Source organism: Calidris pugnax, unplaced genomic scaffold (assembly GCF_001431845.1).
Source record: "Calidris pugnax isolate Ruff unplaced genomic scaffold, ASM143184v1 scaffold141, whole genome shotgun sequence".
Classification (NCBI taxonomy): domain Eukaryota; kingdom Metazoa; phylum Chordata; class Aves; order Charadriiformes; family Scolopacidae; genus Calidris; species Calidris pugnax.
In genome coordinates, this window is record NW_015090902.1 from 4,645,534 (window position 1) to 4,717,622 (window position 72,089).

At 39.9% G+C, this 72,089-nt stretch overlaps 1 protein-coding gene across 4 annotated transcripts; it reads right to left on the bottom strand.

Moving 5' to 3' along the window:
- Positions 1–7,400: 7,400 nt before the first annotated feature.
- Positions 7,401–40,482, bottom strand: FBXO25 (F-box protein 25). 4 transcript variants are annotated; one of them, XM_014948983.1, is made up of 11 exons: positions 40,381–40,482; positions 35,795–35,938; positions 28,211–28,320; positions 26,831–26,880; positions 24,264–24,356; positions 19,775–19,868; positions 18,846–19,030; positions 16,695–16,877; positions 14,464–14,607; positions 11,278–11,304; positions 7,401–8,641 (listed from the first exon to the last, which is right to left on the bottom strand). In XM_014948983.1, the coding sequence occupies exons 2-11, from the start codon at positions 35,929–35,931 to the stop codon at positions 8,552–8,554; spliced, it is 1,113 nt and encodes a 370-aa protein (XP_014804469.1). In that variant the 5' UTR covers positions 35,932–35,938; positions 40,381–40,482; the 3' UTR covers positions 7,401–8,551. The 4 variants fall into 4 exon arrangements, with proteins under 4 accessions (XP_014804469.1, XP_014804471.1, XP_014804472.1 ...); XM_014948985.1 differs by having other exon boundaries at positions 40,350–40,477; XM_014948986.1 differs by lacking the exon at positions 11,278–11,304.
- Positions 40,483–72,089: the final 31,607 nt, after the last annotated feature.

Below are 72,089 nucleotides of genomic sequence, written 5' to 3' on the forward strand. Positions count from 1 at the left end.
ACCTTATAGCGGCCTTTCAATCCCTGAAGGGTGCCTATAGAAGAGCTGGGGAGGGACTCTTTGCCAGGAAGTGTAGTGATAGGACAAGGGGAAACGGTTTTAAATTGGAAGAAAAAAGATTCAGATTAGATCTCAGGAAGAAATTTTTTACTATGAGGGTGGTGAGACACTGGAATAGGTTGCCCAGGGAAGTTGTGGATGCCCCATCCCTGGAAGTGTTCAAGGCCAAGCTGGATGTGGCCTTGAGCAACCTGCTCTAGTGGGAGGTGTCCCTGCCCATGGCAGGGGGGTTGGAACTCAATGATCTTTGAGGTCCCTGCCAACCCAAACCATTCTATGATTCTATGATTGCAGAGTGTGACCGAGGGAGCAGGAGCCGGGTTTGCCCAAACGCAGTGAATCACGCTGTCTCAGAAGCTGCAGATTTAAAGCATCACCCCTTGCTCTCACAGTGGGAAGAATTCATGAGTTTTGACAAACTGCAAATATTTTGCTTTACTGGTATTTATTGGTTTAAACATTTATTTTATTTATTTATTTATTTATTAATTTACTGGCTGTTATGAGAGCTTGGGCAGCGCAGCATTCTTTCCCTGGAGATTTCAGCAGCTCCCCATGTTAAACTGGAGGACCTGGAATGCTTTTGCACAGAGGGGCCCTGTAAGGAGGTGAGACCTGCATGTCCTGGGCTGTGACAAAGTGAGGCACAGCCACTGCTGCTGGTGGGTCGGCTGTGGAAGGAAGCCTGGTGTCAGCTTCTTGTTCTTCCTGTCCAGTCTGCTGGCTCTGCTGGTGTCCAAGTAGACTTGGCAGGGAACGTTTAGGCAAAATGTTTTCTTCTGAGAGCATGTAAAGGAGCTGAAACAGAAAATTTTATCCATACAAATCACATTCTTAGGGAAAACGCCCTGAATGGAGATGCCTCTGGTGCTGGGCAGGTGGGTCTGGGCAGGTGAATGGGAGCGGAGGGACCTGCCTTCCCACACCCTGGGTAGACAAGGATCTTGCCCAGGTGAGTTTGGCCTGGCATCTGTCTCAATTTCCACAACTTTTTAAAATGCTTCTTAACGACAAACATATCAGATGACAAAACGATACGTCCTGTCTCTGTACAGTCTGGAAAAAACCATGAATGCGTGTGTTACTTAGCCATATCTAAACGTTCTTACTGATCTCTTTTTTTCCCTGAGTGCCTGCTAGGTGTTTTCTGATGTGCAAGTAAATGAAACCAGCACTATGAGGAAGAAAAATAATTTCCTAAAAGGCTTAGTCCCTGGTGGCAGTTTGCAAAGGTGTGTATCATTAGATGTCTGTCCATCTCCCAGAAGTGTCTTGTAGCGTGACAGACACTGCTTTGTGCCGTACCAGAGACAGAACCCGAGGACAGGCAAAGAATCCAGTTTAGAAATTGAGAAAGTTGCATTTCTTGTAAGTGCAACCAGTGTAATAGCAGAAAAAAAAAAAAAATGCTGCTTCTATAGTTACAAAGCAATAAAGGGTATGAAAGCAATCAGAAAACAGGGATATAAATAATAGAATAGAATATGAAATACAAAATAGTAAAGTGTAAGAAGGAGATGGTTTTTCATATGGTATTTACCGTCTTACCACTGATACTGAATGAAGAAATACATGCTCTGTTTGGGAAGAAAATTCTCCTATTCTGTGTCTAGTACTTACAAGAAGATGCAAGAAAGTACTATATTCTTTTCAAGTCTGTAATAGTCTGGTAAAAGCTTGGCTGGCACTTTGGTGCTCTTGAGACCCAAATAACACCAGTGAAAGCTTAATAACATGTTTTGAACCACGAGTTTGCTGCTGGAAACGAAAAAGCATTACTCTCTTCAGAGAAAAAAGCTCAGCTGTATTGTGTAAGACTAGTTTGTCCACTACTGAAAATAATCGTGTGATATTTTGCTCTCTGGTTGCTCTGATCCCTTGTACTGAGAAGACTGATTGAGTTTAAATAATTTTTTAGAGAATTGGCTAGTTTAACTATTTGAGGTTGTATAGTAAACAGCTCAGGTTTGATACGGATCCGTTAGTTTTTAAAGTTAGCAATGTCTTTTGGTCTTTCATATCTTGTACTTCTTTCCTTGAAACTCCCAGAAGCTCTTGTCTTGAGCACCTTGTTAGTCCGGCACCGTGTGGTTCCCCCAGGGTTGCACTGCTCAATTCTTCTGGTGCTGGAGAGATGGAGAGAAAACTGTGGTGCACGTGTTTGTGCTGGAGAAGGGAAGGGAGACTCCTGTATCCAGAGTCCAAGTACTGTACTAGGTATATATAGGTTTTTTTGCTGCTATTAATAATTAATATTAGTTATTCTTTGCTTTGTTTTATTTTTGTACTTGCCCCCTGTTACCTTTTTTTCCGGTCACGCTTGCAAAGAGCTCTCTGATTACGTAAAGGACTAATCTTTGCTGGTTCTCTCACGACGGGTACCCTCTCTCAGGCAGACTTGCCCTTCGGTTTAATGCCTGTAAACAGTTTATCTTTCGAGCATTTGGACAGAAACTTGGCAACCAACATTTGACAGGACAAACAAAGGAAAACAAGCATCATTTCCCATTAGGAAGTAAACTATTGTTTGATGGGACGGAGCGCAAGGTTCCCAGAAGTCTTACTACAGATACAGTAATGCTGCACATAGGGTTATTTTGAAAATTAGAGGCTTAATGAGATATATATTTGCTTTTTTTTGTTGTCGTTTTATAAAATCACGTCTCCTGATGTGTGTTAACCTGCCTGCGAGAGAGCGCATGTGTGGTGAAGCAGACCCTGGTGGCCAAGGTGGCCAGCCCGTCGGCAGCTCCAGCCGCGGCGGAGAACCCGAGCTCCTCAGCTGTGCGGTGAGAACTGGCTGCACTGGGGACAGGGGGAAGGTTTCCAAGACAAGTGAAGGAGCAGATGAAGGGGAGATTTAGATTACATACCAGAAATTCTTTACTGTGAGGGTGGTGAGGCACTGGAACAGGTAGCCCAGAGAAGCTCCACCACCATCCCTGGAGGTGTTCAAGGGGTTGAATGGGGCTTTGAGCAACCTGGTCTGGTGGAGGTGCCCCTGCCCGTGGCAGGAGGGTTGGAACTTGATGCTCTTTAAGGTCCCTTCCAACTCCAACCATTCTATGGTTCTATGTTCTAGCATCAAAGAATGAAGCACAGTGTAAAGAGAAGTAAGAAGTCCAGAATATCTGAGAACGTTCCTAGGGGGACTAGCATTGATATTTATTATTAAGCCAGGGTTTTAGTGTTAGAGAATTGGAACTAACACACACTAGTCCTTTTTCCTAGTGTTTTTTCTCAGTTGTCCCATTTGAGAATGGGATTTTTGGCTGTGATGATCAATTGGAAAGAATATGCCCTGTGCGCAGGTACAGAATGTAGGTTTTGGATGCCTTTAATACTGATGTTGTGTAACTCACAGCAAGCACTTCTATAGATCTATTCCATACTCCTATACCTATAAATTAGACTTCATTGATCAAAAAATGTAGAAGGTAAGTGCAGGTAGTAGAAGCTTTAAACGTAGGCTCAGAAGAAGGCATATGGTTACCCTGCAGCAAGAGCTCAAGTGGTGGGTGGGATGAAACTATTGAAGTTTCAGTTGAATTCAACAGCTCCATCCAGTGTCCTGCTTCTTCAAATACAGGACTTTCAGCCTCTCCCCCGTCTCTGCTCTCTTACCCAATTTTTTGGGATCTCTAAGATTAAGAGCTCTTTCCATCCTTCCCTCTCTTCCCTGAGAATCCCTGGTTTCAGGTGCCACGTGCAGCCGGCTTTCTTCATCTCAAGACTTTCTTCTGTCCTTACACTCCCCTCATACCCACATACTGATCATGTGAACTGATGTTCCATTTATTCTCCTGATTCCCATTTTCCTCTCAGGTATGACCTGAGCTTTCTAATCCTCCAAGGGAGGGAGATTTGGCCTGTGCCTTCTCTTGTTTTAATTCTCAGCTCATAAACTAACTTTAAACTTCTCTTCACCATCAGTGCGGGCTGTTTTCTGATTTGATGTGGTTTTATTTTTATTATTGATCAAGTGAACTTGCCTAACAATTCATTTCTTATTAATTTAACAGCTTTTGTCACAGGCTTTTATGCTGTTGGTGAGGCTTCTTCTCAGCATTCATGTTTGACTTCTGCTCTTTGGTGTCTCAGATGATTTTGATGATTCTCCATTAGTGTCAGGATGGTTTTTCCCCTCTTAGGGGTGATGACGTGGATGAATTATGTGCTAGAAGTTGATTTTTTGTTTGTTTGTTTTATTGCATCTAGGGCTTCAGAGATGATGAGGGGCCTGGAGCATCTCCCTTATGAGGAGAGGCTGAGGGACTTGGGTCTTTTAGTCTGGAGAAGAGAGGGCTGAGGGGGGGGATCTGATCAATGCTTATAAATACTTGAAGTGTGGGTGTCAAGGGGAAGGGCCCAGTCTTTTTTCAGTGGTGCCCAGGGATAGGACAAGAGGAAATGGGCACAGACTTGAATATAAGACGTTCTGTCTAAACATGAGGAGGAACTTCTTCACTTTGGGCAGAGCACTGGAAAAGGCTGCCCAGGGAGGTGGTGGAGTCTCCTTCTCTGGAGACAGTCAAACCCACCTGAACATGTTCCTGTGCAACCTGCTCCAGGAGGACCTGCTTTGGCAGTGGGATTGGACTAGATGATCTCCAGAGGTCCCTTCCAACTCCATATCACTCTGTGATTTAATGTTGGTATCTGTAGTGCCTTCTCCTAGGGACACGCCTGGTCATAGGATGCCACGCAGCGAGGCAGCTGCTGCCCACATGTGGCTGCGATGCTTTGAGCCTTTCTGTTTCTTAGGTGAGTACCCGAACATCTAGCCCCATGATTAAATATTCATTGAGGGCTAGAGAAATAGTAGTATTATACACGAGTGGAGTAGGTTCTGCTGAAAAGCCGGCAGAGGAACGGTTTCATGAAAATCCCCCCTAGGAATGCTAATTTCTGGTTTTGGTTGGATCAGCAACTTGAACTGACTGGCTGATTCTGCAGCTGCATCGGTGCCTGGCACGGCCCAGGGGAAAGGAGGGTGAATGTGACATGGGACACAACACAATCTCAACTGCAGCTTTTGGCACAGGGAGTCCCCAGAATTCAGGTTCTAGCCGTGAAGATCTGGAGTGAAATGGGACCTCTCATGGACTGTGAAGGAGGTGAGCTGTCCTCAGCTTTTCAAAGCGAGAGTGTGGTTCTTGTCTCTGACCTTGCTGGAGGTAAAAGTCTCATGCTCTCCCAGGTCGAGTTAAGCATCTCCAGTTTGCTGTTTCACTTCACTGCCCTGTTTCTCTCTGGCCATCGCAGAGTGACTTCTTAGGCATGTTCCCCATAGCTTCTGTGAGAAGCTACAGAGTACTTTGTTGGTTAAATTTGGGTTACAGGACTTCTGAGTACCAAATGCTCAAGTAGCTATGACTGATTTTGTGATGTTTGAAGGGTTTTTTGATGCAGTAAGTTTCTGGTGCAATTGTCTGACCTCAAGTGATGAGGCTTAAGAAATATATACATTCTGTCTTGCTCTCCTTCCATATGTCCATGCCAAGACTTAGAAGTTGAGAGCAATAGCATAAATGCAAAATTAAGAAATTTTTCCTCTTATTCATTGCCTCCTTTACAAGTGTGTGAATACACAGCGCTCACACAGGAGGCCATGGAGTGGAGGTTCACTTTGAGGCACGACCCTCCTTGCGGGTTCGGCACTTCAGGTGACACGAGTAAGTGCTGGTGTAGAGGGCAGTGAGATTAATTCAGGTTGTCAAAACAGGTTCTTTATTACAGGCGAGGTATTTATTAACATCTACACGAGTAAGTGCTGGTGTAGAGGGCAGTGAGATTAATTCAGGTTGTCAAAACAGGTTCTTTATTACAGGCGAGGTATTTATTAACAAGATCATTATCATGAAGGCGAAATCCTCTCCCCTTTCCATCTCATGGAGAGATTAAAAAAAATTATTGATCAAAATCAAAACCCAATTGCTCACTGCCTCAGCTTTTTTGCTTAGGTGACACAATTAAAATCTATTGTCTTATGCACTGATGACCTCACACCAGGTAATCACTTTTAATCAAGCTCTGTTACTTGCCTGGTCTAAGACTTACACTCACTAAATGTTTAACTTGCTCTTGGACCTACTCCCAAAGCTCAGGTTTGCTGAGTGTTAAAAGGTGCTGATGCTGCTCATGACAGCAGGATTCTGCACTCACAGGCTTTGGGGTTGTAAAACAATGTTCTAATAGCCCTGCACTGAAATGCTTCTCAGGGCACAGGTGTGCAGCTCTTCTCTTTGTTTAAACCTGGAAGAAAGGTTTGAAAGGCCACCTTTTGGAAGCGGGAGTCCTGGTGGACACCAAGTTCAGAGTGAGCCAAGCGCTGTGCCCTTGCCACGGCTAAGGCTAATGGTATCCTGGGCTGCACCAGGAGGAGCATTGTCAACAGGTGGAGGGAGGTGATCCTTCCCCTCTACTGGTGAGGCCCAGAGAGGTTGTGGAGTCTCCTTCCTTGGAGATACTCAAAAAGCTGTCTGGACATGGTTCTAGACAACTAGTTCTAGCTAGGCCTCTTTGAGCAGGGGGGTCCCTTCCACCTTCTGTGACTATAGCATGAAGCACTGGAGTACAGGACTACAAGCCAGAGTCCTGCTGCTTCCTCAGAGCAGTGTGAGAGCCTCGTTACCCAGCCCACACCAGAAAGCGTCTCAGAACCTGTCCTTCAGCCTGTCACTTGTAGCTGTCACAGACACTGTTTTTTCCAAACCATTTAAAGTCACCTCTCTCCCTTCTCAATGTAGAGGCCAGGGGAGGTCCCTCTCCCCAATCTTAATACCTTTCCCCAGTTCCTATGATTTGCACCTTCAAGCAGTGGGCAGCTTCCCAGGTAATGGTGTGTCCCTCAAGAGCTGGCATGTTGTCTGCAGGAGGGATGGGTCCTTGCAGTCCCTGATCAGAGACCTTCAGTGAGGGCGATGGGTGAAGAGCTCAGCACAGTACTAAACCAAATGCTGACTGCAGAACCTTTCTTCAAAGCAAGCAGGCAGCATCTTAAGATACCTTCATTGAAAGAAAAACCCCACAAAACCCTGTATTGAAAAATCCACCTCTGGGTAAGTTCAATGGGTAAGGTTGGTGTAACGCTGAAATTAAAGCGAATAAAACTACCTCCTGAGGAAATAAATATTCTCCTCTTCTTGTATCCAGCTGTCCTATTAAAAAGTGCTAATACAGCCCATTACTGAACAGCAATGTCACCTGCAGTGCTGTATGCTTCTCGTTCCGGTACCAATTACTGCAGAGAATAGAAAGATCTTATAAAATTCAAATGGATTCATCTCTATGCACAAGAGACTTCTAGGAATAATAGATAAAAACATGATTTATTACGCTGTACAAAACTAGATTCAGAACAAGCAAGTGCAGAATATAATACATGATTTATTTTTTCTGTACATTACATATTATTTGTTAAATTTCATTGACAAATCCAAAACTTCCCTAATTTTTCCTTTACCTGCCTAAGCCAAGCAATTAATTTCGTTCTACAGGATAGAAAATAGCTTCCTGGAGAATTTATCATCTGATTAACTTGGCAGCAGGTGCTTCAGCTCAGAGTGACTTTCCGCATTTCCCACAGCTTGTGAAGACTTGTCAGGTTAGAAGCTCAGCTGGCAGTACAATGCCCTGCCACGGTACCACTCTAGAAACAACCAACTCCATTCTAATTAAAATTTCAATAATGTCTTCTTCTTAGAAGATGAATTAATGCAGTTGCATTTGTAACCATACCAAACAGTATAAATGGAGGCTGTAGCTACCATAAAAAAAAGAAAAACAAACATTATTTTCCAGTAGCCCCAGATCTGTCTCTTGAGTTAAGCAGGATGTGCTGAGATAGGTTATATGTTTAATAAAGTCCTTAAGAAAAATAAATATTTTTGCATAATGTATGTACAAATATTGGTCGGTTTCCTTCATTCCTAGGTTCAACAACAGATACAACCCCAGCTGTCTTTTAGTCACCAGCTCACCCTGATTAATGTCACCTTAGTAACTGATGTATTAAAGAGTCCAAGAGAATATTGGCCTATTCTTTATAATAGTGCAAATTATATGGAGGTGTTTTGAAAACAGTGCCTTAAGGAAAGAAGGATTAACTAAAAAACCCTCCTTTGGCCCCTAGAAGAGTAGTTTAACTCTTCCATGAAATTTTCAAAACTCCCCCACATAATTTTAACCAACTATTAAGGCGTCAAAAGATCGGATTTAAAGTTGAGATTAAAATGGTCCTTCTTGGACTAGAAAAGCAGTCCACTGAAGATTTCCTGACAATGAAATTTTCTTAGTGTGTCTCCTCCTCCTCAGCTCTTTTCTGCACAAACAGAATATAAGCCTGTCTGATCATCTCCCCCGTATTTTTTTTTTTTTTAAACTACAACAAGACATCACAATTAAATATATTGCACAAAAAGCATAATGTATCCTGCCTGACTCTCCACAAAAATGGCCACAAAACATAGGAGAACAACTACTGAACATCTCAAAATTTGAAGAGATCAATGAAATGCTGAGGAGATACTGGCATGAGACAGGTGTCTGGATCACTGGCTGTGCAGGGGTGTCCTGTATCCTGCAAGATGAAGGAGAAAAAAAAAAAAGTAAGTTCTTTTTCCACACTTGCAATCTCCCTCCACCCCCAACTTAAAAAAAAAAAGGCAAAAATTCAGATATAGGCACATGCAACTATTTCCACTGTAAAACTGATGGGAATTTGCTCTTTTAAAGAATTCACCATATTTCTATTATTGTTTTAGACTAAGTTGTTCAGAAAATGAGCCTTTCCAGTTTGTCTGTGGTAGTACAGGGTAGCTTCAGATTTCAGGAAGAAAGACAACGAAACCACCCACCTTCTCCTCCTACCAAAACCGGGGCCTGAGTCAGAGCTCTGGAAAAAAGTTTCATATTCCTTATTTGTTATTTTTTTTATGAGAGTAATTAAAAAAAAGCACCTGCTTCGTTGAACACGAATTATCTATTTAATGAAAGTCTCAAATCAACTGATTCTTCAGGGGGGGAAATTAGCTCCTTGCTGTCAAAGGAAGGGCAGCAGACATTTCCAGAAACAAACAAACAAAGAAACCAACCCCTGAAGGGTTTGTCAGCATTGCTTGCCTTGCTTTTTCCCCCAGTATCTTTTTCTCTTCTTTCACTCCTACCTTATTCCCACCTGAAAGCATTGCCTTAAAACAGAAGTTAGCACCCAGGCAAGCCAGGAATGTAGAGGATGATCAGGATGGAAAGGTTTGTCATTATAAACACTAAGCCTGCAGTGCTTTCTTTAAACTTGAACTTCGCACAACTGCCTGGTTACGATTCAAATTCCTTTTCAAATGAAACGCTGGGTTTTGCACAGTATTAGAACCCTCTACAGGAAGGAAAAGCTAGAGGTGTCATGAGAAGAAGGCCCCAGACAGTTCAAGGGAGAGGTTAAACACCTTGATCAATAATGTTGTGAGGCTCAGAAACTTAAAGGGGTTCTCTCCCTTTTCTAACAGAGTTGATGAATTCATCATGTGGGGCAAGAAAACTAGAGTGACTACATGGTAAGTAGCTCACAGACCACTGTAGCCTTAATTTCTTTTGTTTCCATAGGAAATGAAGTTACATGCAATTCAGTTAATAGCTGGAAAGAACCCATAAGTGAATTTTTTTTTCCCTCACTTGGAAACTCACATATGGAAATTGTCAAAGATGCCACATTCCCTTCCAAAGCCTTTGCAACACCAAACACACTAGGTGAAATACATTCTAAGCTTTTCCAATTAAAATTGTTACTCGATACATACATTATCTGTATTTTTCAATCAAGTCTCTAGATGACTGCATGAAAATACCATGTGGTATCACCTCCTCATTCTCCCTCTTTGTTTAATAATTGCTTTAACGCCACTTGAGAACCAGTTGTTATATTCATGACATACAGCAGGAAAAACAGATATAAAAAGAAAACAGAGAAATAGAGTAGAACTGCCTGTTTGAGGAAGTGGCAGATGAGAAAGAACAGAAGACTAAAACCAGAAGTGTTAAACCTAACACCTTCATCTATCATCTTCTCTACCCACTGCCATGTCAGTGTCATGTCATTACTTTTCTAACTTCCAGGAAAAAACAGCATCAGAATTCGGATTCTGGGAAAGAAGCTGGAGTGTATCCCCTTTTAGTGCTTATTTATACTCCTAAATATTTTAGACTGAATTTGTAACGTGCTATCTGCTTCGCTCTGCACATCATGAAAACATTTTTGAAAGCTCTGCTCAGTCAGGAATTACAGGTCCACATCACAGCACGATCAGTTCTTGGGGTTTTTAGTTATTAAAAACAACAGAAACAGCAATTTTACAGTGAAAAGAGTGATGAGGACTGAAAAGAAGAATCATAACTTTCTTGTAATTATGATTATTCCACCTTCCAAGAAAAATGTACTTCCCTTGAAATGACATTTAATAAATAGTGTTCAAAATCATACTGATTTTCAATGTATCTACTTAAAGCTAAAACAGAATTCTTTTAATTAACAAGAGAATTCACCAGAAGTGTTTTCTCACAAATGTAGTTTTCCTCCTCAAATTTTATGATAAATAGAACACTAAGAAGCTTCCATAACAGCTACAGTCCTTTTCTGTATAATTATTTCCACCATTTCTTCATTCAGAAAGCAACGTTATAATTGCCTCCCCTCCACTCTCCAAAGTCACATGCACCCGATTTCGGGAATTTCTTTTCAGAGACACTTTCATAACAGTACCTATGACTACAGCATTCCAAGTGGAGTAAAATCAATTTTAGTATCTTTGCATTAAAGAAAATTATCTGAGGTTCATTTTACTCTTTTCAGATTTAAGTACTGAATTGAATCAGGGAGTATAGAAACAGTTTATAAACACTGAGCGCAGAGAAACCCATTTCTTAGCAAAATCTGGCTGATCTCATTGCCACCATGCATCTGTGTTCATTAGAAGTCGAATTATGGTCCCTAAATTTAAATGGCATTAACAAAGAATATGGCAATAATAAAAAACAACACTGATGCAAACCTGAGATGGAAAGTCACCACTACCTTATCTAATAGGGAAACAAGAAACAAAAGTATTCCTGCTGCTAAACTGATATGGGGAAACAAAATCAAAATAAAGAGTATCAAACGATATTCACTTTAACATTACAGAACTGTCAGCAATGAGAACAGATGAGACACACAGGAAATACCTTGAGTAACAAAGCAAGGTGGTAGTCCTTTGAGATCGTGAAGAAGGAAGCAGGAAGGAGAGCCATAAAGTAAAAGAAGCAGAGTTAAGGTTCATTGAAGCTGAGGTTCATTTGCCATTCAGAAAAATAGTCTCTTATTCTTGGCAAAAATCAAGCAGCTGGAGAACCAAAACCACCAGTACAAGCCCCAATACAACTAAACCCAAGTGTGAATGTTGTCACAAAACAGTTAGACTCATTTACATAAAGCCCTGGATACTGAAAGGAGGTAAAGCATTTCAACTTCTAGGGGGATCTCTGGGATAACTCAGTGTGCTACTGAGTGAGCAAAGAAAATAAAAGATCTGCCCACAATTGCAGCATGGCTGAGTGGGACAACTAGTACATATGAAAAGCGTTCACAGAGGCATTAGTCAATAAGTAGTTTGCCATTACTTTTACATTACTGAATTACATGTGTTCCCTCACTTTCATCATGGACAAATCCTTTACTTATAGGTCACTTCTGACAGTCAGTCAATATGAAGAAACTCCTAATCATTCCCTCCTTTAACGCAGATGAGTACAAGATGTTCTATTAGATCACAATGGATCTGCTACAATGGATTTAGCAGTCAGTTGGACTCAATCTTTAAGGTCTTTTCCAACCTAAGTGATTCTATGACTGATTTTTTCTTATTGAATTTAACATGACTATGGTCACAGGTTTGAAGCAAGTACAGGAATACAAATGCTGCTTCCTGAAAAGCTCTTACAGACTCGTTAAGAGTAGCACTAAGATTATTACAGCACACTGAAAAGTGAGATTTCCCTACTTGAACTCTTTGCTAATTCAATTCAGTAGCCATCAGTTCCTTCCTTTGCAAGGCCTTCTTTAAAAGAACACAAAATGCAGGACTGGAAGAATTTCCTGGGGCACCAAGTGTAGCTCTCTCCTGCTGCCAGCAATGACATTGTACTATCAATTTCATAAACTGAGTGAAATTCTTCTCATCACTAGCTAGGCCTGTGCTTTGTGGCTATTTCAGAACCTCGCTGCTTTGGTTCTTAGAAACTCTCAACTCTCAGCGCAAGTTTACCCACAACTAGTTTCTACAACTTATTTGCATTAAGGCTGTCCTTTAGCTTAAATAATAAAATAACTTCCTTAAGTAGCTTCACATTTATTCATCCCTTCTCTGTCTCTGAGAAGACTTTATGGAGGGCAGTTAAAGCTTATTAGCTTTAACACAGCTAATTTAAAAGAAAGAAACATCTCCTAGTCTTCATGCCCTGATCACTTCAGTACTTTTTCATCTGCAACTAATCCAATGTTTTGCTTTGTTCTTGAATGAGGGGAGAGGAAAAAAAACCCAACAAGAAAAGCCACAAGTGCAATACCAAGAAGCGTTCAGCACATTGTCTGAAGTTCTTCTGAACGGCCTTGAAAGCAAAAGCTGCCTGATTTTTCAAGTGTACCATTAAAAGAAGAAACTAAATTGTTAAGTATTATAAACTAATCTGAAGAATCCAGCACTTCCATTTGTTTCAAGATTCAAACACTTGCTACTTTTCCTCTCTAAAGTGTGATTTCTCTTTCTTTCTCTGAAACTCTCAAGAAGTTGGGTTTTGGTGGCTTGTTGGTTTTTGTTTTGTTCCACCCTCCTGCCCCGTACTTGCAATGGGATTATGAAGGGTAAAATCTTCAGTTGAGAACAAAGTCTGTACATTATAGACACAATCATATGTCAACCACTCATACATGTAATTCAATAATCTGTCTAATCAAGTATGATACTGAAGCTGGAAAGAATGTCAAAGCCTGATAAAAGTTCTTTATGATTAATAAATATTTTCACCTAGCACCAAATTTTTCTGGAACTAATAAAGCTCCCCCACTTTGTTTCTCATCTTTAAGCAGCTTCGGAAAAGATACAGATACAAGTGGATGAAGAAGCAGAACTACTTTTCCCCACCGTGTAACTTGGAGCAGCTAGCACTGCGGTACTCACATCGCCCTGTAAACAGAGGGACTGTTGTTCAGACCAGTGATTAATCTCTCTTAGCGTCCCTGCCAATAAGGGTGCCAGATGTGCAGAGATCAATTAGTCCAACAATCTATTTCAGCCTGATGAAACATTTATTTTAAGACAGGGACAAGGCTCAGATTCCAAGACCTAGAGAAGGAAAACTGCAGTGCAGAATAATCAGGCTGGGAGGCATCTCAGGAGGTCTCTAATCCAGCCTTCTGCTCAAAGCAGAATAAGCTATGAGATCAAACCAGGTTGCTCCAAGCTTCCTCCAGTCAGGTCTTGAAAACATCTGAGGCTGGAAACTGCCCAACCTCTATGGTCAAACCATCCCTTTGCTTGGCTGGCTCATGGCAGACCCTTGAGTTCCTCTGAAGTGGTCGTCTCTAGAGCCTCTCCTCACAGGGCAGGGCCTTAAGTCCGCAAGGCAAATCCTCAGGTCTCCCTGATGATTTGGCCCTCATCTGAACTCCATCCAGTTTTATCAGTGTCTTTTTTGTACTGGGGACCCCCAGCTGGATGCAGTATCCCAGATGAGTGCCAAGTGAAAAGGGAAAATCACTTTCCTCAACCTGCTGATGGTGCTCTTGTTAAAACGGCCAGACACCTGCTACGGAATTTTAGTAGAAACAGGCAATTCATCTATGACCACATCCTCACTTTAAGATCTGCCCAAATCTCCAGGATGAGGCAGTCAGGTCTGGAATGATGATCTAGTAGGTACTGCTCATTGATCCAAACAAAGCCCCTTTACAACTCACTGCGTTGTGTTTCACTAAAAAACATAGAGTGCTATGATTCCAGTCGTAGATTGGAGTAGTCAAGGTACAAAGACACCTGCCTGCACAGGTTCAACTGCCTCTTACAGTCACACAATCTCCAAAGTTAAACATTTAATTACAAACACGTTGTAGTCAAAGTGCCGTGCTTTCAATTATACAGAGATCAGAATGAGAGAACGTTAATGTAGAAAGCACTAACCCTTTACACAGCAAAGCCAGACAATCCAAACAGATCTGATACCAGAAATGCCTACCCGCATGCATGCTATCTGCTTACCTTTAAAATTTCCACTTTCAAAGAGAAAACTGACAAAATGACCTTAATATTTTTCCTTTCAGATGATCACCACTAGCTGTTTGAACTTATTTCTGATTATCTGTTCCAAAGCTCTTACCTTCCAAAACAGAATACTACAATGTCGACAGAAATGCAAGGTGTCCCCATACTGTTCCTTTATCGGGTAATATTTCTGAAGTGCAAAGTACATCAGCTTCCAGTCAATGTGACCTTTTTCTGATGGAATCAAATGCCTACAAAACTGAACATAAAATTAATATTTTCCTTTAAAATTGATAAAGAACTAGTCAAACCAGGCAAAGGGCTGGGGGGACGGGGGAGGAAGGTAGTTAAACTAAAGTTTTGTAAGTGGAGTTCTTTAAAATCAATAATCTGACATCATACATCTCTACAAAGCAGTGAGAGAGATTGGCCACGAAAAAAAAAAGGAAGATAAAACACTAAAAATAGGAGGGTGCATATTTGTCAAGAAAAAGTAGGCCATACACAATTGATCTAAGTCTACTGTCTTTAAATTATTCTAATTATAGTCAAGAACCATATAACAAAAACAATATTTAGACCTGTAAGTAATTAATTATATACTTCAAAAAAAAACATTCCGGAATAAGTTTTTTTAAAAATGTGCATTACAAATAGTGGTTTTCTGCTAAGACAGTAACTATGGATTTAAATAATGCTCTTTCTTTCATTTTAGAAGTATATACATGATTATTTTTCACATTTACTTATGATCTTTCTAGAAGAATAGCAATAATCAGTGACTGATGTACTTCAGTACATCAGACTGAGGTACTATGAGGACAAAATCTGCATGTAAAGATTAGCTGATGCACTGGCTATTTCTCCCCAGCTTAATACACAGCCAAGGTTTATTAAGTATGTATTTATAAAAGCCTTCTGTTCTACTCAGCGTGGATTAATGCTAATACATTAAGGGCTTTCTTCGCTCAGAAGATGATTCCTAGATGGGAAGAATAGCACTGCCTTTGTGATTTCAGCTACACTTCATTTCATAATAGCTTCCCTGTGTAGAGTTCTCATTTTTTCCAAAAGCGCTCTTCAGATATCAAGTATGTTTTTGTGGTTGTTTCAATGGTTCAACAAATATACTGCAAAGGACAGGAAAAACAACCTAGTGTGAGTCTGAACCTTATTAAGGTAGTGTACTTTTAAACAGAAAAAACAATTTGATATTGGAAAAGAAATAAAATCATTAAATTTCTATCATTAATAACCTATTAAGAAATTGAACCTGAACACTTCAGAATGCATGGGAAACACTGTGTACAAGAGTCCTTTATAAGGCACAGGGGTAGTTAATTCTACTGAAATGCTTAAGAGATCTTTTTCCCAGCATTACCTTAGTGTAACAGCCTCCTCTCCAACCAGTCAATAGAGTTTACCTCATCCAGCTTCAAACCCATTCAACTGCTACATTAAGCTTAAACTTCTTATCCTTATAACCGCATCTTGCATTCTTCCCAGCTGCTTCTGAAGAACAGTTTTTCAGTTTGCCTTTGTCTGTCTATATTCTCCATGAAATTCATTCTAAAGCCTTTCCTGTCACCAACATTTTTATTTGGGTCAACTCCACGCAAATTAATTGATCTTCACTCCTACCTTTCCTGTTACAGTAATACTTAATCTGGTAGTCACCAACCAAATGGTAACACTTCAACTTGTCAGATTTAAGAACGTTTATTGTAACTTCCTCCAGTCTAGGATGTACTAGGTTTTTAAGGTTCTTCCTCCAGCTCTGATGAGGTAACTTCTATTTTCATAGCTTTATATTCACCTAGTCTAGGCGTTCCTGGAACACTTTAAAGCTTTTTATGAGGAAGTGACAGAAAAGTACCATTTTTCATTTTGTTCCTAATTTCAAAATCTCAAGCATTTGTTCTAGTCTTTTTTACAAAAAAAAAAAAAAAAAAAAAATATTCAATTTTGGCTTCACCAGATTGTTCATGTAGCCTAAAAGTTTGAGCAATCTGTCTGCCTACCTTGGTTAGTAAAAACAAGTACTACTTTGTGCACTAAAATTAGAAACACCTTAGAGGTATCCTCTACTGTACTTGTTGGGAATTGTGTAGTTTAAAAAAAAAATTCTTATGGTAGAAATTTTTTTAAAATAATGCAAGGAAACAGCCTGATAGTTACCCTAATACAATTTTTAGTATGAACCAAGCTCAAAAAGAGAGAACATTTTCACTATTAGTGCACACTGCCACATTTTTATCTCAAAAAAGGCGAGTTCACACTTCATTATTAGTATTCCATATTGCAAAGATAAGGCCCACCTCCATGCAATTGATAAGAATTTGTTACCTGCTTTTCTGCAAAATGGTACTGGCAGAGTTTTTTCCACAACTGTCTGTCTTCACTGAGCATGTACAAAGTTGGGGTCACTTGACCCAGAGTAATAATGTCCCAGCCATCAGAGAATCTGTACAAGATGTTATTCAGCATATGCAGAGGGAGATCACTAAGCGTAAGACCATTGTTGACTTGCTGGAAATAAGAGTTGAAGACTTTTAACTACAATAACTTGACATTATAAGGTATAAACAAGATTCTTACTTTAGAGGTATCTCAGGTCTTAGTTTAGTTTGTACAAAACCATTGAGTAATATCTATGGTTAATTCTGTGATACTCTGATTACTTGGCTACCATTATTCTCTAACTGCTGTTGTTGAAAACTGAAGTGACTACAGACACAGAAGGAGCTACAGACTGTAGCTTTATAATTGATAGCTTTCCTACCGTTAAAATAAGCATGTCTTAAACTATTTAAATTTCAAGTAATTTTAAAACACTTCTGTTCTCAGAAAACAATTCAAGATTATACTGTCTTAAACAACAATATGTTCAATTCCACCTTTGAGAGAAGCGTGCTAAAACCCTAACTATAATAAAGATATGAAACAATTATTTATAATTTGTAGGATAACTACAGTTTCTCAATTTTTATTAAGAAACAGAGCACATGTTAATTTATCTTAAGACAACTAGAGTACAGAATATAGTACAGAGTATAGGACTGAAGAGCAGAAATGCAGAATGAAAGCACTATGAAAGTCAGAGACAGAAGAGAGTAGGTTTTTTCCTTAAGCCTGGAGATAGTTCCCCTGATGTGCAAATAAGGAACCCTGCAGGGGGTATTGGATAAGAGCTCCAAGGAACTTTTCATTAAGAGTCTCCACTTCTGCTGAACTTTCTCTTCAACGGGGTGACCCACAGCACAGCTCATGCATGACTGAATGCATGCCCATGCTGCCAAGGTGGCACAAAGCCTGGTACAGCTGGAGATGGTGGCCCAGCTGGCCAGGGAGGGAGTGACATGGCTGGAGACGGTGGCCTAGCTGGCCAGGGAGGGAGTGACATGGCTGGAGATGGTGGCCCAGCTGGTGATGGAGGGCCTCACCTAGCAGAGCTGCCCAGTGGAAAGCAGGCTCTCACTTGCATCAGTTTCTTTCACAACCATCCATCTCACTTACAGACTAGACTTTCCATAGTGTCATCTGTTCTAAACATCCCTGGGACTACAGTTCTGTTCAGGGATATGTGAGCATCACAGATGCAAGGTTTCTCATCGGTTCTTTCAACCAGTGTAAACCAGCTCAGACGGCAGTGGCACACTGGAAAGAAACAAACAGCAACTGCAGCGTCTCAAAACCGTCTGTGCTGCGGTTGCTGGGCAGAGGAAAACTGCTGGGATTGGGTTTCCCCATTTCTCCTTTCTATTCCCAAATTAGCTGGTTTATTCAGATACCCGGAACACACAGCAAGGACAATTTCAAAATTTCACAGCTGAAAGCAAACAGATTAAAAAGTTGTATGACTTTACTGTGAGCAATGTCTTGCAGCATTTCTTTCTCCTCGAGTAACCCAGACAGATTAAAAAAAAAATTGCCTGCTTATCATGAGAAGTTTCCACTATAAAAACCAGGAGCACTGCATACCACATGCTTTGAACAAAGTCACATGATCAGAATCTAAATGCTGAAGTAATTTTTTATTTTTTTTTAAAAAAAACAACTTTGCTAAAGAATAAAGCTGTAAAATTGCTACTTGAATATTTTAGTTTTCTTAATCCACCTCTAAAATTCCTTTTAGATTTATTTCTTCAGTAGTAGAAAATTTACTTTGGAATTAAAAATTGGTATCTTTTTCATGTCTGTCTGACAATGTAGAGAAACATTTTGAAATTTATTTGGATGAGCAGTTACATCTATATACCTCTACCCCAAACCAGCCATACAGGCACGGTAGCAGCCCTCATTAGGAAACAGCTATTGAAACATTAGAAATTTAAGTTGATTCCATTTCATTAATTTCATATTACTTTTCCAAAAACAAAGACAGCAAGTAAAACTGTTTAAGATGTAATTGAAATTTTGTTCACTTATAAATCATAAACCCATATTCAATATAATTTCCCTCCCCCAATTATTTTTTAGCATGATTTAATAACATACCTTGTTCATCTGAAGGTTTTTTAGTTGTTGTTGCCACAGAAGGATAGTTTCTAATCGACAAATCCAAATATTGATGTTGCCTACCAGCACAGATTTTCCTACTCCCCTGATCAGTATACAGAGAGTAGAACTCAGATCCTGTAGAAGATCTTTGATTAATCGTGGATTATATTGGTCTTCCATGACTGGAAAACAAAACAAAGCAAATACAATTTTGGTTAACTGAGTTAACCAAGTTAATACAGTTAGCTCAACCTAATCAACACTTTTTTTTCAGTGAACTAATTGAAACTCAACTGTTTGTGTACAAATAGCTGCCCTAATTCCCACCATGACATTCATTAATCCTGTTTCATAAGTGCACGATCAATAATTAACAATTTCACAGGCAAATTTGATGTAACATTTCATGCTATGCATTTAATAAACTTAATGCTGAACAACTAGTTATAAAACTGATTTCTTCTATTTAAAGTAGATCATATTACATCTCCATTAGTGTGCTTACCAGAAAAAAAATAATTCAATATTATGTAATAGTTTTTTTAAAATAAACAATATAGAAAAGCCATTAAGTACTTTAAGTCTCAGTAGATCATGCAAACTGAACACCAAACATGTTACTAATCTAAAAGCTTTCACATTTCATAAAAGAATATAATTTAATAGTAACCAATAGTTTCTGAATAGAATCTAATTGTAGATTAATTTCACCAATCTGTTTCAAAAGACGTAATTCCATAATCAAGAGAAAACAACTTATCACAACTATGGGATGGGGAGTATGAAACCTTTCACTGATTAAATATGCTATTGCTTTGTCTTACAATGTAAAAACAGTAATAAAGCTAACAAAAAAAAAAATCAACTGATAGCTTAGTGACAGTGATTACATTTGAACAAGCAGATTACAAAACCTTGGGTCTTACCCTTCCGTACAATTTTGTCCAAGATGTTAAAGTAGTTCTTCTGTGCTGCACCACTCAGTGAAGTTAATTGGGATTTTGCAATTAACTGCAAAAGCTAGGGCACAGAATTAAAACGCATAAGAATGGCAGAAATAAAGGATGGATTCAAATACACACTTTCAGTACAGACATTCACCTACAACAGCCTAGAGCACTGCAACCGTATTTTGTGAAAACATAACTATAGAGTTCAGAAAACAAAGCAAGAAAAAAGCAGAAAGCTTTAGGCATTCCCACCAGCATCCCACTAACAACTCATGAAGAGATGTACATTTTCAAAATACTACACAAATACTAGAGTTTATCTCTGTGACAGAGCCCATGACAAATGGTCTTTATAAAGCTGTAACGAAACAATGAAGGGAGGGCTCACAGATGGAAACGTGGTCTTTGATGTGGCTGGGTCTTGAACCCCCTGACAGATTTGGTGGCCAAGAACATCACTGTGAACTGGTATCAACTACCAGATTTCCAGTTTCTGAGCGAAAGTATCATATTGGTCAAATTGAGGTGTGATGGACTTAGTGCTTCCTGCTCATGGAGAGGAAATGCCATATTTTACCTGGCCTCAGGAAAAAAAAATAAAAAAATACTGTATTACTCCCAAATTTAGGTCCCTGGTAGAAGAAACCAGAGTGATCTAATAATGAGCAGTATACATGTATACATACTGTATTAGTAACTTTCCCTTAACTATACAGTAAGCATCTCCTGGCAGTCCACATGTTTCTCTCTGGAACCACTGTGGACAAAAGAGCTGCAGAAACCGTGGGAATGGTCTAGGGGGAAGTCACCAGAACAGCCTAAGGTCTCACTGCACACAAATGCCACACTCCAGCTACTAAAGGCAGCCCTTGCTCCATTCTGACACCTTTGCTTTTACATTTTACATTCAGTTTTGCAGCTGACAAGCTCGTCGTATGAAATACAAGAGAGGCTTCGGTGTGGTATCAGTATTGTAATGTTTAGAAGCGTGGCACTGAGCTTCACAATTGCAATTGACAATGCTGAGTTCAGAACAAGCGTTCTGTTCCCATCAGAAAGGGAAAGCAGGGAGCAGAAACCAGCATCCCCTATAGAGTGCTGGAAACACCGACCCGCAGAGCCGTGCTCTGTAGGACAGCATCGACAACTGGCACACAGGGTGGACAAAGACTAAGCCTGCCAGAAATTATTTTGCATCTTCATTTCTAAAACACTCATTTGACACGACACTCAACATTCATTTTCCCTTGGAGGAAGAGAGAATACACCTGTTCTCTCCCTGATTTAATAATGTTCCTTCTGGCTTCTCTGCATGATCCCTGACAAAACATTATGTGCAATGAAAGGAGGAAATAATTCTCCTGATGAATTTAAATACAAGCAATCTATTTATACAGGTTTTGAGACTGGCTATCAGGACCTTTTTCTTGGCGTTTTCAAAGCCTTTTAGTTTCATTAAGAATTTAGAGCACACCTAGAGGTAGTTTGCCAATTTTACAATTTTGCCAAGTTTGCCAGCTCAAGCAATTATGTACATTTCTCTTGATCAATTTCAAAAAAAATCACTTATGTCACTCAGACTAAAGATCAAAGAAACAAATCCACCTGGCTGATTTTAATGAAGATTCCAATTCAGTGAAGGTTAATATGAAAGGATTAAGACAATTTTAGCACATGCACAAGTGCAAGGATCTGACAGGAGTTCAGTCTTACTGATTCATGCAATGCCATGGCTTATGTTGTCTACTAGAGATTATAACTTTGAACGGATCAACTGTTTATTCAAATGGGAACATTCTGAAAAAAAGACCATCCATATCAAACTCAGTGTATCAGACACTGAACAGCTAAGAAATGTTCATTATACTACAGCACAAACAAGTGCGGGAAAATAGCTGATCCTACCCTCCTCCTCCCACTGCCCACCCTAAAAGGACCCTGGGCAGCCATCTATATTCACTTTTAATAACGATTGGGAGGTTTTTAGTTAGTTGGAGAATAAAAACCAATCATCTTGGTGGTCTGGAATCAAAAAAGAGCTATCCAGTGGGGCTTGGAATTTAAAAAACTGATTTGTATCTTGTAAATGCAACAAGCAGAACAACACACATAAGAGTAATCATCACTGTGTTGATTCATAACTAGGAATAATTCTTAGAGGAGAAGAAACAGGAATTGCTAAACTGCATTAAGAGATCTACGCAAAACATCTCCACTATTAGAAAATTCAGGGAAGTTAATGAGAACTTGTATAAAACAGATGGGTATGGGATGACCCGCTTCTTACATTAGGTCTCAGTTGTAGACCTAATGGTTAAAACCTGATAGAGCAGATTAAACATCCTTTATAAAAATCTGTTGTGACTTTGCCTTTTACTGACACCCACACAGATGTTTTAATTTACTAGATACAACACCACAAATGTTTCTCAAGTCAACAAGTTCCCCAGCTACAGAATGAGCAGCAGCTGTGATTCATATTGATCACGTTTATTAGCAGCTCAGTAATTTCTAAGGTCTTAATGTACAGTTTCTATACCTGTTGGTGACAGTCAGTTTGCCTCCATCACCAGAAAGGAACTGATGCAAAGGTAATTAATTTTTTGTAACTGTAAAACAATTTTAAAATTAAAAAGATTTAAATAAATTCTGAAATGCTAAAAGGATTTTGGAAGTCTGACTGTTATTCTAAATCCACTCTAATTTCTTAGGGTTTACCATTACTCTAGTAACGGTTCGGATCACAAAGCCAAGTTTCTGAATTTTAAAGTATTGCTCCTTTCTCAACAATCTTAAGCTTGGATAACTAAACCAGCCATTTATGTTTTTTGATGAACAGAAGGGAAACTGGTCATTGTGCTCATGAGTGACTTTGCACTTTGTTCTGATCAACTGTTTTGAGCAACTCAGCTCAGGCACTGCAGCATCTAAAAAACATGTAAGATTCTAGTTCTAGATTCATTCTACCTGTTTACCATTCAACTGAGGTGTTCAAGGCTGACCCCATTTAAAACATGATTAATCTTTTTTAGGTGCTTTTTTTTTTTTTCCTACTGTTTGAGACTGAAAGGCCTTGGGAAAAATCAAGGTTCTTGTTTCTGTTCCCAAAACAGCATTAAAAAGCAGTGTTCTAAACCACAATGCATACATATATAAATACAATATACCAAAAAATCTGCAAGGTGAATGAAACAGGCAACTACCCCAACCACTAGCCTGGAAGCAAATCCCTTTTGCTTTGTTTCCTTTGGTCCTACATCTCTTGTTTTTCTGGAAGTATAATACACTGTCTCAGCTTCACAAGGATGGGTAGAATGTGTTTTCTCTCCAAATACTCCACAGCCTAGTGGCAAGGGTATTCTCCTGGTATGTTTATTTAATTTTGATTTGTATCTTTTCAAGCTCTGGATACCTTCCAACCACTACGTTATTTGTGAACAGCTTCACCACTGAGCTGAACTCTAGTCCTGATATGTCTCACATTTTGAGCTTCTCTAGGAGTTGGGACAAGTACTTTACTACCTCTATCTAGTTGACAAAAAAACTTGGGGCTAGGGAAAGATCAGTATCTCCCAGAGCAGGTATTTCCATCTAGGCAGTTGGTTAGGCATAGAGGAAATTGAGGCATGACATTACATGGCTCTCTAAAGTACAAGGTACACAGCTTCAGAAAACAGGTAGATAACACTGTTGTCCAGAACTTACACGTTCCATGAACTTATTCTCAACTTAAATCTAGACTGACTCAGAGAAGCTAACATAGTGAGAAAGGGACTTTCCAAGGAATCATGAGATTACTACACCAAAAATGTTTCTATGAACTTCACACCACGACATTATTTGTAAAAGACAGCTTGCAATAAAACTCATTTCTGGAAGACAAAAAGAAAGGAAGACTGAAAAAGTTAAAGTCTCAAGTTTTAAGGGATGTTAAGAAAGGTAAATGCATATATATCTTGTCCTAGATTAAAACAAAAAAGTGCAATGAATCACAGGACCTTTAAGAAGCTGCAGAAGAAACACATTGTAGAGTATTTACACATTGAATATTCTTCTGGAAATCGCTATTTTAAGCATATTGAAGACACAATAAATTATATTTAAGATGTACTACACTTTGCTAGTTTTGGCTGTATAGGAATTATTTTGCCTTTAAAGAGAGTTGGCTACCCAGACTAATGAACAACAACCGAAATTACCTTCAGTGTTTTCCTGTAAATGCACAGCCATACTGGTCATCACTATCCTCCTCAAGCTATAGCCTTTCATAGAGCAGTATGATGAGTTTTTACCAAAGAAAAGTTACTCAGTTTAAATTTGCTTCATGCAGTATAAGTTACATACGAACAGGATATTTATACAGTCACAAGTCATCAGCTGTTCAGTGCAAAATGATTTCTTTTGTACACACAGACACATCAGCAAACGCATTTTTAAAATATGTGTATAAAATAAAGGAGCTTACTTTGACCACGTAATTGAACCTTCTGATGTCCTGAATTGCACTTGAAAAGTCTAAGCGGTTAAAAGCTTCTCCCAAAGTGCAATAGCCATGTCTCTGAGAACAAGAATAAACACACTTTAAATGGAAAGAAACTAAGATAACATTGAGGAAAACGTTCAGAAAAGCACTCTGCCATGCAACAGATCCTTACGCACATGCTCCCTGGAAATACTTATTTCTTGTAGAACAAATGAAACCAGATATGATATTTGGAATTAACAGGTATATAGGCAATATTACTTGACAGAAAGGCCTTTAAATTCATCGTAATAATGCAATCTGTAATCACTGGTATCTGAGTGTCCTGGGAATCTCACTCCACTGTTGCTGGCACTCTCTCACGGCTGTGACGCTCCCCGTTTGCCTCAGCAGGAGGCAGAGCTTGTTTGTACAGCGGTCTGAGCTCACAACCATAAGCATTAACTGCATCACGTTTGAGAATACACATACAGTTACTTGCTCCTGGGATTGGAAGGCCAAATGGTCTCAGTATCTAGAATTTATTTTCTGGGTGCTAGAAGTTGAGGCACAATTATTCCTAGGTACCAAGATCAGGAGAAGTTGCATTTGCTTTTAGTGCATCTGCACAGGTCTCTTAAGCTGAAAAATGGAAGTTTCAGAGGCTGTTGTGGAACTACTCAAGGCAGTAGCAGCAGCCTGCAATGACATGGGATCACATAAACCGAGTAAATTGAGAGCCACAAAGCCATACAGGAGCAAATCTAAGGAAGAGATACCTGCTGAGGGTAGTGTGCTACTATGGCTTATCAGCCCAGGGAAGGAGGGAGATAAATAATTATCTGAAGTTCATTCCTAGAGAGACTTCCTTGGTGAATTATGTGATAGTGAAAAGATGGCAGTACAACTTAACTTCTTGTTTGCAATCCAAAGAAATCCCACCCTGGATGTACCACAGGAAACAGTTAACTGTGCTCTGCAGAGTGATGGCAATTACTGCCTATCAGTTAATGACTAAATTCAGGATCATACTGCTTGCCCACCCAGTTAATATACCCAAGATCCAAGATCTGCATACTCACAGCATGCAAAACTTGGTTGGCTAATAGCAACAAATTAACACTTGCAGACAACAAAACTTTTGTTGAAATGTAAATAACTGTTTAGCCAGAGGACAGCCACAAATATCAAAAGGCCATGCTTGAACACATTAACATAAGAACTCCCTTGAACAGCTGGAAGCACACTGCTAAGAAGCTTCAGCTCTACCTTTCCCAACGTATCACCATGACAAAATGACTCAAAGAGCATCTCCCACTTCATTTCAGCTGCATCCCTGCACTTGTTTTGGTTTTTTATATCTTCAGTGCTCTCCCACAGCACGTTTCATGTATTTATTATCAAGACCTTCATATTCTTGTCAGTTTGCCCTAAAATTCAGTATCCAGTTTGGAAAATAAGTTTCCTAGTTTCAAGACAGCCATTTCAAAATCAGATAAGTTTACAACCTGCAAGGAAAACTTGACCCCCTGTAAATTATGTTTTAGATTAGCTTAAATTGTCACTCTGACTTTTTTTGCGTCAAGCATGTTTTTTCCTTGCTACTTTTTCATTCTGCTATTTAACTTTTAACTCTAAACTTTTTAATTTATACACAGAATTACTTGAAAAAGATTAGTTATTAATTCTAACCATCCTTGTTTTGTTGTGTTTGTTGTTTTTTGTTGTTTTTTTTTTTTTTTTAAACACAACAGGAAAAGCAAATGGTCAAGTATTAGAAGACAACAGCAGTGACAAGAGTAAGTGAATCTGCACATGAAAATATTTTGTCCACTCTCTGAATAGACAAGAAATAGACAAAAGGCAAATAATCACACACCATTAGTACACCAACTTCTGCACAAGTGTGTGTGTGGGGAAATAATCCCGAAATACAGGTTATGAAGGACAGCAATGAGTGGTATTTTAAGCAACTTGTGTTTTGGCCTGAACGTAGTTTGAAAACTCAGCTCAACAACCTTATCAGTCAAAGCACCATAATGACTGGTGACGGTCCATCACATCCCCTTCCTTCTCACCCTAAATTTGACATGGAGAAAGAGCATGCTTGAGATTTTGCAGACCATTGTGAGTAACTACATCTGTCACAGATGAAGATAATACTGGGAAACAGGGTTATGAATCTGGTGAAAGGCTTTGTAATACCCTTCAGATGTAGAAGGGTGGCCTCCAGTTCACTGGCCTGCAAGGTGAAGTCTTCTAGTGTCTCCTCTGTATAAGCTCTCTCCACAACACTATGCTCTTCCTGAGTACAGAGCTCTTTATAGTCTCTCTCAACTCTAAAATGCAAAGCCAACTTTTGTCTGCATGGGTACGGGTCATCACACTCATCTCCTTCCCTCTCTCCTTGCTGGAATTGCTGCAGATGAGTCAAAGTTTCCAAGTTCTACCCATTCCACACAACCATAGGAATCAACACAGGAATGAAACTCAAACTTCAAGACAAATACTATTTGTCAATTAAGCAGCACAAAGATCGTAGGAATTGACCCACAGCATGCAGAACTTACTTCCCTGGTGCTTTCTTTATGGACATAAATCCACTTTTCACGATAAAAACCTAAAATAAAAATCAAAATATAAGAATTTTTAGGCTTCCACTTTAAGTAATACCTTCCAGAAAGAAATTGAACAAAACAGACCGTCCTCAACAAAATGCTTCATAAGATAGGAGAGATGGTAAGCAGTTCTAATGAAGGAAGTTTATAAGTGCTGAAAATGATGACTACAAGTTTTCAGAAGTTGTGCACTCCAAAAAACAAAGGAAAAGTTAAATAATTTTATAAATCACCCACAAAAGTTGGCACAGAACTTGCAGATGCAGCACAACTTTTGTGAAGTTGTCAGTTTCTCCTGCAAAATCCCTGAAATTTTTTCATCCAACAGGCTCCTCAGCATTTAACACAGGAAAATTCAGACGCGAGCAGGTAGAACCTTTTTGTTCTGAACACTCTACCCCTCTAATCTATTTTCTTCTGTAAAGGTGCTTGCTCTCCATCCACTTGGTTCAACTCTTTGCAGAATGTTCCAGTGAATCAACAATACAAGACTAATGAAAGCAAAGAGGCAGGTTTTCAGCTTTCAGAAGTCTGGTGTGTCACCAAAAGCAAGCACACCCTTACATACAGCCCCTTGAATCTTTTGAAATACTTCAAATCCAGACAAGCCTGAGGAAGCTCACAGCCTTCTGCAAGACCACCTCTGTTACAATTTTGGGAATACCTAAACAATGGAGATCATGTAAAGATCAAAGTACTAGAAACACCAAAAAGTCACGTATTGACTTTTTTTTTACCTTCTCTACCAAGTTCTCTACATCGGTAAGTTTACTTGCTGTCATACACTTATTTGCAGTTTAAAGTACAGGTGATTTTCGAGAAATGAGAACTGACAATAATGACTTAGATGTTTTAGGTGTTTCTTTTTTAAAAAAAGAACTATTTTCAAGCAATTAAATACTGAGAAACTCTTTACACAGAGCTATAGGTATTATATTTATTTATGAACTTATTCTAGAGCTGCAGTACTAATCAGAATTTGAATTAAGCAAAAATAAAACAGCTGCTTTGGTAAGCAGAAGCTTCCATAAGCATCCAGTAGAACTAAATTTAAAACTAGTCAACAAAACAGTGGTTAGTACCATAAAGCATTTTATTCTTGAATGAATTACTTTTGGATCTTTGAAAAAAAACACATCACAAAACAGATGATCACTGCCACAGTTCAATTAAGACGTATCACTTCTGACACCAGAATTTGTTGCCAATACAACAGTAAACATAACTCAGGAGGCCACTCCATAGCTGAGTATAAATGAATGGCTATTATAAAATTTTGCTGAACCTACAGGAGTCTTCTAAAATGAATGAAGAAAAACACCCCAGCCTTACATTGCGAATCTGTGTTATTCCTAAAATGATCTTTTTTCCTTTTCTTGGCTGCAAACTCACAATCTTCAGTACTGTATATTTCTTCATCTTCATCATCACCAGTTAAGATGCTGAAATAAACACATCTAATTAGAACAGCAGTAAGTATTTAAGATGCATACATCTTATAATTCTCTGCATTAAAGTCTGCCAGCTGGAAAAAAATAATCATGTTTTTAATTATGTTCTTCCACCTGAAGGCCTACAACACCACATATCTTAATAGAGAAGCTGTCTTGCTCTGTTCTTCACAGTGGGGTTGAATTTTTATCTATTTAGAAAGTCTTTCTTTTAACAAATGGCCTGAATCACAACACTGTACATAATTCAGGTATCACAGTAATGTTTTTTCCAATGATTAGCATGGCATCAAGAAGCACGTGGTCTACCCTCCTCTCTCCTAGAGAGTATCAGCTATACCTACATCACTTCTGACAGTTAACTAGGTAACCTAACACTGAGGACTATACTGAATAGTTACATACAGTGTATAGATGGATAGTGTGATGGATATATGTGAAAATATATATAAAGAAACTATTAAAAAGTTTTGTTGGATAAACTAACCTTTCTAAAATTCACATACATTTAAAAACTGCCTGTGCTACACGAAGTCTACACAGTTTCATTAATTTTTGCTTTCCACTTTTACTGATTATTATGAGGAACAGCAATATAGATAGGAGTGGGTGTTCATTTTTCTACCATAGACGGAAGATAACACCAGGGGAGGTTCAGATGGGATATCTCTTGCTGGAGAGCACCTCTGAGGAGAAAGACCTAGGAGTCCTGGTGGATAATAGGATGACCATGAGCCAGCACTGTGCCCTTGTGGTCAAGAAGGCCAATGGCATCCTGGGGTGCATCAAGAAGAGTGCGACCAGCAAGTCAAGAGAGGTCATCCCACCCCTCTGCTCTGCCCTGGTGAGGCTCCATCTGGAGTACTACATCCTGTTCTGGGCTCCCCAGTTCAAGGAGGACAAGGAACTGCTGGAGAGGGTACAGCAGAGGGCTACAAAGATGATTAGGGGCCTGGAGCATCTCCCTTATGATGAGAGGCTGAGGGACTTGGGTCTTTTTAGTCTGGAGAAGACTGAGGAAGGATCTGATCTATGCTTATAAATACTTAAAGGGAGGGTGTCAAGAGGATGGGGCCAGTCTTTTTTCAGTGGTGCCCAGGGATAGGACAAGAGGAAATGGGCACAGACTTGCATATAAGAAGTTCCACCTAAACATGAGGAGGAACTTCTTCACTTTGAGGGTGGCAGAGCCCTGGACAGGCTGCCCAGGGAAGTGGTGGAGTCTCCTTCTCTGGAGACAGTCAAACCCCACCTGGACACGTTCCTGTGCAACCTGCTCTAGGTGGACCTGCTTTGGCAGGGGGGTTGGACTAGATGATCTCCAGATATCCCTTCCAACCCCATATCATTCTGTGATTAGGAAAAATTTTTTACACTGAAAGGGTTATTAATCATTGGAATGGGCTGCCCAGGAAAGTGGTTGAGGCACCATCCCTGGAGGCATTTAAAAGATGGGTAGACATTGTGCTTAGAGACATGGTTTAGTGACAGTTTTTATCAGAGTTCGGTTGATGGTTGGGCTTATCTTAAAGATCCTTTCCAACCACACAATTCTACAATTCTTCATATGAAGGTCACAGTGCTACACAGTTAAGCAGAATAACTAAGCATACATGGTAGTGGAGCTTAACTGTCGGACTATTTTATTTCCCCATTATTATTCTTTGACAAGGAAGTTGTATACAAAATCCTTCCCATTTTTTACTATTTTTTGATCCAAATTTGCCAGATTAGTCTATCAATGTCAGTTTGAACTTCAAATTGCAGCAACAACAGCTGAATGTTGTAAGACTGAAGGACACCGGTTTATTCAAAACTAACCTGCATTTGGGCATTGAGTTGCAAAAATAAAATTTTATTAGTGTATTGCTACCATTTTATACAGTTAATATTTTCAGGCTTGAACCATCTTAAGGAGGATGACTAAGCAACACTGTAGAAAATCTTTGAGTTTTTAATTGCTCTAATCAGTAAATGCTAGCTCAAAGATTCTGTTTCTGAGACTTCTCAGCTTGAGTAAGTTGTTTTCATCCTAGGTTTAAATCTTGAAAAAAAAAAAGCTAATATACCTATACATTTAGACAGAGCTATACATTCAGTTTAGAGACAAGGAACTGAAAAAAGCAGAACATGAACACTGAGAAGTTACTTTGGTTACGTAACATTCCAATCCATCAGTTTCTTTTCCAAAGAAAAATCCAAGAAATCTCTTTTTAAGCTCACTAAAATCATGAATTTAATTGTTTTAGCATACTGACTGCATTGCCACAACACATGAGAAGTTATTTCAGAATAAGAGAAGTTGCTGCAGAATCAGAAATAGGGCCCAAAGGTCCCAGACCCGACTTTATCATCCTAACAACAGAGACAAGGCTAGAGAGACATGGCCTGACTCTCCACAATATAACGTTCAGGCAGAACAGAAACACTCCCACTCCCATTGACCCAGTGCAATGGGGAGAGGGGGGAGGCAGCATTCCTGAAGGCCAGCTTTAGAACAGGAAGGTTAATCTGGCAGGATTCCTTCTTTTGTTCCTGGAGAGAAAGTGTCCCTAGAAAGCAATTAATCCAGTAACATACATGAAGTGATTTAAAGCCCACCCAGTCCCCCAATATCACTTCCTCAATCATCAGATGAACAATCAAGGCAGCTTAAGGAAAGTCAATTAAGGCAAGGAATTGTGAAGTTGAAGAGGGCTATTTCCAACACCTTTGTCTAACATTCAAATTTGCCTGTGACATGCCTGCAATTCTTCATGTCATTTTAGACAAAAGATGAATTTGACTTGCATCTGAGGACCTTCTCATAGAAGCTTTGTTTTCTCATGTTCTGTCCCTCTTCATGTGGGGAGCCTTTCCCTATTGATCTGTAACCATCACCATTCTTGACAAACTTTGACTCTTACTGAGAATGAAAGCAAGGGTCCCACAGACAGAAAACCAGGCACTTCCCCAGCGACTGTTCGCCTTCCTGCCAGAAACATGGAAAGCTGCTTGGTAAGTAACAAAGCTGCTCCACTATATCCAAAAGGAACCCTTGCCCCCCCTCCCCCCCCCCCCCCAAACCCCAAGCTAAGATGCAAGAAACCAAATCAAGAGCTGTACATGCCATATGGTGCAACAGAAGCCTTAATTTAATGCTTTTATTATAATACTGCACATGACATTGGAGTGCACCTGGAAAGCTTTAACATACATAATATTGCCAATTTACAGCTATTCTTACTTTCTTGTCTTGACGATGCACTTCTTAAAAATAAATATTCTAAAGCTTCTAAAACCAAACAGCCTGGTGTCTTTAGAACTACAATACCCCACATTAGCCTTGCCAGAATTTCAGCTTTTTCAAAAAAAGTAATTTCATAGCAGTATTTAAATAACCTCTTGGATATGACACTTAAAATGCTGGAAAACTTAACAGGGATATCCGAACTCCAACTATTCTTCCTCATCCCCTTGCTTCTTTTCTCAGGAGGAATGAATGCCCTCAAGACATGCAGTTACCTACAGAGACAAACCAAGCATTTTACAAGAGACTCAAAGCCATTTACCACTTGACCATGCAGGAAAAATCCTGAGGTAAGTGCCTGCAGCAAATAACATTACAATGTATTTGTCAGATACCAAAATGATTTAAGACTAGATTCAAATCCAAGGACTTCTATCCAGTGTGAAAGACTTGTGAACACCGTATCTCACGTATAGAATTAGACAAGAAACAGCGCAGACTCAAATGACTACGCTCCCAGCCCAAGTAGGCGTGAGCCTAACACAAAAAAAGGAATATCCCCATTATGAAAATCTTAATAGATTAGTCTGATTCTTCCTCACCCCAAAAGGAAAGCATAAGACAACTTTAGTCCTGAACTGCACGCTATTGAGGGTTATTTCCATACAACTCTGTAATGCAGTGCTGCTCTCTCCCCCCCTCAAGCTTCAAGGAAAGTACAATGGTCACTGGAAATAAATATCTGTGCTAGAATTTATAGGTAGAAATTGCAGGTAGTCGTGGCCACATTCAGCCCACAGAGCTTGAACGAGTGCTACCACAACCACGTTTCCAGCTACTGTATACCTTGAATATAAGGTACTCTTCTCTTAAATAATATTACTTATCCAAATACATAAGAGCTACAGAACTGAGATGGAAAAAATGAGACTCTCAGTTTCCATAAATGGAACTAATTTAAAGAGCAACTGTTGAAACATTATCCCAAATCATCTAAATTGTTCCCGCACAAATTACTGTTTGTTCAAGGATGGTTATCATTAGGTCCACTATTTTTGACTAATTTATCAACTGGATTCACCAAGGCACTGGATGACCTGGATGACTAACTGAATAAGGTAAAAAAAGTTCTATTTTAATAAAAACATATTCTTCAATTTAAGTAAGTTATTTATATGCCTTGAAGGTTTGTTTCTGAATCTGTGAGTAGATTTTTTTAATTTCTGAAGGGAAAGTATTTGTAATTAATAGAAGACAAAGTTTGGCAAGTAACTATCTGTACTTTATCTCACAGAAAAGAATAGTAAAGAGTAATAGTAAACAGGGTTTCAGCCAACTCCGCAGTTTGAATTTATTTCTTTTTAAAGGAAAACTGCCATAACTTCTCTCTGAAAGACAATACTCAAGTATTACCTTTAGCACAGATTCCTACAGAATATTTTGCTGAAAAATATTATTTCATTTAATGAGTGAAAATAAACAACCCCCTGTTAGGACAGCCAGACGGGCATACCCCATCATCCCTATTCACAGGGCAGTTTAAAAAGAAAGAAACAAGTACTTGGGTATTTGTTTACTATACGCTTCTTCCACAAGCAAAGAAGCATTTTATGAAACATCATCTGGGACAGAAGAACCCCATGCCTGGGTGTATGCTGAGTACAGACTAGAGAGAAGCAGTTTTGCAGAAAAGCAGATGGGGTCTTGTGGATAAGAAGCTGAACACAGGTCAGCAGTGTGCCCTTGTGTTGTGAGAAGCCATTGCACCCTGGTCTGAGGGTATCCTGCAGACCAAAATAAGTAATCGTTCCCCTTTATTTGATGTGAGAAACTGCAACTGGAGTTACTGGTACTGTGTCTGGTTTGGAGCTCCCCAACACAATGAAAATATTGGCATACTGTAGCAAGTCCAGTGGGGAGTTACCGAGGTGATTAGGTACTGGAGCATATGACGCATAACAGTAAGAGAACTCTGAGCTTGTTCATTTAAGAGTTGGTGGTGGAGGGAAATCTGATTACTGGCAATATCTAATATGAGAGTTTAAAGAAGACAGAGCTAGAATGTTAAGGTTAGAGGAGATGGGCAGTAATAAGTCAAGCAAGAATTGACACAATCTGTGATAAGAGCAATTTGTATTAGATTGGGAGAGGAGAGGGAGACAGACACACACACACAATCACAGTAAGGGTAATGGAACAGGAGCCCAGAGAAGAATCTCCATTTTTGGATATCTACAAAGCTTAACTGGGCATGGCCCTGTACAATCCAGCTGGAATTGGCCCTGCTTTGAGCATGTGTTTGGACCAGATGACCCCTAGAGGTATGTTCCACACTAAATTCTTCTATAATATTGTGCAAATAGACATTAATTGCTGTTTAGCACCGAAGGTTAAGTCATACATCCAAAGTTCAAATTGTAGTGAAATTACTCTCACGTAGTGCTGCTTTGCCAAGAAGTACCAACTTGAATTCTGTAGTTTAAGTTTGGACAGTATAAATTTTTAACTGAATAGAGAGGAGCAGAATAAAAAAAAAAAATAGAGCTACAGAATATGGTGTGGTTTGGCTTTGCCAGGTAGGAGATGTGCAAGATGAAAATGAGGAAGTGGGGAATTGCTACAGACGAGGGCATCTGCTGCAGACTGGGTTGATCCCCAAGTTTGAGATTCTAACAAACTGGCAAGTTAGCAGAGGAAGCCTAAATCATGAAACACCTCAGATTTAATTAAAACTTTTTCTCCCCCAAAGCATTTCATGGCCAGTCCCTTCAAATTAATACACCTATTTTAGTCCTGAACTTGAATATTCATCTTTCCAAAAAATTGTTGATTTAAATCAATTTCCAGCAAGACAACTCCAGGAGTTCAGTACTAAGTTCTTTAAAGACTAAGGGGGAGGGAGGGGGGAACCTAGCATTTTTGCTTGAAGAAGCAATAAAAATATCTTTTCTCCAGGGAGCAAGGTGAGGTAACTATAATCTCAACAGATAATTGGGATCAGAAGAACAAAAGTCTTAATGATATTCACAAAAAAAATGATCATTTATATCATACTTGCCAAACAATAATCATTAAAAGTAGCTACAAAATATAAATATTTAGTAACTGTGCAAATAGCTATCAAAATTAAATTAGACTTCCTTTCATTTGGCAACTATACTATTAAAGATATATGAAAGAGAAAAAAAAAAGATTTTTTTTTCCAAAGGTGTTTAAGACAACTTATATGTTGGAGGCTTACTGAACACTCTTCCAGACAAGCACAGCCTTTTGTATCCACATCAATATTATTTGGACTTCTTTTTCCACACAATCTGACTAGTGACAGATGAACACAAAAAGAAAGAAGGCATGAAGAAAACAGTGGGTCATGATAAACTTAATAATTCTTCACTGCTTGATAACTCTCTTGAGGCTTATTTCACATATTCAGAAAACACAGGTGTATGAGCACAGCAAGTGCTAGCTTGCCAGTAAACTCCCTCTAAATCAGATCCCTCACTGTATCATTTACTGGACTAAAACCAAAACACTGAATGCTCCCTTTTCTTATTATGAGCACATTATGCTGGAATTTATGACCAAGAACGCTATGCCTGAGAATTACTTCTACCTGGAGAAAGCAAGCAGAAATTTATTTGGACAAAGCTACTTGTATCACACCAGTCTGTGGGCATCTGCCACAATTATTACTTATTTAACCTTTACCTTTCTCACTTGTTCTACAGGAGCACAGTCAGTCATCTATTGTGTTAGGGAATTACCATGAAATTACCATTACTTGTGTATTTGGAGCAAAGGCATTTTATGACTTCCACAAACTGTCCTGATCCAAAACCCAACTGGCAGAAAGTCTTCATTCACTTCCAGGTAACACTTCAATATGCCTCTTGCACTGCAATTTATGAGCATCACTCATTTTTAACTAGTACTTAATAGGGGTTTTGTTTGTTGCTGGTTTTAATTTTTATTTTTAAAGACATACAAATTATGATGGCAACTGTCTGCCTAAAATAAGCAGCTTATGAAGCAGTGATAAAAAGACAGAGTCTCCATAGGAGTCTCCTGTCTGCCCTAACTAAACAAAGCACGTGGTTGCACGTACATACTTCTACCATATGATATCACCTACCACAAACACTTGCAGTCTGAATGGAAATTAAGTCAATCTTTGTCTTCCTACCTACTATTATCTCATACAGAACCAATTCTATTTTATTTTATTTTTAAACTTACACAGCATGACTGATATCATTCAGCTGATTATTCCCGTCCTCAAGTGCAGGACTGAAGGGTTCACACCGTTTCCATCCATCTTCTGTTTTAACCCATCTCCATCCAGGGGACCTCCAGTCTTGGCCCAGAAATGGCATGGTTTCTCTATAAGCAACAAGAAGATAGTTTGTATTATTTAATTATTAAGAAAAGTTGCAAATCTTTTTGTCATTTTCAGTTTTGTCTTTAACCTTAAAAATACCCAAACAACTCCTCTGAGAAAAGAAAGTTCTCTGTAGAGCACCTGTTTAAGAAACAGATTCAGTGGATTTTTAAAGTACATTTTTGATTCAGCAACCTCGTCTTTCAGCATTTATTAGATTAAAGTAGGTTTCCTATTTCTTTGGAGAACAAGGAAAAGAATCATGGTCATCCAGGAAAGGGATGATACCAAAAAGGAGCAATATTGTATCCTCTGTCGTCTGCTCCGCTACAATCAGACAGATCAGTGGTTTAGAGACCTGACTAATAAATGGTTGTAAAGAGTTTGACAGGACACAAAATCAGTGTTGCTCCTTTTATTTTTCCTAAGGTTTATACATACTGAGTTTGTGCTACACTGTATAGTGTAGTTTCAGTAAAATAATTTTCATTTTCCCAAATATTTTTTCAGTTGTTGCTCAGGGTCACCTCCCACAGTAAGCTATTAACTGGATACCAGGACAAATGGAGACTGCAACCCAAAGTCAATTGTGGAACATCTCCTGAAATTGCTACAAACAGTTGCAGGTCATCACAGATATGTCATTCAAACAGTGCTCTCCTGCTCTTCTTCAAAAAGGAAATTCACTTCTGACACATTAAGTAAGAATTTGAACAAAACAGTTTTCTGCACTTTGAAGACTCTGACCTTGCTAGCTTTTGCCCTCTTCTTCCCATTCATCATGCATACATGTTGCTCCCAATTTTAACTAGAGAGTTCCCATGCAAGCTATACAGGGAAGACAGCATCATTGCATTTGAAACATATGCTAATATATAACACTAACAGCTTTTTTCCTGGCAAGTATGCATTTTCTAATATTTTTTCAACTTGAAAAAGTATTAGGCCACAAGTCAAACACCACTATGAATTTATTTATCCATTTGCACTCTTGACCAGCATCTGCCCAATATAATAGTTAGAATTGGAGAAGGCACAGCCGCTTAAAAATCCTGAAGAAATATGAGTGAGCCAGTTTTGTCTTTTTTTTTTAATTAAAAAACCACACACTGCACAAAACTAAATGTATTGTCTAGCCTCAGCATTGACTAAAGTCCCCTTCCTACTCATAACTCAACCATCCTCTGCATTTAACAGGAATCTCTTCCAAAATTTACCACATCCTTTCCTCCAGCCACCACAAACTCTATTCATGCCTATCTGCTTTTCCAATCTTTTTACTGCTTCCCAGGAGTAATACAAACCATAACATACTTTTTGTTCTCCCCAAGTTGTTTAGAACTCCTCTCATTTTGGCTGAAATTAAGGCCTCTTGGCTTTATGATACAACTGTTTAAATAGTTGGTGCTCATGAGTGCATTTCAGAATAAATTAGGTTAAAGTATTTTTACTCCTGCCAAGATCATCAGAATTTACCTGAAAAGTTGTTAAATCACTGAAAGAGACGCAGTAACAGCATACAGTAAGTCAAAAACATCATCTTAGACAAACATAAAAGTTTTTGAACCATGTCTAGAGATAAAGAGCTCACAATCAGCAGCTGATATAAAAATAAACCACTGTTGTAGGTGCATGCCATTACTCAAATTCTAGAGAGAATTCAGAACCACAGAGATCATTATAGGCTGAATGAAATAACTTGAAAAAAAAGATTTTAAATACTTCAAGAACACTTACGCTGATAAAGAATTGTTGGGAAAAAGAAGTGAAAACAGCGAGATCACACACTTGCAGCAAGGCAGGAACATATATTGTTAGAAGTTAACAGGATAAGTTAAAAAAAGAGAATAAATAAATGAAAATCTTGCTGAAAACAATACAAGAAAACATGGGAGGATTTTGTTGAAGTGGATGGAAGCAGATGAAGTCCAAAGCTAATTATAATTTACAGAATAGGATGTTTAGTGTACTTTATAAATTCTTAAACATTGGGGAAAAAACCCTGTGGTTCCAAGGTACCAGGCCACCAGTTTAAGTGCCACATATAACCTCCTCCTAGGGACCTGCACTGGTGTTTAAAATGACGTGCTTCAATAGTTACATGCTCTAAACCAGACTACTTTGCAGATCTCTACAACCTGAGGGGTGAAGGTCTTTCCTTGCAAGGCTTCAACACCGAATAAATTTTCTGTCACCCTTCCCCAAAAAAATTACATTAAGTGTTTTCAAAATAACAAAGGTATCAGAAAGTGCACACGCACACCCCCAAAGACTACTGAGGTCTGCTCCAGAAACCCTGGAAAACCACGCTTAAGACAAAAAGCTCAGAGACATAAATCGCTTCTGTACATGTATGACATACTCAGCACATTACCTTTCTAAGAGAAAAAATAAAAAGCTTTTAGAAAAATTGCATTACTTTAACTTCTTTAAAATTACTTAAACATTTGTGGAAGATTACAAGAAGTCAGTAATTCTGTGAGGTTGGTACATGTTGACCTAATTTTTTTTCCAAAGAAACGGATATTCTTAGTCCAAGACATAGTTTCACTATTGCACCAGCTAAGAGTGCATCCACCAGTAGCAATTCTACAAAATGACCTGTTCTCATGATCAAAAGGAGTCAGAAATGTACAAGTATTCTTTTTAGTAACAGCACATATGCAACTAGAAAAAAAAAATAATGCCATTACTTCTCAATTCCTGTAGGACTCAAGTGTAGATTTGATCGTTGTTCAGAAGTGACCAAATTTTAAGAAGCTGCAGTGTATCCTAAACATCTCTCCTATGCATCTTTTTCATATGAGAAGTGGTTATCAAGTATGATTGACTGCCTGGACAGGTAAGAAAATTCATACTTTTGCTCTGCCTCCACTTGGACTTTGCTTCCCAGCACAGTATTGCACTAAAGCATCCCTGTGGCTTCCAGACCAGAACTTGCTTCCAGGAGTTCCAGCATACTCTATGTAGTATACCTTCAGTAATAACAAGCAGCTGTTTAGTTGTTAAAAAAACTTTCACTACACAAAAAAGGGAACTCCCTAGACTTGGATTTTGGGGAAAATGCAGTGGAACAGGGTTCTTTAAAGCAAAGAAGGACTGGGAAAGGAACGTGGTCATTAGCTAACAACAAGTATTAAGACATCAAGTGCCTTAACTTTTTCCTAAAAATGATTAACAAGAGTTCTTCAGTTCACATAATACACCTTTTCTGCAGGAGAGGGGGAATAAAGGACTAAGGAAACAAGAACCACCAGAGAGAAGCACAAGAAGGCTGTGCACGCTGACTTAGTATAGCTTGAGAGGACAGCAACTGCTACAGCCATCCTTGCACTTGTAAGGGAGTTCTACTTTCCATGAGATAACTCACCACACGAGCAAAAACCACTGCAAAACCATTCAGAATTGCAGCAAGTCATCCTATTGCTCTGCCACTGTACTAGAGATGTCTTCTGTATATATAGTCATATAGTAAAGGTTATCATTATGGGGGTCATAACGACAGTTATCATTATGACCCTAACCATTCTTGTTATTCAGCAGCAAGACTGTTGCCAACATGATGGGACAAGGTTTTCCTGTTTCCTAACAATCCAACAGCACACCCATCTCTTCCTGTAGCAGACTACCAAAATCTCTTCAGCAGTGTAAACTGCTACTTTATGCTCCCACAGCTGGCAGATGACTTCTGGATCACCTTCTTCTAGGAAAGTAGCCCAGTCAACCTCTGTGACTAAGAGGTCAGAGTTTGCTTACAGACTTGAGGGAGTCCCATGCTTTTTCATATCAAATGACTGTCTCAAATCAAGTCTTAAACTTCTGCAAGACCATAATTCCCCAACTCCTCAGCTCTTCTCTTCTCCACCCCTATTGTGATTGTTATTTCCCCATACAACAATTCTAGTGCATCCAGGCCATGCAGTTTTCAGTTCCCAACAGGCATAAATGCTCCTCCTCTCCAACTGAGCTGCTTACCCTGGGCTTCTTCCCTCCAGCCTGCTGCCATCCCAGCCCTTGCTTCTCCCAATTCTCCCATCCTCACACGGCCTATTGATACCCCAACACCCTTCCTCCTCCAAGCAGGCTCCAGACACCTCTCCCCGAGGCCCACCCGTGCCACCCCTCATTCCAAGGCCTAGGCCCACCTGCCCATCCTCACCCCAACACCTTATCCCAAACTACTCCAGCTCCACACGCCCCTAGCACAGCCCCAAACCGTGCCTGCCCGTTCTCTCCACGCTCGGCCCCCAACCCCCGGCCCACAGGCCTCACACGCACAGCCCCAACAGCCCCTCCCCGACTGGTTGAGGGTAGCCAGCCCCTCATAACCGGGCCCCCATCGGCCTCCCCCCACCTCACCGCCCGGGATTCCGGCCTCCCCCCCCTTCACCGTCCATCATCCGTGCCCCCCACCTCCTTCACAACGCGGGGCCATCCCCCTCACCTCCCGGCAGCGCCCGACCGGCCCGGCAGCCCCCGGCGCGCTCGGCCCGGGCCGCGGGGCTGTTGGCGGAAGTAAGAGGGGTCTGCGGCTCTCCCCGCCCCCTCCTCCCGCCCCGCTGATTGGCTGCCGCTCTTGTTGCTACCCGGCGGCGCCCTTCGCTATTGGCGGAAGGTGGGGGGGGGCACGGTGGCGTCAGCGGTAGGCGCGGGGCGGGCGGGTCACGTGATGGGGGAGCGAGGCGCACGTGTCAATGTTTTGGTCGGCGCGGGGCGGGGCGCGCGGCGGGAGCGGGGCTGAGGGGCGGCGGGGCGCTGAGGGGAGCGGAGGGGAGGCGGCCCAGGCCGGTTTTCCCTGCTGCTGACAGGATTTTCTTAACGTGAGGGCAGCAATCCGTGCGCAGAGATCGTGTGCCGGCCAGGGAGTGTTGTCGCCGCGGCAGGGCCCTCAGGGAAGAGCGGTTCGCGCTGCCTGCCGGCCCTTCAGCGCTTAGAGGGTTGGCTGCTTTCAGCTGGGCTCCAAGGAGAAAGGGCCGTCTTGGGGATAACCAGGTTCTCATGGGTCCTATGAAAACAGGCGGCTGGAGGAAGACACCAGCGCCTCTCCTGTGAAAACAGGCTGAGAGAGTTGGGGTTGTTCAGCCTGGAGAAGGGAAGGCTCCAGGGAGACCTTATAGCAGCCTTCCAGTACCTAAAGGGGGCTACAGGAGAGCTGGGGACAAACTTTTTAGCAGGGTCTGATGTGACAGGAGAAGGGGCAATGGTTTTGAACTCAAAGAGGGAAGATTCAGACTAGATAGCAAGAATTTTTTTGTGATGAGGGTGGTGAAACACTGGCATGGGTTGCCCAGGGAGGTGGTAGGTGCCCCATCCCTGGAAACATTCAAGGTCAGGTTGGATGGGGCTTTAATCAACCTGATCTAGCTGAAGATGTCCCTGCTCGTTGCAGGGATTGGACTAGATGAGCTGTAAAGGTCCTTTCCCACCCAAACTATGCTATGATGCTATGAATTTAGGGCTGCCTTGGGGAGAGCAGGAGGGATTCAGGTGCCTGGGAGTGGCTGATGAGCATGGGTCAGTCAGTACCTTGGCTGCCTGCAATCCACGTGTCCATCATCCCTAGGCAGGGCATGTTTCCTTTTGATGGCTTAATGGAATTACATAAGGGCTGGAGCTACACTGGGCTTATTTTTGTAAAGGAAGAATTTGGGGGAAGCCTTTGGGCTTGAAAAAGTTACACGAGTAATTCTTTCAAACAAGCAAATTTAGAGATATTTCCCATGGAAAGAATAGTTGCTATCTTGAGAGTCCGAGTTCCTACTTATGAAATACTCATCTGGGGGATTCAGGTTCTAAGACTGAGAAATTTATTTTAAAATAATATTTTTGTGTAGTACATGTCTGTGTTAAAAATGTGCAAAAGAAAACACGTTGTTCATTTTGGGGGCATTTGAAACATTAAAATAGGAATGTGGAAGCTTTTAAGGCAATTCTGATTAACATTAAGCAACTCAGAGTTCTTGAGAATTTTAATAAAGTTTGGCCCTATTCTCTTTCAGGCATTATTCATAAAGTTCTATGTGAATTTTTTTATTCTGTTGTCACAGTCTTCATCTAGACCCTCTTATTATGTTTTGTTTAATACTGAAGTTTAAACCTTCACAGTGGAAATTGACCAAACTGGTCTGCAGCGTGAGTGTTACTGGTTTTGATTATTTCAGAGAGGTGTAAATTGGAGATTGCATTAAACCCAGATCATCTCCTGTTTGCAAATGGGACAGTTACCCTTCTTGTTGATAGTAGGTCCATGTGAGTAGTACAGATGAGACACTCTAGATCATTGCCGTGTTAACACGAAATTAGACAGCTAAATAAAATGGCAAATTTGATCTTTCAAATTTCTTTCCTATAAAATTGCTTAAATTATTATTTCTATTTAATAAGCTACAGCAAAGTTGAATTCTCTATATGAGCTTGTGCTGATGGAAAACCAAGCTATTTTGCTTTTAAGTTACTTTGCTTATAAAAGCTGAGGCACATGATTAAAAACAAAATAAATGGTGTTGTTTAGGGTGGCTTAGGATAACGTCATGGAGAAGGTGAAGCAATTTTTCATCAATATTCGTATTTCCTGAACTACCTGGTTTGGAAATATGCATCACACTTTAGGGTTCTCTTTCAATTTTTCTTAGAAACCATCTGAAAATAAGGCTGTAATAGATGCAAATGGCCTTCTTTCCCTTGGGAGAGACATTTTCATTTTGCTGAGAAATCTCTGTGCGTATTTCAAAGAATAGAATAGTTGTGCCAAATAATACCACAGCCTGACTCAGTTACTTAGAAACATTTAATGCTAACAAAAAGAAACAGGAAAGTGATGCAGCAGCAATAAAATCATTAGACAGCAGAAGGGAGCTCATAACAAATACTAAGACAGGAGTCGTGGTATTTTATAGGTAAAACAAAACTGGAAAAGAACACATAACCCAAGCAGTTGTCATTTTTCCATGGAGTCAGTTGCTTATAGTTTCATTTTTCAGGAAAGCTTCCAACCTGCAAAAAAAGCAAAAAGCTTGGGCAAAAGCTTCATTTCCTAAATATTACTTAATGTGTGATTTCCAGTGTGTTACGCAGTTTTTCAGAAGAAGTTTCTCTTGTGGTTGGCATCATTTTTTTCTAAACCTTTATCATCAGTACTGCCAAAACGAGGTAATGCCGCTCTTCCTTCATTACATTTATTACTGTCACCGAATTATGAGAAGATAAATATGTAAGTGCATTAGGATAACCGTAGATGGTCCCCCCTCTTGCTGGAGCTTGGCTGCTGGGGCTCAGGACCAGCTCAGAGGTAGTCGGACCAGCTGAGGAGGACAGGAGCCCCCCTGCCCTCTGGGGACAGTGGAGAGAGGTCCTGATAGCGCTCTGGGGAGAACCAGCCTGGCCCTGTAACCTGCTGAGTTGTGCCCCAGCTGAGACCTGCAGGCTGACGTCTCAGCTTGACCTTGGACCTGCCTCACCACTTGCCTGATGATCTGGGCTCTTGGTTGAACCAGGCCACCACCGCCTGTGAGCCTGCTCTCATCTCCTTGCCTCATGCAGACAGGCCCTGGCTGGTGAAGCCCCTGCGTTGCCAGCCCCAGGATCGCTCTCAGCTCCTCACTCCACAGGGGTGTGATGTAATCACAGAATCACAGAATGATATGGGGTTGGAAGGGACCTTCAAAGATCATCTAGTCCAACCCCCCTGCCAAAGCAGGTCCACCGACAGCAGGCTGGACAGGAACACATCCAGGCAGGTGTTTTGAATATCTCCAGAGAAGGAGACTCCACCACCTCTCTGGGCAGCCTGTTCCAGTGCTCCGTCACCCTGAAAGTAAAGAAGTTTTTCCTCATGTTGAGGTGAAATTTCCTGTGTTCCAGCTTGTGCCTGTTGTCCCTTGTCCTGTCACTGGGCACCACTGAGAAGAGCCAAAGAGCTCTCCGAAGACCATGGGGAATGGAAAGCCTTTATGAAAATAAATATCTTATATGAGCTTTGTGAAAAAATGAATTCACAGATATACAGAAGGTTATTAACACATGCAAAAATGTAATTGTTTTCAGCAAAGAACAACAATTCAGTGTTGGATGTAGGATTTTAATACGAAAGATGTTTTATTTTATAATAATTCGCTGATGAATGTAAACCCAGATTTATTTTGGTTGGAATAAACACTATATAGTGTAGGGCAAAGACTGTTGAAAACTAGTAATTATTCTAGGGAAAAAAAGGGTAACAGTTTGCTGGGAAATAACATTAAGGGAGAAATAAAAGAAGTTTCAGTGTTGCAGTGAAAAACATGGTTTTAGCTAAACTCCGGAGAAGCAATCTGAAAAACAGCATGTACCATATCTTGAAACAAATCTTTAATTGAAAGCCCTGGGACACCAATAGAAATTACACTCTTTGATCAATGACAGGTTGGATACTGCAACTGACTCCTTCACAGGCAGGGAAATGTGAGTTTCCAAAACTGTGTTTTGGAAAAGATATCTTCATTTTTCAAAAATGATGAGCTTTGACTACATAAGAGAGAGAAGACTAAGAAAGGAAATTAGTTGAGGGATTTGCTGTATGGGGTGGAATTTCGTGGCAGTTCAAGCTTTAGAAATTGGTAAGAAATTACTTAGACAAGTGAGGTTCGTTGCTTTTATGCTAACAAAGGATGACGAGAGATTTTGTAATCCTCTACTTGGAACCTTTAAAAAGAAAAAAACCCAATTTTTAGAAGTGTACTTACTGTATTGGTAAGTTACCAGCTCGTTCCACCATATCTGTATTCATACAACCAATAAATTGTTTTGGATCAGTGGTTTCAGATAAGTTCATCAGAGAAAGGGATTGTTGCAGCAAAAGGTAAGCAAAGCACATACAGCCCAAGGAGAAAATGGATTGAAAATGAAGGCAACGTTGTAGTAATTAAAATAGATATAAAATTAATCTATAAATGAGAAGATACCTAACTGCTATAGAGAGAAAGATTCTCTCTCCTTTTCTGCTCTTATTTCTCACAGCTTTTCCCATAGGAAGAATTGGAACAAAGAAATCTAATTAATTTTAAAGAGATGCTTAATCAGTATATGAAGGGGGCTATATGATGTAGTTGAATCTGACTGCAGGGAACTGGATGAAAACTGCTAGAGGTTCCGTGAAGGCTAAGAAAAGTATTAAACTATTAGTCTACTGTTCTACAAAGTGATCTGCATTGGTGTTTACTAAAATGCTCAGCTAAAGGAGGTGGCTGACAGAACTGCTGGCTGCAAAGGGTAGGTTTCCAGAGAAAGAACAGACATAGAGAACAATAGGGGTTTTCAGAGAAAGAGAAAGATTGCTAGAGTGTATTTAGAGAAATTAGATGATCGTCCATTTGGCTGGATGGGTTACTTAGTAAGCAATCTTAAAGATACTAGCAGCTACGTAGAAAACATACGGAGGGCTGGGGAAGTACGGCAGAACTGCAAAAGGGCAAATACAGTGTCTATTTTAAAGAAAGAAACAAGAAATTATAATTTGTAAATTTAACTTCTGGTAGAAAAATCTGGAACTAACATGATCTCTGTAGTGAACTGGAATACGGTACAGAGTATGTGCATGGGAAATTGGTAGGTGGTAGGAAACTGGCAGGATCTCTAAGAATGCGAAAAGTTATGCTAAGAATTAAAAATGACCTTGGGGAAGTAGTCTGAAAAACAGAATGAAATTCCCTACAGACCTTCTTTTGTATATCTACTCCTAATTAAAATGCCTGTCCGTAGTGTGCTTCTATCCCATCTAGCTATGCCTCTGATATAATGACTGCTTAATGGAATTGCATAAACCCAAACTACATTACTAGTGCCATTGACTACTGTTGTTATCTCAGCAGCAGAAGCTGTATCTGGTATAACAGTAACATTACTTGGGTAAACCAAATCATTCAGGAAATAAAAAAGAAAGCATTTTGAAGAAAAAAACCCCTGAACTTTACTTAGCTTTTGCTTATACAGGTGAAGCACCCTGCAATAATAGTTGTGTTAGCTCATGTTGTCCTGCTTATGGTAGTGTGAGAGAAGAATCGGGCTCTCTGATTTATCAAAAATGGAAGCCAACAAACACATTTGAATCTAAATGTTTCATCTACATGAGGTGCAAAATCCTAACTTAAGATAATTCAAGGTAAAAATGAATGTGTTCTTGATTCACACATACACGCAGTTACTGCACTTCAGCTGTCAAAGAAATGTGGTTCTGGCTTCCTAAATGTCCTGTTTCAGGTTTACTTTCCTGAAACCACGACACTTAGACAGTAAAAAATATGATTGAGGACCCTGACAGTCACTCTGTCTTCCCACTGACATAGCAGACTCTAGAGAAATTTCTAAAACAATTTCTTACTTCAACTTCTTTGGTACTATGCCTCTCTTATTTTCCAGAACTGGAAAATCTTCCACTCTTCATGGAGATTTTTGTCTGGTAATTTTTGCATGTTGAACTGAATGGCATAATTTCTTGAGGTTTTGGTAGTTTTCAGTTTCCACGTCTTATGTTCTTGTGATTTTGACAATGTAACGGGAGGGAAGAGGCTGGAATAAGGCAGAGGCACAAGGAAAAAGGGGAGATGCTGCAATAAAAACAATTATTTCTGTAGAGGTAGGTAGCAGAATTAGGGTTTGGGGGTAGTCACATGAAGAACACAGGAGCATTGTAAATTCTGCTGGCGTGTATGTCTGCTTCTATGGGATGCAGGCTTTGCCCTAATGCTCATTTTTTATTACAAAAGTAGTTAGTATCATGGGTTATATTTATTACCTCATTCTGAGATTTAAAACAAGAACAAAATGGTGTGACTTTTTGACAAAAAGTGATGTTTTAGCAGTTTTGGGGCATTGAGTCATTGTAGACATTTGTGTATCAGATTGGGTTGGCTGCTTTCTTTGAGATGTGTTATGGCTGCCATTAAAAGTGACAGGTAGATGAATAGATACAGTTTATGCTTTCATCCCTTTCAGGTGCCCTGTAATGACTTCAAAACCTCCCATTTTCACTCTCTCATTTCCCAGGAGGTTCTGAGTTATGATGGTTTTCTCTTAAAGCCATTGTTCGTTCTTAAACTCAGGCTGTTCATGGCTTTGGCCAGAGGGAGTCACTGTCATATTTAAAATGTACTACCTCCTCACAACAGTTGGAAATTAGTGTTTTTATCTAGTCTCTGTGCACAGGTAAGCCTGTCTATTAGGCTTTATTTGAGGAATGAGTTGTGGTTATAAATAACATAATGCTGTTTGTTTTAAACAGAGTGATTTGCAGTGCTGCTGAAGGAGAGTGGTACCAATGGATTATCAATCTGACCCAGAGATGAAACAGCATTTCAGCATGAAAAGCTGACAAAGCCTTTGGTTGGGAAGGTATTTCAGTGATATGGTTCAGAATAACTTTATCCTTTCTTGGAAAGATGCGAAGATAGGCGATTCTAATGAGTGAAATCAAAACCTGAAGGTTGACTATTATAGAGGTTGCTCTATAATATAGGTTATAATATATATTGTGTATTTACAGCTGATTTAACTATTCAAAAGTCTATCAGAGATTAGTAATCAGTAATTAGTGATCAGTAATTCTATACCCCAGCTTTAGTGGTCCTCATGATTGGTACTCCTATGTGATCTGAGGTTGTAAAGATTTCCCTTTGGAAGCACTAAAGAGAGGAAGTCTTAAAAAGTCATTTATTTTGTGAAATAGGAGCACAATATACTTTTATGATCCTTATTCATAGTATTGCTCACCCTGTAATTACAATCCCCAAATTCACATTTTCTACTGAAGAATCTGAAATGCTAGCTTTTTATTGTTATTGTGAGTTTGTCCAGTAAAGCTTTATGGGTTGAACTTCCTGCATTTGGTTATTGGTTCTTTGCTTACTGTGTTAATATGAACTTGACTTTGTATGACAGCCTTCCTCAAGTGCCATCCAAGCCCCAAGGACGTCAAGGAAGATTCTGACCTTTATTTCAAAGGAAATGAATCAGGCTTGTTTATACAGAAGAAAAGCAACCGCATATATGCAAATACAGTTCTAAACCTTAATAAACCTTAATGTTAAATTCAGTGCCAGTCTAGTACTAAAACCAGTCAAATTTCAGGTTTGCTTTCTTGGTAGTTTGGTGGGGTTTTTTTTGTTTGTTTTATTTTTTTGTTTTGCCTTGTAAGAAGGAAGAAACAAAAGCAGCATTTTCTTCAGTCGCAAATAGGTTTCTGCAAAGCTCTAGGGGCTGTTCTGCTACACAGAGCAGGAGTTGTTGGCAGTCTGTTTATTCAGTTCTCAGCAAGGTTTAAAGCTATTAATTCTGAGTGTACGTTTCTTCACGTGTTTATTGGAAACTTCGATTATAAATATAATATAAAATCTATGGAAATGGATAGGAATTTTTAGGAAACAGTTAAAGGCCTTGTGCAGAGCAATATTCTTTTTTCCTGGTGCATTTTGATACAAAAAGGAGGATTATAATCAAACTAACCACAGTCATTCTCAGAAGCACGTAAGCCTAGAAGACACGTAGATTTCATTCATTCATTCATTATTTGAACACAAGCAATATGCAAAGAATGAAATAATTTAAAAAACCTATTAAGATAAAACTGACTCATTAACACCCATATTAGACTAGAGAAACAGCGGGAAGTGAGCAATATGCCTTTCAAGTTTGAAATTTATGCTAGCAAATACCAATAAATGTGAATAGTCTTGGCGATAGCATAGGGAATGCTATTTAGCTAGGTGCACAGTTATCCCACCATCTAGAGGCAAGAATCACTTAACATATTTTTCTCCCACAAACACCCTAGTTAAATGAACATTTACTGCAGCAATGATTACCTGTCTGTTCCCAAAGGATAGTAAATGTTTTTTAAAACTCCAAGAATGGAACAGGAAGCATATTTCCTTGATTATTTTATTTTTTTTTCCCTTCCCTTTCGTCTGTTTCTTCCTTCCTGCCTTGACTTTGGAGGTTTCAGACAGTGTACATCCCACACTGCTCCTCAGTAAAAAACCAAAGAACTTGCACACATACAGCAGACAGCTGTGGGCTGGTGGCCTGTCTCCTTTCAGTTGGTTTCTGGGTTCTGTGGAGGTTTTTATTCTCCCCATTTCTGACCTGAGAAAAAGGCTGTCCTGGACCAGTACTGTCTCCCCAGATTGCGATCATTCTCTGCTCTTTTGGAGGTACGGTGTTTAGCATCTGGATCATCAATAGATCCTTTGAGAAAACAAAATTGTACCAAGTGACTGCATCCACGCTGTCTTATTAAACATCTGGAAAATGAATTTTAGAGCAAAATGGCATTCTTTTACATCTGACATAGTGTAAGAGGCATCTCAGATCTCTCTGGTGTATGCCACCAGGATCCCCCAAGGGAAACTTTGGGTGTGTACAGTGCTTAAGACATCTCACAGAGCGCATCACCTGGTGTGTGGATCTGGCACTCTGCAGGCTCTGGGTGTTCAACTGCTCTTGCAAAAGATGACAAAGGAGATCTCCTGAGGATCCTTCATAGGAAACAACGAGAATGTGTGAGGGCAGCATGTAAATCAGGAAGATGTGCCATCTCTAACGGTCTACAGGTAATTGTTTCCCCTTCCCAAAGCTGAAGAATTCATATAATGGGGGAGGTTAGTGGTCATTCCTAATCACTAGCTGGGATTTGGGATGAGCTGGAAATTGGAGCACTCTACAAAGTACAGTAAAGGTGTAGCCAGTTTATTTAAAGATGGCCCAATCAGACCCTTTATATTCTATGATTGTTATAAAGGTTCAGTTCTGTGATGCCACCAGATGTGAAAACTACAGAAACCGAGAGGAATTTTTCCTAGGTAATGGCAGCAGGATTGCACCCTGTAGAATTCTGTTCTGCGGAATCCTCATCACATTTAAATCAATATAATTAAAAGAACTTATTTATGATTGTACTAATAATTAATTGTTGTTGTTAACCTCTACCCTTATATTCTTCAACTTTGGGAGGATTCAGCAGTTACCTATGGATCATCAGAGTTAGCACATCATTCTGATTTACCTGTCTGAAAGATATTACAATTTGTTGTTGCTAAATTAAAAACAGTTAATCGCTTTCCTGTATTCATTTATATTAAGGAGATAATTTCCTGATTAAATTTGCTGACAATTCTAAACTGTAAATGCATGCCATGTACTATTTTTGTGCCTCTATTTTATAGCACAGTTATATTTTATTCATTTAATTAAATAAAAAATATCAGGGAAGAAGTCATTTATAACTTAGATAATAGATCTTTCAGCTCCAGAGTTGGGATGCGTACAAAATGTATTTGGCATAGTAGAGGTAAGAGGGTTGGGGAAAAGTGGTTTTTCAACCATTAAAGCTGGACTAGGTTGAGTTCCTGTAGTGACAGATGAAGTTTCATCCAGATATAGCTACCCTTTTGGGTGCTTATTCTTTTGCTGGTCACTTCCGTGCTTGTTATGGAAACTACCTGTTTTAGGAAGTGTTAATCTCATGGCAGTAACTGGAATAAAGTGGTGCTGCAGTGATTACATCTGTGAGACGAACTGGGCTCAGTAACTTCAGCCAGAATTTGGCAGGATGAAGAGTGGCCCCAAGATGCTGTTCTTGCTTAAGAAGCTAAGTAGGAGCTGCATCATCTCTTGCATACAGGCTATGGTATTCCATGACATTATGGTTCTGTCGCACTGAAAAAGCTATATGCCAAAATACCTGCACCCACAGTCAATGGAACTCACAGGCTGTGGAGCGCAGTGCTTGGGGATATGGGTACAAGATTTAGGCTATATACTTTTAAAATAGCTCCCATCTATTTCTCAATGCAGCTTCAGTCACATTCCATGGCTCTTGCAGCAACTGCACTTCTGGAACATCCAGCTCTTAGTACTTTTCATGGGATCACAGAAAGTAAATTGGTACTGACAATGCTGTCTTAAGTCCAGTGCCTTTCCCTTGAGGATGCTGAAGGCAGTTTTCGCCCATCATTATGATCTAACTGATTAGTCAACATGGCTAGCAATGTGGCATGATTTTCCTGGGACCTGGTTCCAAGCCTTGTGCTTGGAATGTTCAGGTCTAGCAGCCTTCTTCAGTGCTAAGGGAGTTGAACCGGCTGCATGTGTGCTCATAACACAAATCCAGAACTTGGCAGAACCTTCCTGTGGGTGAAGAAGGAGGAATGAGAGACAGGTAGCAGAGTGCTTGGTATGGTTTTTATCCTCCTTACCTAAGGAGGATACCAGCGGATACCATTTATTGTATCCTAGCTGATATAAGTCTGGTAGAAAGAGATATAAGTCTGATATAAGAGCTGATATTAAGTCTGGCAGCAATTTAATTATAGACATAAAGACCAGATTTAAAATAGGTCTGGGCCAGTCTGGAGAATTTATTTTATTTTCATGTCAGAAAAGTTACTAAATTAAAACCAGTTTGAAAGTATTTACCCTTACTTGAAGCCGTCCATTTAATTTAATGCAGTACAAGCTATTGATCTGATTATTATTTTTTTTTAATGTTATGTTTTGCCTACATGCTTTGAGCATAAAGTCCATCAGGAGGTAGATGTTAGCAAAACATCTTCACAGTTTCCAACTCCGCAAGAATGTAGTGGGCCCCCCAAACTGGCAGCCCTGGTGGTGGGAGGAATAGTCTGATGAGTTCTAGTGGCAGCAGCAGTTCATGGCTGTAAAGCACTGAGTTCAGAGGATGAAGATGCACTAGGCAAGCACTGTGTACTTCCACTAATATATCACAGCACAATCTATCGAGCATCTCCTTTTCCTTGGATGAAATCGCCTTCTAGCAACATCAGCACAAATATTTGGAAGAAGATAAAGAAACATATGGCTTGCAGTACTTCACTGACAAATTGCTTCAGCATAAAGCATGCCTTTTCATTTACCTTCTCAGCCAATGCTTAGAGTTAATCACAGTAACTAAGTGCCACTGCTGTGCCATATGGAAGTGGAACTAACTGTGTTAACAGAAACTTAAACACATGTGGGGAGAGTCACAGGAATTATGAGACCTGGGAGTGTACATTTAATAGGCAGGCAGGAACACTTGACAAAAAAGAGAGGAAAAAGTTGCACATTTCTTGAATCTTACTCTTTCCAAGACACTCTCTTTTTTGGCTTAAGCTGTCACCTCATATGCTCCTTCGTGTTTCGCTGTCCTCCGTAAGTTCTAGCTGCTTGGTAGACTAGGCAGCAGTAACACTGAGAATGCAGTCCTGCTCTCACTAAAATCAGTGGCAAGACTCCAGTAGGCTAGGGTGAGCCAAAATTTCTCTTTTAATGTAGATTCAATTCTATGAAAAGTGTTTGCTTTAAAAAAAAAAACAACCAAAACCCAAAACCCAAACCTTTCTGCTGTCTGTGTAAATATAACAGGAAAATGCCCCAACTGAATCCCTATTCTCCAGTTACTTTCCATTATGATGGATTATTGGGTTGTACTGTGCTTTGGGGTTCCAGGGCTGAAGGGATTGTCGTGGCAGCTTTGCTGCATCTTCACTTTAATCAATTACGGAATCAAATTGTCCTTCTTCCTCCTGTGTTCTGTAGATCTCTCTTGAAATGATTAGAAAAGATTTAAAGGATACTAGATGCCCTCAGTGAGCACATAACTCGAACATCTCATTACCACTCAAGAGGAATATTCTGAACAGGGCCATTTAAATGACAGGCTCAAGTCCAAATTTGGACAGTTAGTAAATTCATCCAAGACCTCATGAGAGTCAGTTAAGGTAGGGTTCATTTCATCTGACTTTAGCCATCTTTGGTTTAGATATGTCCACCTGAGCTTGTTACCTGATGCTGGCTACATAGTGTTGGGCGCGGGGAAAAGCAATTTTAAGGCACATCAGTAATTTGACCTGTTTTACACTTCTTAGGATGAGATGAATTGTTTCCTGAGAGTGCCTGTGTCTTTCCAATGACTGGAGAAGGAACCCAAAAAGATAAATTGTAAATATGTCTAATTACGTGAGATTCAGTTCCTCTGTGATCGCCTTTCATTTTCCTGCAGGACATCCCGTATTCCTCCCAGCTTTTGGGGAACAGTTTCAGTTCCCACCATAGTTCCTAACTGCTGTACCATGATTTGGTGGCCCAACAGAGTTGAAACCAAAGCACTGATTCCCACGAGCTGACCTTGGAGAAGCTGGGCAGTAGGTATTGTAGAAGCTGCATGACCTTTATCACAAATGGTGGATAAGGTGAAGGGAATGGATATAGAAGAGAATCAAACATTTATAGATTAGTGGAGACATACAAATATGTGCTTAACCTCATAAAAATGGAAAACGACTTTAAATACACCACTGTTTTTTTGACACTAGATGGCAACAGTATACATTAGAAATAGTGGTTTCTCAACCAGTAAAAATAAACATTACTCAAGGAATTGAGTGAAGGAGAATCACAGAGATTATTTTTTAGAATAGATTTTGCATGAAATTAGAAAAAAACCCCACCATATTTAGAGTACCATATGTTTCTGCTATCAAGATACACAACCTGGAGAAACTGATCTAAATCTAATAGAAAAGCTTATAATCACTCTGAGTTAGAATCTGCACTCCTATAAAGAAGTATTTATTAGAGATTCATCAGTCTGAAAAAAGGCTAAATGTAGCTTTTACTGACTGGATGATTACAGAGGCTCAGAAGGTAAAAGGCTCTGTTCCTTTGCTCTTCACCTTCCTGAACAAACCAGTGTATGCATGGAGCTTGGGAGCTGTTTTGTTTTATGATGAAGTACATTTGTAGAATTTACGAATCAAGTTTTTATTTCCAGGTCTCCCACAGAAGATGGTAGACACTATGCTGTATGACTCATGTAATTTAAAAAAATAAAAAAGAGACTGAAAGACTGCAGAGAGATGAAACTGTGGCGTTAGTTTGGGATGACAGAACACAGCTGAACTTCTTCCACAAACCTTTTGGTTTGGTCAGTGTCATTAACCAGTGCAGAGGAACAGAAGGATACGAATTTTTGATGCCTGATAGTTCCTTTTCCTTTCCTGATGTGCTTGAGATACCATGTTGGGGCAACAGCATGGATATATCTGTATGGAACTTCCCAGCTGCTCAGGGAAACTTCCCTATCTGGATATATCTGTATGGAACTTCCCAGCTGCTCAGGGAAACTTCCCTAATCCTCTCTGCTTATTTGTTTAGGATAATTATTCTGAATATATCTTTCTCACTGTGGTGATTTTTAGAATAAATATCTCCATTCCAGCCAGATGCACTCTCATTTGAACTTCCCAGGTTCCCAGTGGTATCATTTATGGAGCGTCCCCTTTCTGTCAACATCCAATGAGTGCTGATGAGTCATTAGTTCTGTGATACCATAATATGATTTCTACAGTAAATGGGAAATTTTGTAGAACTAGAAGAATAGAATATTTAAGGATTAACAAAATGTGGAGTAAAATTCCTAGAATATTCACAAATATGTGCTTTTATTATTGCTACCATTTTAATAGAAAAAAAATTCCTATTTCTTTTGTAGAATATTATTCTGGGCTATGGATGAGTTTCCTGTGAAACGTGGGCATCGACTGAATTAGCATGCTGCAGAGTTTTCTATTTTTAATAAAATCATACAGTGGAATAAAGGTTTGGGCACCAAGGCCCTCTTGCCAACTCTTCTTCCACCTTCAAGCAGAAGCTCATTAAGGATCCCCATTACCTATGTTCAGGTCTGTGCTATGGTCCGATAGAGTGTGTATCCAGGATTCAGGTTCTGAGCTTGCCAGTAGGTATTTCTGTGGAGAGAAATTCTGTAGCATCAAGCACAGGCCACCTTTTAACCCGGTCTCAAAGGTTCAACATCCACAGGATAACTTTCAGTTCTCATGTGACTTTGAGGTGAGGTATGTCCAGAGGGAAATATTTTTGGGAGGAGAGAAACAATGACCTTTCTTTACTGTTAACTGAATATGGTAACTTCATATTTCACAGATGTGGAGTATGAGGCAGAAAGATTAAATGAACTGCTCAAGGCTATAAAGAAAATTTTGTATCAGAGCCCAGATCAGAAGGGAGGAACTGCTGACTCCCAGTGCTGTGTAAGATACCTCTCTCTGTTAAAATAGGCCTATGAATCATCCTGAAAGCCAACAGTAATGCTTTATGAGTCTCAGCACTGCAGATGCTATTAGTACTGTTGAGAAGGTAGGGACTTCTTTATGAATGTGCAGCAATAATCATTCTTAACTCTTATAAGCATTTATTCATATTCAAAACATTCACAATCTGAATCTAGCAAAACACGTGGTCTGTCAACCCTGCTTTCCCAGGACTACCCTTAGATTTACTTTTATTTTAAAAAACCCTAATATTATCATTATTGGTTTTCAAAATGAAGTTTCCAAAGCTTGTGAAAATGACTTTGCAGTCATGTCTGCTTCCTGATAATGCCTTTTTTTTCCATCCTTAGAAGGTATGTATAAGGTACTGAAAGCTTCTTGGTGGCAACAGTGCATAGAGAGAAAAAAGATCCTAATGTGAACCTTTGTATTTCAGGACATATCTCCATTTGATTCTGAATGATAATACCTGCTTTGTTTTTATCCTCTTTCAGATATGAGCAATCTTATTGTCCCTGTCTGGTGGATGATGTGTCTGCATACGAGACAGATTCTGCGCACTCGCCTTTTCCTGGTGCCACCAGCAAGAGCAGGAGACTCGAGGTAAAGCTGAAATGATCCTTTCCCTCAGGGAAAGAAGAGAATCTGAGATTCCTGGGAATAGCAGGAAGACTGTCCTGGGCACTGCAAAGTTACGTTCCAGAAACTTTTCTGTGTCTGTACAGAAGGAGATCTTTGGGTTGAACAAGAGCAGACCTGTTGAATACATGTCTACATGAGCTACCCTCTTCTTGGGTGTAGGCGGTACATTAGCTCTTAGGCTACTACATCTCAAAGGACAATGATTCAACAAAAAACATGCTTGACATAAAGCACATGCAAATCCCTCAGAAGTCAGTGGGATTTTAGCATATAGTAACTAATGTACCTGCCTTATTTAAGCCTTTAGTTGCATAGCAGTATGAGGCATTTTATTGTTGCTCTGCAACTTGCAGAGAATATTCCAGTTCAATATTCCAAACCTTGCAGGGTATAATTGGCTTCCCAAGGTTACCTTTTGGGACCTAAGGACTTGGACTATAATATTTATGGTGAGATGAGGGAAATACTTTGGCAGTATCACAGGTATTTTTTTACACATCTGACTAAAGCTTACAATATGATGATTTGAAAGTAAAATAGAAGTAAAGCCAAACACTTTACACTTGAAATGTTGAAGCATGTTACGGGACAAGAAGATTAAGATGCTGTCTTAATGTCTAATTAAATACATGATGGAACCGAATATACTGTAGTGCATCAAGGAACCAATCCTGGAGGTTAAATTTCAAACTGAGGAGGTAGGAGATAAAGAGCATTTGTGTTGTGGAAGTTTTGCTGCTGTCCTTCAAAGGGCCATTTCTGTGCACAGATTGAACTGGTTCAGAACAGGTGGTTTGCTGTTGGAGAGGGCAGGTCCGTGCAGACGGGATGAAATGAAACATCTGTGCTCGAGCTGTTCCCCTATTGCCCCTCGTGGGATAAAAACTGCTGAAGAGCATCTGCTTCCAACGTATATTTGAAATGGAACAATTTCACTTATGCTCCCTACTATCACTCTAATTGCTTGTGAGGATTGACTATGAACTCATTCTCAGCTGGACTGCCTGTGAAACTCCTTTGGCTTCAGTTACTTTTTCAGTTAATATCAGCTGGATCACCTGGGTTGATAGTTGAATTTGGAGTCAGAAGGCACGTTTCTCTAGGTCAGCCCTGGAGTAAGTCAGGAGTAACTCCGCTTACTGGTGCCACAATGGTGTGTGAGGAAGAAGCAGGCCAGAAATGTCATGGGAGAGGTGCCCTTGGTAACCAAACTCGCTCACCAGGCCGCGGTGATGATTTTAGTTGAGTTTCAGAAAATCTTGTGTCTTATTCTACTGAATAACTTGGTCTTCTGTCTCCCTCTGAACTTGATAAGCTTCTTGGCCCTTTGCATTCAAGTAATCCCCAAGTAATCCATTGTCCTCAGATGTCAAGATCAGATAGCATATGTTGGCTTGGAGACGTATCAGTGCCTGGCCTCACACAGAAAAGGCTCCAAGGCTGTTGTGTCATCTGTTGTTTTCTGTCATTCCTGAAGTGGATTATTGCTCTAAAGTGCAAGGCCTCGAAGAATCAGGCCTGAAGCTTTATAGATTAAGGAGGACATTTAGAAATGGTATAACACGTTGCACACAGCCTCACTCACAAGTAGGCATTAAGCATAAAAGAGGTCTAGTAAGATGTCATCCATATACGGTGAGCTCTGAAATAATGCTGTTAACTGTTACAGTGTCTGATGTCTCAGCCAAACATCCCACCACGTTCTCTCATCTGGAAACAAAAAGGAATTTTCTGTATTACTAGCAGGTTTTCACTTGACTTGAAGACATGAGCTCATGCAGACACTTAGGAGGAAAACCTGCACAGGTTGTTTATGTGCAGATACCGTAACTCATTAGCTTCATGTCCTCGGAAAATCACTTCTAGTTAAGTGCGATTTTTTAAAAATCATAAAGGTAGTCCCAGATTTTTCATTAAAATTAAATGCTATATCCCAGGTCCACTTTCACAATGGAGAGATGTCATACTGTTTTTCCTTAATCAATTATTTGTATTTATAGCCACCTGCATAACTATCCTCTTTGAAGCTGTCACTGCTCACATTTATCATATATGTAATGTCACACCTTCTTTTTCATTTAGCTATTATCTCACTGATTATCCTTGGTTAAGTTACTTAAATTTCTGTGGGCCAACATCACAGGGCTTGATCTAGCATAGGTATTCTGCTTTAAAGCTGCTTTTTCTCTGGAATAACTTTCATATGTGCTTCCTTAGTAATGTCACTTCCCATATGCATTATGAAATCTGGACATAAGGGAATTTAAGTGTCAAGCATGTTATACCCTTTAGGAATTGTCATTTGAACTTTTACATTCTAATTAAAAAAATCTCTAAACTAATATTAGCTGTCTTTTTCAGTAATTTTGTTTTGTGGCTGCTACAAGTCATTTCAGACTGTGCTATTAACAACTCCCAGCAACCAAGTTGTTTACATCCATCCAGCACACTGAGAAGAAAGCAGAATCTTGTAGATAGTGTTGGTGATTGTGCAAGTCTGATCCTGCTGTCATCCAGATGGATCAGGCAATAGTGCAGCTCCAGTAGCCATTTGTTCAGATATCAGGTGTGAGTACTGTCCAACCCAGAAGTGGTAATGTAGCCCAGGAATTAACAATTAATGAGACTGTGAGGAAGGCTATTGTGCCATTGAAGAGCTGCTAAAAAGTGTGGTCCTAAAGAATTTTACTTGTGAAATAATCCATGCCCTTTTTTGAAAGTGCTAAAATACTAGTTCAAGCCTTGGACTCTAATTCAGATAACTTTATCCTGGATATATAAACTTTTGCCCATTTTGAGTAGTATGAAATTATTTCCTGACTCAGACTGACTTGAGCTGTCAGCATTAATCACATGCCAGAGGCAATTCCAGAAAGCCTTTATATCTGTAGTGAAGAATGATGGATAGTTTGTAAACTGTTTAGGCATCCTTCACAGAAAAAAGTACTGTATAGGTGTGTGGTATTTTTATTATGGTGGGTTAGTACAGTTTGTGTATTAAGAACAGCAACAGGGGAATTACAGTGCTTAAACAATGTTAAAATCTGCTATCCTGTTATTACCATGTCTAAACACCGAATGTTTCAGAAGGAGATTTAATCAAGTACTTAATGCAAATATATTCTAATTATACTGGTAATTTTCTATAAACGTGGAATCGATGTAAATCATCCACAGCACTATAGACGATACTGTCATAGGAAGGCAGACTTCAAACCATTTTACTTACACAGATTCATATATGCTTCCTTTTTTTTATACCTGAATGAAAGAGAAATAGTGAATGACCTGATCCCAGAGTGCTTCAATTAAAAGTTATAAAACTCATATGGCAACTTCATTAAGAGAATATATGAAACTGCCACTTGAAAAAAGCCCCCCAAAGCATAAGTAAATTGGGGTGGGATGATCAGTACTTGCATCTCCGCCTGTTATTTCAGATGTATCCTACTTCCATGATCAGGTGCTATTCTCAGTTGTTCATTATGTTGGTACTCACACCCCTCAGAGTTGAAACTTGGAGACTATGTTTAAACACGTAATGAGTGTGTTAGCCTGCATCCTGGCAAAATTTTGTCCCATGCAAACCAGCAGTCTCCCAGCTGGTGCCGGGGCATGGTTCAGTCAGGACAAGCCAGGGAGACGGTCAGGCTGGGGCCGTTGTTTTGGGATGTAGGAAAATTTAGCAGTATGCCTGCAAGCCTTATTGTGATAGTTGGCTACTCAGTGCTAGAGAACCATCTCTAGAGTATTTTACTTACTAATGCAGTCATAGCATAAGGGTCAGATGCTCCTTCTAATTTTTGTTTGTAAATTTTCAGTGAAAACAAATACTTTTTTTTTTTTTTTTTTTTTTTCTAATAATAAAATAAAAAAAAAATAGAGTTCAAAGTAAAGCAGAAAACAAGCAATCTATGAACTGGAGTGCATCCTTCTTATTAAACCTTATTGTGCTCTTAAAGCAGTAGCAGAAGCTGTTGCTATGAGCTCTGTCATGCAAGTGGCTTTCAAAAAAGCATTTAAAACTATATATTAGCTAGAAACCACTTTGTCCACAAATTCTGAAAGAGTTGAAAGTAGCTTTTGAAAAGGAACCAATGTATTTGAAAAGGAACCAATATACTTCATGGCAGAGTAAATTAGCTGCTATTTTTTACTTTTGAAAAGGGCTCTTTTTTTTTTTTTTTTTTTTTTTTTTTTTCATTTTTATAAAAAAAAAAAATTTTTTTTTTTTTTTTTTTTTTTTCCTAAGAATGAACTAAAAGAGAAATAGAGTTCTGTTCTCAAGACAAAACAGCCTATTTTTCTCTTCACGTATAAAGTTCTCGGGCCTTTGAGGCAGTTCTTCCAAATTGGTTGGCGGTGGGGTGGGACAAAGGGGCATTTAGTACTTTTGTCAATCTTCCAGCTCTTAAGAAAGACAGAAAACAAGAACATAGTCATCATCTGTAAAATACTTAGCTAAGAGGGAGCCTGGCATCACACAGGAGCTCTGTGGAAGAAACAAAGAAAACAATTGCTGGGAGGCTGGAAGCAAAAAAGATGAGCAAAAGATTCAGCTGCCTTAAGCCTGAGATCAGCTTTTTTGTTGCAGAAGGACCCTGCCTCCTTCACCAGAGACCTTCCTGTTCCCTCAGGAAATTAGACTGCGGCAGATAAGAGCCTCCTTCAGAATAGTGCCTTGATTTGATCCTCAGCACAGCTTGGGAAGAACTGTATGTGGTATGTAATTAAACAATGCGCTAAAGCAGACATACAGAAAAGCTCAATAATGTTATCCACGTGATGTGGAAACAGATATATCACTCTGTTGGTATTTCTTGTTACTCTAGGCAACATTTGCTGTGTCTAGCACTCTTTTCCGTGGGACTCCCAGCACTAAAGTAGCTTGATTACTGCAGGATTTTTGTCATACACTCCGATAAATGGGATTGTTCTGACGCTGGTTTCATCTTGGTGCTCCCAGGCTCTTCCATTAAGGAAAAATCCTAAATCTCCCTTAAAAGAAGCTTCACTCCCTTACTTGATCTCATAGCCTCAGATGTGTCACAAAAACGTGGGGACATGTTGTTTTCTTCGTACTGTTTGCCCTGTTGAGCTGTTGCTTACTGCAATGGTCAGCATGTAGAAGAGTATTTTCAGAACATTTTTGTAAATCTCCTTGTGATTTGGTTCAAAGAGGGAAACCTAAAGACATTAGACACAAGCACGGTGGTAAGGCCTTTGGAGCCGACTGCAAGACCCACCTGTTTGCTAAAGGCTTCCTACCATTACAAATAAAGATGAGGAGGGCAAAAAACAAGCAGCATTTCTTGAGAGATGATTCAAGAGCCACGTCTCTGCTGACTTTCATTTGTAGAATTCACAGTGAAAATCTGTCAGCTTGTACTTTTGAGAAAAGTGTAGAAAAATAGAGGATAACAAAAATAACATTGACTATATTGACCATTGAATATATCAATTGCCAGTCTCAAATTTTACAATGTCTACTGTCATAGTCGTGATTCCATTTCCTTGTATAAACTCTGAGTTTTTCTCTTGACTTTAAAATGAAATTTCAAAGTAATGAAGATTTTTGCTTCTGTTAGCATATCTTTGAGGGCGTTGAGACCCACCTGTTTTTTATGTAGTTTGGAGATATCTGAACACAGAGTAGTGTGCAAGTCTCGCATTATTAGTGACAATTTCCATATTTTGCTGTTTTGTTTCTTTTTTTTTAATGTGACAATGGTAGATGAAAATGAGAAGTAAATTCACACCATCTGGAGATTTATATACCCGTGAAGCAGGTTATCAACCAAACTTTTCACCATTACCCATTAAGCCATTAAATATCACCCATTTAATTTCTGGAATCAGAAGTCCAAGAGAAGGATCCCATTTGAATGTGGCCATATAATAATTCAGGAACTGTGAAGTCCAAGTTCTGGTCAATACCTTCTACCTTTTTTCAAACATTTAAAAAAAGAAAAAAAAAGAGAGAGAGAGAAAACCAAGTAATCTTCAATGCAGAACCTTCTACAAATGCCAGCAGTCAGGTTAGGGCAGAGAGGAGGGGAAGAGCGCATTTCTGGAATAAAAGGCTGGTTCTCACAATATATACAGCTACATTGCATCTTGTCTGCTGAAGGCTGTGAAATAAGGGAATAATTAGTTTCAGCATCTTTTGGATGCTCGGATGGTTGTTAAGAACTGCATTCATTACAGAGACATTCAGACCTAGCTGAAGACAAAGGCATTTTCACACCATCTTTCGTCTTTACCTTCACTTTTCTCTACTTTCGGGTGTCACCAAGTTCCAGCTGAGGAGTGTCCCTTAGCAGTGGGGTTATGGGGTTACGTTTTTTCAGCTTCTTGCTGGTGGCTTTATGTGTCTGCTTCCCGCACTGCAACTTCTTCTATGACAGCCTTTGACAAGTAGAGCACAGTTACGCTGGACGCACACGCAGCAGCACAAGCACTGTAGGAAGCCAAACATACCTTAACTGCCTGCCGGTTGTGGAGTTAACTCAGGCAAATAAATTCCATGTCAGGTCTGTGCTTCCTGCAAATTTGGTGTTCAGGAAAGGAACGGAAAAGAACTTCACTAAAAAACCTCTTTTTCTTTGTTCATATCAGTCACTTTTTCTTGGTGGAGCTACTACAAAGTACTGAGTATGCAAATGCAGAGACAGAACATGGAATTTAAACTGTTTCTCTAAGTCTCTGGTTGCTAGGTCATTATCTCACTTGTAGACAAATATTCTGTTGCTGACAACTGAGCTATTAAACATTAGTTGACAGGAAGAAAATAAATGCAAATTCTCTTAATTACTTGAAATCTTTTCCACATCAGTCAGTACCATAATAGCCTTCTTCGCCAACATGCATATCCTCATTAATACTTCTATAAAGGAAGGAAATGCTATTATTCCCATTTTGCCCGTGAAATGTAACTAGGAAAGATAAAGTGACTTGCTGAGAGCTACACCAAGATAATAACAGAAGCAAGTTCAAAATTCTTTATTCAATCCAGCTCCTTAACAAGAAGTATCCTTTCCTGTAACTAATTTTTATTCCTCTAACTGATAATCTTCTCTCACAATTTCAGTATTTTAGCTGGTTACTTAAGTTGTAGCTGATGTTTCTGGGATAGCACATTGGCTTGTGGTTTATTTTTCAAGCAGAAATTAAAAAAAAATATTATCACTTTATAACAGAAAATCACAATTAAAATGGAAAATAACATTGTAATGGATATGCTTTATTTTTACCTGATATAAGTTTTTTTTTGAAAATATCTGGGTGTATATCAGAGCTTATTTTGCATTCCAGTTATTAATATAATAGTTTAAGAGACATAGACCATCTTCTCATCATTCTAAAAAAAAGTGTATCCAGTACTGATATTTTCACAGTGAGAGGCAGATACAATATAATCAAATGATTGTCGAACTTCAATATAACAGGAAAAAATCCCACATTAGTTGAGCAGTAGAAGAGGTCTCTCTGTGAAGGGCACACAATGGTTTCTTTCAAAGCCACCTTTCACTCCGTGCTCTGTGAGAAAAACAGCAGATCCTTATTCCTACACAGTGGGAAATACAGGACTTTCTCCCATGCTCAGCGTTAAGTCTAAACCAAAATTCCACCAATTCTGTTTTAGCTTTGGTATTTTGGATGTTTTAATGAGTAACATTTGGGGATGACAGTTAGCTTCATGGTCCGCAGAGGAGTAGGAAGATACCAAGTGGCAGTATACATGATGATAACACTCTGTTGATTCCATTATACAAAAACACGTCCTCCACCTTTGATGAAAAGTTAGTATGACGTGGAAGACTCCTGAATTAACTTTTGGGATGGTTTGTGTTGAGACACATAGGCTCGAGCTACATCAAATTAATACTTCTGGGTGAAGCTAACCAAAAATAGGTTTTTATTTTTTATCTGTGTAGAGTACCTTGCTCCCCAGAATTGGAAATGGCTTTCTTAGCCACAGACATGTTCTTTATTCAGTGATTAAGGCACTTGGAATAAGGGAATGTGAGCCTGGCTTTAAGTCCTTCCTGCTAGAGCTAGTTCTCCACTGGATGAACTCTGATTGCTCTCTTGGAAGTTGCACTCCAAGGAGGCTTTTAGATCTGAGTACTTTAGTCACCAGGCTGTATAGCTTGCTAGAAATATTACGTTATGTATTGTGTGCATTGTATATCTTCCTGCTTACATTTCTGCCTGCTCGTGTATATAAGTACGCATGAGCTATGTTCCTTCTGTCTTGTTTTTTTTTTATTCTTGGATTTCATCAGTGTCTTTTTTGCTGAATAATGGCACAGCTTCAACAGGGAATGGAAGGCAGTGCAGGCTCCTTCCTGCAGCACTCCACCAGGAAGCAACGGAATTCAGGTTTCCTGCTTTCTGGACCCTTCCTACTCTGGCCATGTTTTGAAAGGAAAGAGTGACCCCTGCCTAGTATTTGTACAATAATTATCTGTGTGCTTAGGAGATGGTACTGAGCTGTGGATCCCTGGTATTACACCCTGTGGCCCCCAATCAAGTCTCCAACTCCAGCAAAAGAAAGACTTTTGTAAAGATCTATCCTGATGGAGTCCTACTGATGAACTATAGGCAATTGTATTTAACTTTAGATAACCTATCTAAACATTTAGCTCTCTGCATAGAGATTACAAATTTAAAATGTGGCTTCCCATTTCCAGAACCTGCTATTCTGTGTTTAGGTTGTAGTCTTCTTTAACAGCTCTGGGTCATGGGCCTTAAATCAGAGTGTGAAAGTCCATGAACTTTTCAGATAACGGGTTTCTTTTCCTGCTCACTAAATCCAGTGAGTCAGTAAAATTAGGAAGCACATTTACATGAAGTATGACTCACATTTTAATTAAAAAGTTGGCAAAAATAATAGAGGACATGTCTTTTTGTAGCATTCATTTTGCAAATTGTAGTCAACTGCTGCCAACATTTCTGTTATTACTGTTGGTTATTTAGTCCCATTAGCAATATTTCTTTTGGTCTACCAGATCCTAAGGGCTTATTTTTTCTAGTCACATGGGAATGATGTGTTCAGGTAACTCCCTTTCTTGTAAACTGGAATAAAGGGCCTAAGCCAGGTGTGGATTCCACTAAATTTTGTTTGGAGCTGTAGTGGTTATGGCCAGCAAGTCGAGGGAGGTGATTGTCCCCCTCTACTCTGCTCTCCTGAGACCCCACCTGGAGTAACTGCATCTGGCTCTGGAGCCCTCAGCACAGCAAAGACATGGACCTGTTGGAGCAGGTCCAGAGGAGGGCCACAAAGATGATCAGAGGACTGGAGCACCTCTTCTATGAGGACAGGTTCAGAGAGTTGGTGTTGTTCAGCCTGGAGAAGAGAAGGCTCCAGGGGGACCTTGTTATGGCATTTCAATACTTAAAGGGGGCTAAAATGACAAGACAAGGGGTAATAGTTTTAAACTGAAAGAAGGGAGGTTTAGATTTGACATATGGAAGAAATTTCTCAAGATGAGGGTGGTGAGACACTGGAACAGGTTGCCCAGAGAAGCTGTGGATGCCCCATCCCTGGAAGTGTTCAAGGCCAGGCTGGATGGGGCTTTGAGCAACCTGGTCTGGTGGGAGGGGGTTGGAACTAGATGATCTTGGAAGGTCCCTTCCAACCCAAAGTATTCTATGATTTAGCACTTTCCCAGCAGAACTGCCTGCATGTAGTTCTCACATTGCCAGAAGAGAACAGGCACCTTTAAAACTCAGGTTCCATATTTTTTTTTAACCAAAAATTCCAGTTATGGATGTGTCTTTGTAACTCAGACCTCTGTGTCTCCTCAGACTTGGCTTTAGAAAAGCCTCTGACAATTGAATTAATATTGAGTGCTACAATTTGTCTCACCTTTACTGGAATTTGTCCAGGGTTTCACTCTGTGTTTTTCTTTCATAATTTAGATGATGGAATGCCAGACAAACCTGAGGCTGAGACAGAACTAATGAAAGAAAACCAGCGGAAGCAACTTCTTATGCTGCTACTTGCTTGCACCCACAGATGATACCTACATACTTAATATACCTCGTTCAGATGAAGATGCCCAGATGAAGAGAAATACAGCTTGCAAGACATGTGAAGTAATCCTTAGTCTTCACACAGCATTAGTGAGGTCTCTGCAGAAGCAGAGGCTTCCAGTTTGTGGAAGACAAAAAGGAGAAATTCAGGTGGAGATCAGCAAAAAAGAATCAGAGGTCTGGAAAACATGACCTACAAGGAAAGACTGAACAAACAAGGGTTATTTAGATGGAAGAAGAGAGGATTATCAGGGGAAAAAGACAGAGAAAGAAGTGCCACACTTCAAATAGGTAAAGGTCTCCAGTGAAGTTCAAGGAAATAATTTGTTCTCTATGTCTATGATATATGTATGCAATAAGATGCATAATGAGATTGCATATGCAATGAGATGCTTAAATTACATCAGAAAATTCAGGTTACACACCATGGAAGTTTTCTAACAGTACGAACAGTAAAGGGATGAAAAGCTGCCTGGGGAAGGTCATGGCACCTCTGTCTTTGAAGAACTTTAAGAACAAGTTAGAGAGATGTCTACTAGGAATAACCCAGGTACAGCTGATCCTGCTTTGGTATATGATGGTGGAATAGAGGAACTTAAGGTCTTTTGTAGTTGCTGTGATTCTATGAGACTAGTAGCAATAATAATACATTTGCTTCATTTTTATAGACTCCACTTGTGCTTTCCAGACAGTCCCTGATGCTAAAAGCGCAAAATTTTCCAAGGGATAAGCACAGATTTTTATGGTACTGGCAAAAAATTAAACTTGATGGAATAATTGCTAAGGAACCAGGAGAGAAACTCAGAAAGCTGAGTGACATGGGCATTGAGATAACTGTGTTTCTATTGCAGGGAAGGAAGTCAAAGAATAACTCCAACCTTTGGCTGCAGGGGAGAGTGTCCGGGTACAGGAAAGGCAGCTGTCCCAAATGGAGAAGGGCAAGTGTCCCTTTGAAAAGGGAATTGTTGAAAGGAGGTTAGAGGGTGAGTCATTCATTGGGTACTGGCCATTTTCTTTGGGCTCTGATCTTAGGAAACTTCAAGCCCTCTTGCAAATAAACATAGGTATCAGGATTCCCACATACCAGTACCACAGATTGATAACAGGCTGGCACTGAGAAAAAAACAGTGGCCCGAAGGAAGCATGAGCAAAAAATGATTTTGTACAAAAGATGTTGATTTCAGCTGAATAGAAACTTAACAATTTAAAAGCTAACTTTTAATTGCACTGCTGCAAACTTTCTTTTAGTGAATGAATGTTATGTTTATGGATCGGAAGCCCAGAAGGGAAAGCAGCAGCAAGCACTAATGTTCCCGGTGGAGGGAGGGCTTCTGGCACAGTTTCATCTGACTGCTGAGACCCATCGTAGGGCTGGAAACCCTGCCACGCTGGCTGGTGATCGACACACTCCTGCCTGACACAGCAGCAAGATACTTCAGATGGCAGGCCTTGTGCAGTTGTGACATGCGGGGACTTTAGAACCAGTGTGCCCTCTGGTACGTGAAGAAACCCAGGGGGAGCACTGGTGCCCGCTGTGAACACAGACTTCTCCTCTCCCCAGATCAGCAGTGTACCTACCTTCATGAGGAATGAAGGTATGGTAGCATGAAGGAATGGTAGTATGCCATACAGCTCTGTGGGGCAGTAACAACAACAATAACAGTAACCAGTGTGGTGGAGCTCAAAGTAAGTAGCTTAGATGCCACAAACTAGTTTTCCTATTTGCTAAAACACAGAAAACTTAGTTCAGTTTGTGAGCTTTGCTAAAAGCGAATGATACAAAAGCTGTTGCTAAAATGCCACCGGAGACTTCAAGCAGTTCTTAGCTCGTTATCCATATGCTCACTCTTACTGGTGATAACTTTATCTCGTGGTGGGAAGCATTGCTTTATTTTCATGGCAGGAGTTCTGCATAAGCTCAAACTAATAAATTTTCATTTGTCAGGATGTCTTGGGAGGATGCTGTCACTGATTTCGTAACATCTAGAAACCATCCCTAAAGGTAGGGGTTTGAGCTCTGTTTTATGGAATTCATAGCATGCACAAATTTCAGGGAAGTAAATAAAATATGAAGGTGCTTTATGTGTTGGAAAACCAGATTCAGATACTGGATGATTATGAAAATCTATATATAGTGTGGAGGGCAGAAGGAACTTCCTGCCATTAGGAATGATGCTGCTATCATATCTGAAATATCCTTTGACATGCGTAGGTGGTAAAGTAAGAGTCAAATTTCCAACCAGTGCCAGAGCTGGTGCTCAGCCTTTAATCTATTGGTGTTAAGTATAGCAATTGAGGGAGCATTTCCACTTTTTGGGGGAGGCTTATTTAACATTGTTGAAGTTATTCTAAAATAGGTCGAGAGATCTGTGACAGCTGGTCAAACTTAGATCCTAAGTGTACTTCACTGAAATGAATCTGGCCCAGATAGCATTTTCAATTTCTCTTGAAGTGTGACTGCAGTGCACAAGCTGGCGTGAAGAAAAAAAGCCAAGATGTCAATAAGTTTCTAATATTATAGTGAATAGGTCTGACCTATTCACATAAAAGTAGAAGGCATCATACTAAGGAATTTAGGAATCTTGTCAGAATTAGATGTAATGGCTTGATTTAATTAAAATTGAAGTTTGTTTAAACACATCGCACTTTGTTGCTCTTTTTCTGTTGATAAGACACATATTTCATTTTGTGCTGCATTGTGGAAAATGGTCTTCAGAGTTACCAAGCATTTTTTTTTTTTTTTTCTTAACGTGATTTGATAATTACAGGCTAGGGCCCCATAGTTTTAGGCAAGATGTACCTTTAAAGCATGAATATGTCAGGGCTCTGAGAACACTAATAGGCTTATCTGGAGCCTCTGTCTTCACCACTGCCTGGGAGCTCCATTTCAGCTCCAGTCTGGGCTTCCAGTCCTACCCCCAGATTCTGGTCCTGCCTCCTGGAAGGATCTTGGACCTTTGCTACAGCCTTGTCTCCGATACTGTCTTTGTGCTTAATCTCCTGATGGTCCCTGGGTGGACCATGGACCTGGTTCCTGTCCTCTCTATGCCTGTGACTGCCCTTGCACCCTGTGGCCAGCACTGCTACACGGATGCTGTGGGGCTGTCCCCTGGTCGGTGAGGGCACAGCCGGACAGACAGACGCCCTCAGCTCCCAGCTTGCTGTCCCTCAGGGAATGGCCCCATCTCTTGCTGCTGCCTGCCCATCAAATTCTCTGCCTGGAAAACCTGAGCGTTCTGCAAAGCTTCTTTTTGGTCTTCAGTCCTGCCCTAGTTAATTTTAAGCTCTTCTGTCATTACTTCAGCCATTTAGATAGTAGCTCAGTTAACGTTAGGTTATAATTATGACGGACTCATAGATTTTTAGTATCTATCAAGGCCTAACACTTTTTTCCTGAGCCACATGCAGGATCTGAAGTTCTGCTCCCTCTCTGTGCGTTGCCATTCTGTTCTAATATAGTAGTTGCTTTCCAAGTAAATGACTGTCAGACACGTGTGCTTATTTTCTTGGTAAATACTTAGAATCAGAGACCCATGGAAAAACACAGTTTGAAAGGGACATTCAAAGGTTATCTAGTTCAGGCTCCTTCCCAAAGCAGATCTATCTTTCAAGGTAGATGGGGTGTGTTCGGGGTTGTGTTTAGTTGAGTTCTGAGTATCTCCAGGGATGGAGATTGCACAATTTCTCTGGGCAGCCTGTTCAAGTTACCCTCCAAGTTTTCCTCCTCTGTGATAGGAATTCCGTTATTGCACCTGGCATCCTTTCTGGTCCTTTCTCTGCAACTCTGAGAAGAGTCTAGCTCCATCTTCTCTGCAAACCCCCTTTCAGAAACGGAAGAGTGTTACTATGTCCCCTCTGCAGCCTTCTCTTCTCCCAGCCAAACAAATGCAGTTCCTTCAGTGCGGGAGAATAACCACTTCCCTTGACCTGCTGGCTCTTCTTTTGCTCACAGAGTCCAGTATGTGACTGTATGTGATTTATATAGGCAGCGAAAGGCTGAGCACGACCACGGTTAAGCTCAGGGCACTGCAAAGCATCTCAGTATTTCCCCTTTCTGACTGAGCCAGGGGACTGCACTGAACAGGGGTAAGGGATCTAATCTGTGTGTGGGTGAGGTTGCAACTTGCCATCGTATCCATCCATCTGCCATTCCTTTTTTGTTTTACGAAGCAGCCTGCCTCTCTGCTTATTACTTTGAAACTCTGCCCTTCCCATTCATCATTCTGCAGGATGAGGAAATGATGGCCATTCCACGTACTAGCAAGATCAATGGATTATCACCTTGCTGTGAAAAGCCCTACAATTTGCTAGTGATTTTAATGACAAGTGTTTAGTAACAATTTCCCCTGACTCCAGTGAGAACAGTTTACATAAGACAGTGGTGGGGGTCTGGCCAGTATCACTGGGAACATTCAGGTCATTGCACTGCCAGATGTGGCAGGATCTTGTGAGAAGAGGAGCTACTTGGTCCAAAGTATCCCAGGGCTTTAGCCCCTATGCTTGGCGTAGTGCCAAGCCCATCTTTCTGAAAAGGCAAAAAGCAGCAGATTGGCTTTGGAGAATTTTGGGGCAGAATTTGTTTTTATTTTGGATACGTTTGGCTGGAGACGGTTAACATGTAAAAGAGGTTTGGGGGGAAAAGAATTACAATTGTGACTGTGTAAGTGCTAAAGTATTAGCAAAAGTACTGCAGTGCAGTGAGAGTCTGTCCTTTTAGTGTGCTGATTTAAATGCCGAGGAAGAGAGGAAGGGAAAATGAATACACATGAAACCATATTTCATTGTGTTACAGTCTGCCATTCCAGAGGTCACTGATTCCATTGTATGCAATATTCAGCTGCAAAGCAGAGATGTGTGCATGATGCTGAACTGTATTTACAGTTTTCTTGCTATTACTGGACAAGAACTTGAAAAATCCTAAGCATCTATACAGTCCCAAGAGAGACCCAGCAGCCGGGGGAAAAGAGTCTTCCCCTTCACCTGAAGAGAACGAACACTTCTCTGTATTTACTGCTCAAACACACAGTGAATGGGTGTTTCCTTTTCAGTACTCAAGCTGGCCTTTATTGAAGTCCTTGGCTGCTGTTGAGTGACATTTATGACATTACTGATGGTTTGAAGCCACAGAGATGACTGGTTCTGTCCTTTGTACAAACAGGTGCAGTGCAGCGTGGGGTGGAGGGATGCTTGGTGGGCTGACACGTGCTTCGCTCTGCAACCACCTCTCACTGCAAGCCACAGAAAGGGAGAATGTGGGGTCTTAAGAGACTCACTGCCCCACGGATCAAGAGTGGTTCAGAGCCCTGAACAAAGAGAAATCCATCAGGCAGCTGCTCGTTTGGCGAGCAGAATGATAAAGCTGTCTCATGTCAGAAACTGGATTCAATGAACTGCATCATTTCTTTATTTATTGCTGTTTTTAATATGAATACTACTAAAAAAATAATTTAAGGTGAACAGTGAGTTCAGCTGAGGAGAACTTGCAACCTAGTTAATACTGATTTTTCTAACAGAGGTTTTTTGAGGGTTTGGGGTTTCTTGGCTAATGAAAGCAATTTCGGGGTCTGGTTCATTTTTAGCTCTAGCCGTATCCTGTTGAAGGCAGCACGTTGGCTACTTAGTTCAAGTCTGGAGAAGTACTTAAGACAGGGAGCAGTGTTTATATGTTTGTACAATTTATCTCACTAATAAAAAGCAGCAGCCAGAAGATGTTACTGATGCAGCGAGTGTTCTTCACATCCTCTTCAGCTTCCATGCAAACATCTCAGAAACCAAGGTCATAAAACCAGTTAAATATCACACTCAAAAAGGCATCCCAGTGGAGCAACTGTAGTGGGCAGCTTTTATACTGTATGCTTTTGTTATGCTTTGGCTGTAACACTGGCACCCAAATTAGATGCAGTTGTCCAACCAAAGTCTTTCCAAAGCAGAGTAGAACAGAAATATTACTTCCTTATGTCTTTAGAGGCACATTTCTATTTATATATGCCACTATGGCTTCCTTCCACTGGCGTGGCACTTCTGATTTTTCATCTTAATACTGGCTTCAGTGCCAAACCCTTTTTTGAAAGAGCATAAACTCAGTTATCCCCATACCTGTATTTTTGCAAATTATTATTACTCCTGAAAAGTAATATTCTGCACTTGTACCTACGTTTTGAGACCACTTCTCCAATTTGTTAAATTCGTTTTGGATTATATCTCTGTCCTGCAATAAAATTCTTCAGCTTCATGAGGTTTGCATATCTGAGAAGCGTATTTCGTCCCTTGAATAAAGCTGAGCCAGGAAGGGAAATACATCCTCTTATTCTGAAAGTGGACTGCTGATTACTACACCCTTCGTGGTTACACAGCGTTTGAGACGATAGCC

Bases quoted from the DNA above. Each gene is read 5' to 3' on its own strand.
- FBXO25 (XM_014948983.1), bottom strand. From the start codon at position 35,931: ATGCCATTTCTGGGCCAAGACTGGAGGTCCCCTGGATGGAGATGGGTT. The intron at 19,031-19,774 runs GTAAGACCCAAG...TTTGTTTTCCAG, and splicing joins GGACAAAATTGTACGGAAGG to TCATGGAAGACCAATATAAT. The intron at 14,608-16,694 runs GTAACAAATTCT...TTTTATGTTCAG, and splicing joins ACCATTTTGCAGAAAAGCAG to TTTTGTAGGCATTTGATTCC.